The 66,521-nt window shown below is 38.2% G+C and overlaps 5 protein-coding genes and 1 non-coding gene across 7 annotated transcripts in view; 5 read left to right on the top strand and 1 right to left on the bottom strand.

Moving 5' to 3' along the window:
- The first annotated feature begins 10,631 nt into the window (after positions 1-10,631).
- On the top strand, positions 10,632-11,570 carry LOC131821345 (olfactory receptor 51B5-like). Its single transcript, XM_059157395.1, has one exon. It carries the CDS (start codon positions 10,632-10,634, stop codon positions 11,568-11,570), a length of 939 nt encoding a protein of 312 aa, XP_059013378.1.
- Positions 11,571-19,691: 8,121 nt separating this feature from the next.
- LOC131821336 (olfactory receptor 51B2-like) lies at positions 19,692-24,560 on the top strand. 2 transcript variants are annotated; one of them, XM_059157383.1, is made up of 2 exons: positions 19,692-20,589; positions 24,550-24,560. In XM_059157383.1, the coding sequence occupies exons 1-2, from the start codon at positions 19,692-19,694 to the stop codon at positions 24,558-24,560; spliced, it is 909 nt and encodes a 302-aa protein (XP_059013366.1). The 2 variants fall into 2 exon arrangements, with proteins under 2 accessions (XP_059013366.1, XP_059013358.1); XM_059157375.1 differs by lacking the exon at positions 24,550-24,560 and having other exon boundaries at positions 19,692-20,624.
- Positions 24,561-29,213: 4,653 nt separating this feature from the next.
- LOC131822794 (U4 spliceosomal RNA) lies at positions 29,214-29,350 on the bottom strand. Its single transcript, XR_009350318.1, has one exon. It is a non-coding gene; the product is annotated as a U4 spliceosomal RNA (small nuclear RNA).
- A 950-nt stretch (positions 29,351-30,300) lies between these two features.
- Positions 30,301-31,239, top strand: LOC131821330 (olfactory receptor 51B2). Its single transcript, XM_059157361.1, has one exon. The coding sequence runs from the start codon at positions 30,301-30,303 to the stop codon at positions 31,237-31,239; it is 939 nt and encodes a 312-aa protein (XP_059013344.1).
- A 3,878-nt stretch (positions 31,240-35,117) lies between these two features.
- On the top strand, positions 35,118-36,053 carry LOC131821325 (olfactory receptor 51B2-like). The gene has a single exon (XM_059157351.1). The coding sequence runs from the start codon at positions 35,118-35,120 to the stop codon at positions 36,051-36,053; it is 936 nt and encodes a 311-aa protein (XP_059013334.1).
- A 29,544-nt stretch (positions 36,054-65,597) lies between these two features.
- HBE1 (hemoglobin subunit epsilon 1) overlaps positions 65,598-66,521 on the top strand; it is a 1,654-nt gene continuing 730 nt past the window's right edge. The window contains exons 1-2 of the mRNA XM_059134354.1: positions 65,598-65,813; positions 65,922-66,144. Of these exons, the coding sequence (XP_058990337.1) occupies positions 65,722-65,813; positions 65,922-66,144 (315 nt within the window). The 5' untranslated portion in view covers positions 65,598-65,721. The remainder of the gene's footprint in view (positions 65,814-65,921; positions 66,145-66,521) is intronic.

Genomic DNA, 66,521 nt, shown 5'->3' with positions numbered 1-66,521 from the left:
AGTTATTGAGAACTCCCTACTTATCTGTGGGTACTCCCAATCCTTATCCCTAAAATGAGGAATGTGTGCAAATTATCACTTTGCTAAAGAGTTCTCCCCAACCCATTATCTTTCCCCTAGTCTCAAAGTCTGGCTGAAGCCAATGGACACTGTCTCACAGAAGGGAGGTCCCCAGTCCAGTCCTTGATTTCCTCTTTTCCCCCTGTCTTGTCCTCTATTCCCATGTTCTTCTTAAGAAGACAGAGCAAGGATGGCAGTCACAGAATAATTTTCTTAGCCGAAATTCATGATATCACTGTATTCCCTACAGTCACTCTCTACCCAGAATCTTATACTTTCACCTGATAACAGTATTTCCTGTCACTGGGTGGGTTCTCCAGAAATAAATATGAAGATCAAGTTTGGGGTGAAAGTCATTTACTAGAGGTTAGACTTTTGAAAGAAAGGAGGGAACAGAGCTTGGCAAAGGAAGAACTCAAACTTAGATACAGGTGGACAAATCCTCAGCCAACACAGCAGAAAGCTGTGGAGCAGCTTTTTATTACCCAACAGTATTACCACTTGTTGGAGTTGAAAAGACTAGAATTTTAAGACCTCTCCTCACCTAAGAAGGAAGGTTATGTCCTTGAGCTATAGTACCCTGCAGCTGAGAGAGACCCTGCAGAAGCTGAGTTCCAGGCTGTCTTTTGACCACACTCCCAGAACTGGGCAGCAAGTCTTTCCTGGAAGGGGAATCTGGCCTTCAGATCACGAGGTTTAGAATAATTTCCTTACACCCTATATTTGGAGGATATTTTGCAAAAATTTTCAGATTTACATCTCCTAATCTAATCACTGTTCCCATCACTCCCACCAACTGACCGATGGATAGTTGGAGAATATTATCCAGCATTCAAGGAATATCTCCTGTGTTTCACTAGTTCCCATCAGCACAGATGGTTTCCTAAATTCTACGGGAGCATACGCTTGAGTGTTTCAATACAAGTTCAATAAGCAAACAAACAAAACATACATTATATTTTAAGGGTCTTTGTTTACTTAATTTTTTATTTTAAAATAAATATAGATTCATAAATTGCAAAAATATATAAAAGAAGATCCTATAGATCTTTCATCCAGTTTTTTCCAGTGGTAACATCTAGCATAACTACAGTACGATATCAAACCCAGAAAATGGACATTGGTCAATGGTGACTTAAATATCACCAGTTTTACATGCACTCATTTGTATGTGGATAGCTTTATGCAGTTGCATCACGTGTAGGTTCTTATAAATACGATCATAGCCAAAGGACAAAACCAGTTCATCTCCATAAGGCTACCTAACGTTGCTCATTTATAAACCTTCTCACCTCCCTTCCTTTCCCCTTCCACTTGTTCTTAACCTTTAAGATCTACTTATCTAAGCTCCATATCTAAAATTTTGTTATTTCAAGAAAGTTATGTAAATAGAATTATTGGCTGGCTGGATTCCTCCCTTCCTCTCTTCCTCCCTCCCTTCCTTCCTTCCTTCCTCTTTCTTTTTTCTTTCCTCAGCAAAATCTTCTTAAAAGTGTCGATTTGTTGCATGTATCAATCCTTTGTCTTCTTTCTTTGCTGAGCAGCAATTCATTGTATGAATTCACCAGTTTGTTTAAGTATTTGATGATTGGAGAACATTTATGTTGTTTGGCATTTTAGGCAATTATTTTAAAAAGCTGCTATAAATATTTGCATACAAGTTTTTGTATCAACATATATTTTCATTTTTTTCCTGGGATAAAACCCCAAAAGTAGTCTTATGGTAGGCCATAAGACAAGTGCATGATTAGTTTTATAAGAAAATGCCAAGACTTTGCCAGAGTGGCTGCCTCTTTCTGTTCCCACCAGTAATGCAAGAATGATCTAGATCCTCTGCATCCTTGACAGCATTTGGTGCTATTTTTCATTCAGGTTATTCTATAACGTTATAGCAATATCTGATTGTGGTCTTAATTTACATTTTCCTAATGGTTAATAATGTTGACATCTTTTCATGAATTTATATGCCATTTGTGCATTCTCTTCACTGAGATGTTTGCTCATCCCTTTTGCTTATTGTCTAATTTTATTGTTTGATCTTTTTTAATATATTGTGCAGTTTTGAGAGTTCTTTACATTTTCCATATACGAATCTGTTGTCAGATATGTTGTTGCAAATATTTTCTCCCAGTTTGTAGTTCATCTTTCCATTCTCTTAACAGTGTTATTCCATGCCAAGCATAACTCTTCACTTTGCCTTAGGCCCCAAAGATTTTCTCTTGTCTTGTACAAGTTTTAGAGTTTCATACTTTACATTTAAGCTAATGGTCCATATCCATTTTGAGTTAACTTTGTACAAACTGGAAGTCTTTCTTCCTCCATCCCTCCCCCAGAGATGGCTAATTACTCCAACACTATTCATAGAAGGGGCTATCATTCCTTCATTGAATTACTTTTGTAAGTTTGTAAAAAAAATAATTCTAAAGTGTCATTGGAATTTTGATAGGGATTCCATTGAATCTACAATGTCTTTGGGTTTTATGGACTTTTTTTTTTTTTTAAGATTTTATTTATTTAGTTGACGGAGAGAGACACAGCGAGAGAGGGAACGCAAACAGGAGTGTGGGAGAAGCAGACTCTCCAATAAGCAGGGAACCCGATGCAGGGCTCGATCCCAGGACCCTAGGATCAGGACTGAGTCAAAGGCAGACGCTTAATGACTGAGCCACCCAGGTGCCCCTTTATGGACATTTTAACAAAATTAATTATTTCTATCCATGAACATGAAATATCTTTCCATTTATCTGTGTCTTCTTTAATTTATTTCATCAGTGTCTTATAATTTTCAGTGTATGGATCTTCTACCTCCTTGGTTAAATTTATTCCCAAGTATTAAATGGTTCTGTATGCGATTGTGAGTGTAATATAAATTGTTTTTTCTCTCTTTCTCTCATTTTTTTCGGATAGTTCATTGTATAGTACAGAAATGAACATGTTTTTTTTTAAGATTTTTATTGATTTGACAGACAGATCACAAGTAGGCAGAGAGGCAGGCAGAGAGAGAGGAGGAGGAGGAGGCAGGCTCCCTGCTGAGCAGAGAGCCTGATGTGAGGCTCCATCCCAGGACCCTGGGACCATGACCTGAGCCGAAGGCAGAGGCCTTAACCACTGAGCCACCCAGGCACCCCCAGAAATGAACATTTTTATATGCTGATTTTGTAATCTGAAACTTAGTTGAATTTGCTTACTATTATTATTTTTTTTAATTTTAGTTATCTATTTGATAAAGTGAGCGAGAGACAGCAGAAGCCAAGGGGAGGGGTACCTGGGTGGCTAAGTCATTAAGCATCTGTCTTTGGCTCAGGTCATGATCTCAGGGTCCTGGGGTGCAGCCCTGCATCACGTTCCCTGGTCTGCAGGAAGCCTGCTTCTCCCTCTCCTACTCCCCCTGCTTGTGTTCCCTCTCTCACTGTGTATCCTCTCTGTCAAATAAATTAAAAACAAACAAACAAACAAACAAATAAACAACAACAACAAAAAAACCACCAAAAACAAAGGGTGATGCAGAGGGAGAAGCAGACTCCCTGATGAGCAGGAAGCCAGGTGTGAGGCTCAATCCCAGGACCATGACCTGAGCTGAAGGCAGATGCTCAATTGGCTCATTCACCCAGGTACCCCAAATTTGTTTATTACTTCTAATGGTTTTTCTGTGGATATTTAGGATTATTACTATATAAGATCAAATCATCTGCAAATAGAGATAATTTTATCTTTTCCTTTCCAAAATGGGTGTTATTTATTTATTGCCTAATTCCTCATGTGGAGCCACTAAAATTTCCAGATAGCCAAAGCAATCCCAAGAAAGAAGAATAAAACTTGAAGTATCACACTTAACTGATTTCAAACTTTATTACAAAACGAGGACAATCAAAAGAGTATGGTACTGACATAAAAACAGAAAAACAGACCAATAGAACAGAATTAAAAACCAAGAAATAAACTCACACATATATGGTAAAATAATATTTGACAAGGGAGTCAAGAATATTCAATGGGGAAATTCTTCTCAATAAATGGTATTGGGAATAATGGATATTCACATGCAAAATAATGAAATTAAACCTCCATCTTACACTACCCATGCAAAGTAACTCAAAATGAATTGAAGACTTAAATGTAAGACCTGAAAGCCTAAAAATGCTGAATAAAAACATAGGAGAAAAACTCCTTGACATTTAACTTAATGAGAAGTTTTGGTTATGATACCAGAAAAGCAAGTAACAAAAGCAAAATTAAACTGGTGGTACTACATCAAACAAAATGCTTCTGCCTAGCAAAAGAAACAATCAACAAAATGAGATATCTTACACCTGTTAGAATGTTTATCATTAAAGAGACAAGAGATAATAGAGGTAAGTGAGGATCTGGAGAAAAGGAAACCCTTGTGCGCTGTTGGTAGAAATGTAAATTGGTATAGTCACTATGGAAAACACTATGGAGGTTCCTCAAAAAATTTTAAAAAAATGGAACTACCATATTATTCAGCAGTTAGCTTCTGAGTACATAGCTGAAGGAAGTGAAATCACTATCTCAAAGAAATAGCCATATTTCCAAGTACATTGTAACATGATATACAGTAACTAAGACATGGAAACAACTTACATATGTAACAACAGATGAATAGATAAGGAAAATGTGAATATCAGGGTTTCTTTATCTATATCTGTATAGACATATAATGGGGTATTATTTAGTCATGAGAAAAGAAGGAAATCGTGTCTTTTGTGCTAAGATGGATGAATTTGAAGGCACTCTGTTATGTGAAATTATGCTAAGGTCAAATAAAGAAAGAAAAATATTGTATGATCTCACTTATACGTGGAATCTAAAAAACAAAACAAAACAAAAACCCAACTCACAAATAGAGTAGAATAGTGGCTGACAAGGGCTGGGAGTTGGGGGAAATGGGCAAATGTCGATCAGAGGGTACACAGTATAGTAACTACAGGTAATAGTAAGGGGTTATGTTCTTGAAAATTGCTAATAGAGCAAATCGTAAATGTTCCATTACACATACACACACACACACACACACACACACACACACAAGTGGTAATTATGTGAGGTGATGGAGGTGTTTATTAACCTTATTGTGTTAATCATTTTACAATATATATGTGAACAAAGTCCTCACCTTATATACCTTAAAACTTATGCCACATATTATGTCAGTTATAGCTCCATAAAGTTGGGGGAGTTTTTAAAAAAGTAAAAGTGAAAATAAAATTTTAAAAATCAATTAGGCATATCTATGTCAGTCTATTTTATTTCTGGGTTTCCTATAATGTTCCATTTTTCTATATGTCTGTCCTTCCATCAATACCACACAGCCTTTATTATTATAGTTGTACAATAACTCTTAACATTGAATACAGTTATTCTTCCCATCTTATTATTTTTCAAAATTGTTTCAGTTGTTTAGCTCTTTTGTCTTCCACATACATTTTATAATAAGCCTATCTATGTCTATAAGAAACTAAGCTGGGATTGACAGGAATTGTATTAAACCTATGGATTGACTTGAGGAAAATTGACCTGTTTACTGTATTGAATCTTCTGATCCATGAACACAGTATGTCTCTCTTTTTACATAGGTCTTCATAGATATTGTTCATCAGAATTTTATAACTTTTATCATCCAGTCCTGTATAAATTTTATTAAGTTTATACCTAAATACACATTCATTATTAAAGAGGTTATATAACTTTCTCATGTCTATATGGCAAGTATACTGGTTTTCTAGAGCTGCCATAACCAAGTACCACCAACTGCATGGCTTAACAAGCAGAAATTTACTGTCTCATAGTTTTGGAAGCTAGGTGTCCTGGATCAAGGCGCTAGCATTGTTGATTTCTTCTGAGGCCTCTCTCTTGGCTTGTAATTGGCCATCTTCTCCCCATGTCTTCACATGGCTTTTCTCCTGTGCACACTGATATCTCTCTATGTGCCCAAATTTCCTTTTCCTCTAAGGACACTAGTTAGATTAAGGCCCATTGTGATAGCCTCATTATAACTTAATCACCTCCTTAATAAGCCGTATCTCCTAATGCAGTCACATTCTGAGGTACTGAGAGTTGGGAAAGACTTCAACATATGAATATTTTGAGGTTGACAAAATTCACCCTATAATTAGTAACAGTTGATGATTCTAAGAGTAATCATTTGCATCTCTGATTTGCATTAAACATTAATTCTAACAAAGTATAGTAGAAACCCAAACAGATCTTCAGGGATAGGAAATTTTTTCATGGGTACTATATGTTTATTTTCCTTTAAAACCAGTAACAGGAAACATGCAATGGTCAAAGGAGAAACTGCAGATATTATCATCTGTGGGACTGAAGTGATGAGATGTGCTTGGCTGAACCACTGTTTCATAAATATGTTCATGTCATTTTCAGGAAGACAAAAATTCTGGTGAGGTGAAGTCAATAAAGGAATGATGAAGACTACAGAGAATAGATTCATGTTGATTACTAGGGAAGGCTGACTGGTTTTCACCATGTTGACTCCAGTCCATCTAACTTTCCATTCTCAAGCTAGCTTTGAGATAAATCAAGCAGAAAATATAATTAGCATCCAGAAGACTTAGAGGCACCTGAGTGGCTTAGTCAGTTTAGCATCTGACTCTTGATTTTAGGCTCAGGTCATAATTTCAGAGTTGCAGGGATTTAGCCCTGTGTTGGGCTCTATGCTCAGCATAGTCTGCTTAAGATTCTGTTTCTTCCCCATCCCCTGCTCCTCCTCCTGCTCTCACACTCACTCCCCCTCTCTCAAATCAATAAATAAATCTTAAAAAAAAAAAAAAAGAGAGAGAGAGAGAATTCAAAAGTCTTAGTTAAAAAGATGCATTTAGTTTCCTCTTGGGAAAGAGTTGACCCTTGAAGTAGATGTGGAAGATAAATGGTCTCCCATAGGAGATAACAAGTTCTACCGGGGACATAAGCCCTCTGATTTCTTGCACACGAAACTGCCACCTGAGGCTCTATTAATTCCTTACCTTATTTGGAGAAGATGTTTTAAAACCTTGGGGAGATTAGTTAAATGTTCCCTCTCCTTCATAGGAGGAATTAAGATAGAGAAAATGTTTCTTAAGATCTGCAGTTGGCTGGAAAAGAAAAAAACTCTGGGGAGGTGCTTTCTTTGCTGACTGCATCTCTTAGCTGACTTTAAGAAGGAGCCATATGATCTGAGTCCTCAGGCAGAACTCAAGAACCCTGCTCCTTATCCCTAACATACAAGAAATGGTGCATGTGAGTATGGGGAAACACATAGTATATACAGGAAAAGGGTACTAGGACACTCCTCAAAGTTGTCTAAAGAGAAGACAGGGGAAAGAAGGGAAGGATCTGTATAGCTCTTGGTTCTCTATGAGTGCACAAATCTCAGTCTGAACTTGGTAGCACTTGGAAAGAGATTCAGGCATGAGTACATCAGACTTGCCATGCTCAGTGGTATGAATATGGTTGACCCTCTCACATGTCTCCTGTCCTTTCTAGGGGATGAACATAGAGGCATCTTTTATTCTACAAGATATTTAAATGAAGCAGGGAATTGTTATAGCTTTAAAAGGTAGAAGATTACCTGAATTTCAACAAACTCAACTATATATTTTTTCTTAGATCTATTCTAAATCTTCAAAACCTCTTTCCTTCCCTATGGTCTTTCCTCAGCCTTTGAATCTTTTCTTGATGTCTTTCTTAGAAACTATAAGAAGCTCTTAGCTGAAGGCATGTGAATTTCTGACAGCATGGAGTATAAGGTAGATCTGAATGGAATTCTTAGAAATAGAGAAGACGATATTGAGATGAATTTATTGGCAAAGTAGAATGGATCCCCTCGACTTTGAATAGATTTCTCTATCATGATTTATTACTGTGTTACATATTCTTTTATAAGGTGAATTCTTCACAAAATTGCTGTTTAAAAGTCAGAGAAGTAGGGAGAATGAAGCTGTATTTATTTTATTTATTATTATTATTTTTTATTATGTTATGTTAGTCACCATGCAGTATGTCATTATGAAGCTATATTTAGAACACATAAGAAGAGAATAGCTATGTGGGGTTAATAAACAATAGTCACCATATTTTCAATAAACACTAAATTTATATATCTTAATCCTGAAGACAGAATATGGACAATGAGAAATGATTCTACTAATTCTCTATCACTTAGTGTCAGCCCAAAAGGGCTGAATCACTGCCTCATGCCCAGTTGTCTGGCACCTTTCCACTGTTAGAAACTTGGAGTTTAATCTCATCTACACAGGTACATGGTTTTCTTTGAGAGCATCTTAGGTGTGGTGGCTTCCATGGGCAAAATTACTTCAAAGAAGAATAACTAAATGAGAATGCCTTTTTTTTTTTCTTAATTTAGGAGATAAAAACAGCTCGAATACACTGCTATGATATGTAACAAGAAAAATATAGGATATCTATTTGCTTCAAGTCATCCGTATTTACTGATAACTCTTGATTTCCTCGTGATTACAAATATATCTTTCAAACTTCCCCTTTTGAGTAAATGACCTCACCATTGTCCCATTTGCTCAAGCCAGAAATCACACACACAAAGAAATAATCTAATCTCATTTTGTTTTTCCCTCATTCCCATTTCCAATATATCAGCAAATCTTGGTACTAGCTAAAAAATACATCTTTATCAGTTTACATTTTCTTTATTTTCACTGCCCTCGTAGTCAAAATCAGCATTCTCAGCTGTATTATTTTGATGGCTCTAACTACTTATCCTTTCTTTGATCTTGCTTGATTATCTATTCTTCACAAAGCAATCCAAGTGATAAATTAAAAATGCAAATTTCAGTATGTCACTAGGCCCTCCTCCATTGTGATTTTTAAATTCTCCAATGTGTTTTCATCACATTTGTAGTAAAACAAAGTTCCAGTGTTATCTATAAGGCCCTGTGAGACCAGACCACTTCCTGGGTCCCTGATGGTACCTATTGTCTCTCTCTCTCTTGTTTGCTCACCAAGCTCCAGACATGCTAATTTCCCCCTCTAAATGGAACAGTCTTCCTCCAGATCTTCATGTGGCTAGCTCTCTTTGTTATTCAGGTCTCAGCTCAAATGTCTCTTCTTCAGAGATGCAGTTCCAGATCATCCAAATTACTAAAATGTATGTAATATCATCCCCAACAATCTCTATTAAATAGTGCTATTTTATTTTCAAATTGTACTTCTATCTATCTAAATGTTTCTTATTTATTTTCTAACTTAATTTATGGCTTATAGGATCAGTGACTGTTTTATTAGCATTTAATTCCAGTATTTAAAATGTCATGCTTATCACACAGTGGATGCTTAAAAAAATATAGGGTGAAGTAATATATATGTATATATATAATTGTATAAATGCATATGTGTGTATGTACATATAGCTGTATGTACATGTATGCATGTACATGTATTTACATATAATTGATGTATATATATAATGGGTTTATGTATATACATAACATCTTAGGTACTTTACTAGGTGCTGAGCAAGGCAAATAAAACAGTTTCTATATTCACATAGTCCATAATCTAGTGGCAGAAGAGATGTTGAGACCTTCATAAAGGACATACCTCTTTTCTCTACTAACGGAACTCTGTAAGCAGCAATAGGGCTCTCATTTATTATTGCTTAAGACAGGTTCAGAAGTGCAAACCTGGATATAAAAAGAAGGAGATCAAGAGGTTGTATGTTTAAATACAAATGGAGAACTTGAAAAGGGAGAAATCAGGTTCAAGGGAGTTATGATAATGGGTCTACAGAAAAGTAATAAGAAAGAGAAAGAAATTACATGGAAATAAGTTAAATTTTATCAAACTGAAGGATAAAGCCAATCATGAGTCATCTCCTTGGCTGGTCTAAGCATTTATTCCAGCTCAAGGGTCTATAATTATCTAACTTCCAATTAGTCCAGGCTATTGTAATGAATTGTGAGTAGCTCTGTAAGGACTGGGAGGAGGCTATTAAGCACATAATGTTTGTCTTCCCAAAACTAATCGATGAAGTAGGGAGGCAAAGTACCTCTGCCTCCTATCTGTCTGTTCCTTAGCAATGGTCATTAGTGGTACAGCTTTTCTTTCCATATCCTTTTTCTCTTAGACTCCTGGGACTCTTGTTGACAATTCAGAGAAGCCCTGCATATGCAGGATATGTGAATTAGAAATCACTGTGAAGGCAAGTATAGTTAGGTCGGGGTTGAGTTCCTTGAAATTCTTCAAGTATGGATTCTTCTGCATCGTTGATGGAAATGGTTTCTAAGTGTAATGTGTATCAGAAAAATTCTTGGGGAGCTTATCAGCATGAAGATGACCATACGACATCAAGGATTTAATTAACAAGGTAAAGGATGGTCCCTGGAATATGCAATTAAGAACACAGAAGATATAAGTTGTCTTAAGAATATGTTTTGAGAAGCAATGGCTTATACTAATGTCATTATTACCTTTAAGAGAGAATTCTGAGATGATACAATTGGAGTGATATCTTGAAAGTGGAGTTTCATTTCTGTGATTATAATTGAGAAAAAAGGACACCTTTTCTGGATGGACCCAACATGTGGCCCAACAGTAGTTCCAGTTCCTTTCTGTTGACTGGTTTTCCAGGCTTGGAGGCAGTTCACCACTGGATTTCCACACCCTTCTTTTTCATCTACATCTTTATCCTTCTAGGCAACAGCACCCTCCTTCTTCTTATTAAGGAGGACCACAACCTTCATGAGCCTATGTACTATTTCCTGGCCATGCTGGCAGCCACAGACCTAGGGTTGACATTGACCACAATGCCCACGGTGCTGAGAGTCCTCTGGTTGGATCACAGGGAGATTGGAAAAGTGGCCTGTTTTTCTCAAGCCTACTTTATACACTCACTTGCCTTTGTAGAGTCTGGTGTTTTGCTTGCTATGGCCTATGATCGTTTTATAGCCATTTGCAACCCCCTTCGATATACTTCTATACTCACTAATAATCAAATGCTGAAAATTGGGCTGGGAGTTCTGATGAGGGGGTTTGTATCTGTTATCCCTCCAATTTTACCCCTATACTTTTTCCCCTATTGCCATTCCCATGTCCTCTCCCATGCATTCTGCCTTCACCAGGATGTCATCAAACTGGCCTGTGCTGATACCACCTTCAATCGCCTGTATCCAGTTGTGCTTGTAGTCCTTATATTTGTGCTGGATTCTCTGATTATCCTCATCTCCTATGTGTTGATACTCAAGAGTGTCCTGAGGATTGCCTCCAAAGTGGAGAGGGCCAAGACCCTTAATACCTGTGTCTTCCATATCTGCTGTGTCTTGGTTTTCTATGTCACAGTGATTGGATTGTCTCTGATTCATTGGTTTGGGAAGCAGGTCCCACATATTGTCCACCTCACTATGAGCTACATATATTTTCTTTTCCCTCCACTAATGAATCCTATCATCTATAGTGTCAAAACCAAGCAGATTCAGAGTGGCATTCTTCACCTTTTTACTACACATAGAGTTGAAGCATGATCTCTGACCATCATAGTTCCTCACACAGAATGTGAGAACTCTGGGTTTGGCAGAGGAGCAAAAAAGTCTCATATCAAACACCCATGATCAGATATCTTGTTAAAATAATTGTGAAAGTAGAACTACAATTGGCCCTACATTATCTCTGTAAACTCAAGTCTTTGGTCTAAACTAATTTGTGCAATTTTTTAGGAGAAAATTTGTGTGTACTGTTTGCCACTCAATTTCTGTGATAACAAAGGTGTGTCCTTTTAAAGGTATGTCTATGATGTATCTAAAATATATTTTGGGGGGTTAAGAAGATGGTGGACAGGAACAGAGTTGTAAGGATATAAAATAATAGTTAGTTTGCATAGAATAAAGTTGGTCTATTTATAGCTAATCCAATCTAACTCCCATGAATTGCCCCACAGATGTTTACACAATTGTGGCAACCTGTATGTTTGGCAACTGATGGTCTGGAATTTTCCTGTAAAGAAGTATGAATTCTTCCTCACTGAGTGTTATAATCACTTATCAGCCCAAACCTATCATTGATGTCTCCCCTCTCCATCAAATGATCATGAATTTGTCTCAAGAACTATAAGCTTATATTTATTTCCCAAGACAGCACCTACTTAAGAAAACTCATTTGTGATAAGAGGAACCAAGTATAAAAGAGAGGAAACAGACATCCCCATACTCCTTTGCTTTTTTCCTTCATTCTTATTCTACTACTCCAACTTTAGCTGTGGTGTTGGTACCATCTCCAGAACATATACCAGTAGTTAAGTGGAAGAGATGGTTTCCTTTCCCTCCTTTTACTATGAAAAGGCTTGAGGGACAGAAGGAATAGATTTCTACATTTTGATTGAAATTTTCTGATGAGTTGGGAAGGGATGGAAGGGACTGCAACTCAAGTCAAAAATAGCCTCCAAGAGTGGAGGCTGTGTTTTCATTAGGGCAAAGAAGGAAGAAAGTGAGCCAGGAGAAGGAATATATAGAAGAGGCTATGACGTGATTGGTGCTTTCTCCAGATCACTTTACAGAACTGTGCACCCTCTCCTTGTTCCTGAGAGTGTTAGCTGCTCATCACTCACATTTGCTGCTTTCTTCAGGCTATTATTCTCAAGTCAATCAGAACTGCTTCACCAAGATTATAACCCCGGCTTTCCTGGAGGCAGCCCACAGGTGAATAACAGCTCTTTCCCTTCTAAAGCTAAACTCCACCTGGGACTATATCCTTGCCCATCTCCTTCCCCTATTTACCCTGTTGTTTCTTACTCCCTGTCTCTAGACAGTGTCATTAATAAATTGCATACATCTGAATCCTTGTCTCAGGTTTTGCTTACAGGGAGCCCAGCCCAAGAAAACCTATAACTCTGATCTCTTTCCATTTTCATCAAGAGATTTAACTGTGATATGATTGAACTTATAAAAAGAGAGAAGCTATATGTTTTATTCACTTTTTTCATCCTTATCACTTGATGATATCTAAGTAACACAACTTGAATACTAAACTCTGTGTGTGTGTGTGTGTGTGTGTATGTGTGCACACAAGCAACACACATTTGATGGTAAGTTACATTCTGTTTCCCATTGTTCATTTCCCCAAAATACAGGAAATGAAGCTAAAAAAATGCAGGCAAGCAAATCTGGTTGACCATTTGGTCAATGATTAATGAAATGATCGCCCCTGTTTAAAAAAGTTATTTCTTATTTGCAAGTAATTGAAGAAACAAATTCATTTAAAAGAGGCCAAAAGGGGAAAACAGAAATGGGGAAACCAGGGAGGAGACTAAAGGAATACTTCAATTTATCTATATAAAGGAACTACAAATGACTGCAATCCACCCAGACATTTATTTTACTATAAAATCTATTTTATGAATCAATATAAGCATATCATTTCCTTGGGTGTATGTTACTGTCATCACAACATTTAGTTTCCTATAGATCTCACACAGGTGTATCTGTTATAAAATACGGGGTACTAAAAACAACCTATTTGCAACAGTATATCCCAGGAAACACTGCAAATATGTTTTGTATTCATAAGCAAGGTGGACTTCAGAGTGGTCTGTTGGACCAATGCACCAACCCATCAATGAATCTCCATCAGTAAATCTCTATCAGGACAGCTTGGTGAAGTCTGAAATTTAGCTTATCATCACTGAATACTTAAAAAAAAAGAACTTGTATGGGGTTATGATGGGAAGACTTCATGATAAATAAATTCACTAGTGCCTATTGAGATGAATAATCAGCACATAGTTATAGGAGATCTAAGGTTTATAAGAACATATATTAGGAAAAAACCTTTGCCAGTATCATTTTCTCTCTTCCAAAGAGTGTTATAAGTACATAGCATAAACTATAATTTAAAAGATAATCTACCATAAGGATACTGAATTTGAGTTAGGAATTCATTCTTCTGGATGAAACACAAAATCCAGTAATAAAAATGATTAAAAGATGATAAAAATGAAAAAAAAGATAAATAAAAATGAAAAAATGATTAAAAAATGATAAAAAAAGAGAGTCCGAAATATTAGAGATACATTGAAAAGACTAATCTGATCTAAAAAGTCAGCAGATTATTCCTCTTGCAAATATAAAATGAACTAATGACAAGCGAGAGGTATATGAATTCATTCTGTTAATCAATAAATAATTGCTGGATTTTTTCTGAGACGATGCAGATTTTACAGGGTAAATGAAAGGAGAGTATTTATAGTAGGTTTTAGATTAAATTAGATATTCAGAGCTATTAGAGATGTTCAAAGGACCTAGGGGACCTCTATATCCAATTATGTCAATTTTTGCTTTGTAGCCTAAATCCTCAGAAAGTATCATTGTTATGAATAAGCTCATAAACAAAATGTATTCTTATGGGAAACTTAGAAGTCTATGCCCCTATAGTTCTATGGCTTGTCACCAAGCTGACAGATGGTAAGAATAGTAAAAAAGCACCATAAAGTTGGGTCAGATGAGATAGAGCCTTGAGAGGAAAAATTTAAAAGATGGGATCAGCATGGACTAGAGTGGGATGCTGAAGGCTAACAGATATATGTCATAGAAAAATGTTTCTATTTTTCATAGAAAAAAAATTTATATTTTTCAAAGAAAAAGAAGGTTTTTAACATCAACACAAGCTTGCTCAACAAATAGCAAAAACAAAAACAAAATCCTAGGAAAAAGAATTCTCTGAATCCTTAGTGAAGGTATTTAGATGCCTGAATTTTACCTTCATATATGTTATAAGTAGCATATATGTTATAAATATAAATATGGTAGAAATAGGACTTAAACTGCATGACACAGGAACTCTGATCCATTGCTGAGGAATGGTAGGTAAGGCCAGAGGAAAATATTTTAACTCAAAAGGTAAGATATTTTTACTGATGAGGCTGTATGAATATCTTCAAAACATATTCTCATGAAGATTGAGCTCTGTAACCCAGAAGGAGACAGGAACTGACTGTATCACCCTTGCCAGGAAGTACTGCATCAAAGAAAGGCTTTTCATTACATGAGATGGAGGTTCTTCCAAAGCCAATAGATGATGCTACTGTGGTCCTATACTTATGAGGCAGTGTTGTAGGAATATGAAAGGAATGAATAAGGTTTGGAAAACACATACATGACAGAGATATAATGGCCACTTAAGAAAATGATGCCCCACTCACCTCCTCCCAGTGCTCCCAAACCTGGCTACTTAGAGTGTTGGTTGATAGGGGCTAACAGCTGCTCCCGTTCTCCAGGGATTTGTCCTATGCCTTACATGGAAAGTTATCCTGACTGGAGTATCTTGCAGCAGATGGAAATTTAGAAGTGATTATCTTACTAAAATGAAATGAGATAGCAAGTCATGAAAAGACAGAGCGGACTAAATCTAATCACACGAGCCCTTAAAAGAAAAGATTTTTTACTAATGGCAAAAAAAAAAAAAAAAAAAAAAAATTAAACTAGTGGTAGAACGATAACCCAAAATGATTCAATATTTGAGAATACCTTCATTAAGATTCTAGAGGAAGTGGTGCTTCCAGGAATGGAGTTATACACAGGTAAGGAGCTCTGTGGACGAGAGGGTAAATCTTCCTACTGACGAAACATGGGGAAAGCTTGAAATCATGTTTCAAGGTACTCACTATGTTAATTCATTTTCAGTTCACAATATGGCTCTCCCAAATCAAGTCATCCTAAGTATGCATTTAGTACAGCTTTCAGGGAAAGGAAATTCAGACTCAAGTCATTCTCAGAGACTGACTCCTAATCATGACTTCCCAAATTCTACTGACTTTCAGAAAGACTTATGGACTGAGGAAGGTTCAGGAGGAACTTAAGTGAATCTGAAATGTCAGAAACCAGAATGTTACCTACGTGGTTTAACACATTGCACCCATCCTCATTTTAAAGTCTCACAGTTGGTCGAAGCTCTAGGACAAATTTAGGAGACAAAGCTAAGACAAGACAAGACAAGACAAGGCAGTTCATCAGATCCATATCCACCCCAGAATATGAATACAGTCCTTTCAAGTCAAGAACGAATTATCAGAGGATAATACTCCATGTCCACTACTTCACTTCATCATTACTTAAAGTAAAAGAAGATTTTTTTTACTTGATATTTATGGTTCCAAACACAAGAACTGTGATCTCTGGATAAGACTTACTAAGAGGAAGATATAAAGCTTACTGTTTGAAAGAATTTACCAGTAAGTGGGACTCATTTGTGAGATAATATCACTTTAAAAAGGCATATATGAAAAAGTATAATAATAATAAGTGATCTCATTTGAAACCAAAGGAAGGTAATTGTCAGAAAATTATCAAACTTCATCTAAGTTTAGTGAGATTACTTGCTCCCAGATTCAGGAATGGCAAAGCCAAATGCAATTTTGATGTTATCTTCTCTATTCAGGAGGGGATCAGAAAGGACAAAGGTGATTTGACAGCATGATTTCCATCTGCTAGATAAAGCTACAATTCGGCTTCCTGTCTGTAGTGACAATGTGGAGTTATGGGGCACAGCTCTGGGGGCCCTCATCCTTCCGTAGAAGGCCAGGAGAAGATATCCCAGGAGCTTAATTATCCAGCAGCCAAAGGGACCCTGGGGAAGCATTTTTCTATACAAATAACTTCACCAATTAATCCTATTAGAGGTCATCAAAGATAACATTTGCATCAGGTTCTATATCAAGACCAGAGTTACCTCTCCCCTTAGCTCCTGGTGCACCAGGTAAGACTCTGGTGACCATGAAAGAAAGGATGAGATGGAGATAATAGAGAAGAAATTGAAGATAACTGCTCTTCTTGGACTCCTCTTCCTTCATGCAGATATTGCAAGATGGTGAATACAGGAGAGGGAAAAGCTGTGTGTATGCATGGACTGGGTTGTGTCTAGTGTAAAAGATTGCCCCATAAAAGTTCAACTCCCTAGGACATACTGACTCCCCAAGATACCCAGTGCATTTTTGTTTTGTCTTCTTTTGTTATTGTTTGAAATTACGGGTGCATATGTGAATAATCAAGAGATCCAGGTTGCTACCTAGACTTTCTTGTTAGCCCAAAGCTATCAAGAGTATTTTTCCTACAGTAGGAATATTCTTTGGAAGAGGCAAGCAGAGGAAGAGGGACTGATTTTGAGAGCACAGTTTCAAAGCAGGGTCACATAACATACAGGTTTCAGTATCACATCTTTCCCTCCTCTTGGTGCTATTCTCAATGTTCAGTTTTCTTTCTCACACATCTCCTTATGTAACCTTTCTGTCCTTTCTTTCATCTTCTTTGTGCTTTATACCTTTGGTAATTTGACTAATTCTCAGTTATAGGACAAAACTGTATGTGTTTGTGTTCTTACCTTAATGCTTATCCTTATGAGTTGTTGTTCCTTTAAGTCTTAGGAATGATCATAGTGTAAGAACTCCACTGGGGGTAAGATACAATCAAGACTGGTCAGGAATGTCCACCATTGAGAAAATAGTGGAGTCTGGAGGGCTTGCTGATGACCATATATGCAGGGTGTTGGTGAGTTGCTGGTGACTCTTAACTGGACATTTGTTTGGGGAAAAAACAAAAAAAAAACTGCTTCAATCAGCAGCTTACACATTTGTCAATTAGTGTATCAGTAAGTCAATTTCAAAATTGAAATTGAATTTGAAATTGAAATTGAAATTCAATTTCCAATTGAAATTCCAGTTTCAATTGGAAGTTAATTTCAATACATAAATTAGCTTAATTATCAGCTCACCAGGCAGTTAGCATGTCACCATGTTAAAAATAAGATCATTAATATTTCATTAATGACCTGATCATCTATGTCAAAATCTGTCATTGTTTCCAGGAAGACTGATCTGGTCCTATAACACTCAATAAAGAAAGCAACGTTAGCATTGGATGGAAAATGACATCCATGTTTTAATTGGAATGAATTAATCAGAGCCCTTAGTTCTGAAAGACTGGTAATAAAGTGTAAAAGACAAAAAAATTTACATTAAGGTTTAGGCTAGAGCATGGGTGATGGGGAAGAAACATATGGAACTTAGCTACAGGGAAGGGGCAAAGTGAGGGATGAGATTTAAACCCAATAAAAATATAATGGACATAAGAAGAAGGAAATAGGAAAATGAAAGGATGGAGATAACATCTAGCTGAATCCTAGGTGCATGTGCAAGAAAGGCAGACATCACTAGACGTGCCTAGCCAAAGCCAACCAGAATTAGCTGAACCATGTATATGAGTCAAAAGTAATTGAGACTATGGGCTCTGAAAAACAACCTGAGGGTCTTGAAGGGGCGGGGGATGGGAGGTTGGGGGAACAAGGTGGTGGGTGTTAGGGAGGGCACGTGTTGCATGGAGCACTGGGTGTGGTGCAAAAACAATGAATGCTGTTAGGCTGAAAAGAAATTTAAAAAATATGTAATTGTGTAATGTAAGCCACTGACATTGCACAGTGCTTTTTCATGTGGTATTTTTTTTTCGTTAGCTAATTGACACAATAACTAACTTGCATTAACTCTTCAAATATTAGTTCAATATTTAATGCTAGTACATTCATTTTCTATTGCTGTGTAATAAATGACCACGAACTGCACTGCTCACATTTGTTTATAATACAACCGTTCTGTAGCTCAGAGTGTGGTAGGCGTCAGTGGTTCTCCACTTAGGCTTTCATGGCCACCATCAAGGTGATGGCTGGGCTAGGAAAGAATGCACTTCCAAAGGCATTCACATTGTTGGCAGAATGTATTTCCTTGGCACTAAGAATGATGTCCTTGCTTTTTGGAGGTGGTCAGTCCCACTCCTAGGCCTGCCTGAATTCTATCTCATGTGGACCCCTAAATCTTCAAACTAGTAACTATGCTTCTCAGGCTTTGAATCATTTTGGGTTACCATTCCACCACTAGTTTAAATTTTTTGCTAGTGAAAAATCTTTTCTTTTAAGGGCTCATGTGATTAGATTTGGTCTACCCTGTCTTTTCATGGCTTGCTATCTCATTTTATTTAGTGAGATAATCACTTCTAAATTTCCATCCACTGTCTTCGGCACCAAATGCAATGCTTCCTTGAAGCAGAAAGTTGTAAATTCCATAAAGTTTAGTAATGTAACAGTCCCAGAGGGTTAGGAGGCACCTGGAAAGATTTCAGGCACCCCTCTCTGGGGTTTCCTGAGTGTGTTGGTTCTGTGGGGTTGCATAATATACTTACACATACAAAGTATTATAATGTGAACTACAACTCAGGTAAATATGGTATCATCCCAAGTAAGCCTATTTTTCTGAAAAGACCACGAGGTTTGTGTCCTTGATGCCAAGTCATCTTCCTAATTTATGTAGGTATCATCAATTCCTGTTTGTTGAATCAATGAACAGAATATAAATGGTGGATCCAAAATGGAAGGACCAACTTCTTTCCTACAATTGAAAATATGTTCACGATAGTGAGAAGAAACCAGATGGCAGAACTAGAGATGGACTGTATTTTAAGAGATAGGGAATTAAAATTGCTTATAACTTTTTTCTTTTTTACTCTTTTAATGTGGCTACTAGAAAATTTAAAATCAAGTACATGCTCAAATTATATTTCTACTGAATGTTTTGGTCTAGAGAGAACTTTTTTGTTTCTTCACAGGGATCTGCCATGTGGTCAAACATCAGTGCTGTCCCTTTTCTACTGACTGGCTTCCCAGGTCTGGAAATATTTCATCCTTGGATTTCCATCTCCTTCTTTGTCATTTATGTCTCCATACTCCTCAGCAATGGCACCCTTCTCTTCCTTATCAGAGAAGACCATACTCTCCATGAGCCAATGTACTACTTTTTGGCTATATTGGCAGCCACGGACCTTGGAGTGACTTTAACAACGATGCCCACTGTGCTTGGTGTTCTGTGGTTTGACCACAGAGCAATCAGCCATGGAGCTTGCTACTTTCAGGCCTATCTAATCCATTCACTCTCTATTGTGGAGTCTGGAGTCTTGCTTGTTATGGCCTATGATCGTTTTATTGCCATCCGCAATCCGCTGAGATACACCTCCATTCTCACCAATGCTAAGGTGGTGAAGATAGGGGCGGGGGTTTTAATGAGGGGATTTATACTTATTGTTCCCATAATCACCACCCTTTCTGGATTCTCATACTGTAAATCCCATGTCCTCTCCCATGCTTTCTGTCTGCATCAGGATGTGATCAAACTGGCCTGTGCCGACATCACCTTCAATAGACTTTATCCTATAGTCCTGGTCTCATTAACTGGTTTCTTGGACTCTGTGCTTATCCTTATCTCTTATATTCTAATCCTTAATACTGTGATGGGAATTGCCTCAGGTAAAGAGCAGGCTAAGGCTCTAAACACTTGTGTCTCCCATATTAGCTGTGTTCTGGTTTTTTATGTCACTGTTACTGGGCTGACCCTCATTCATCGATTTGGGAAATATGTGCCACATATAGTTCATATTATCATGAGCTATATCTACTTCCTCTTTCCCCCATTTATGAATCCAATAATCTATAGTATTAAGACCAAGCAGATAAGAAATGGTATCAATCACCTTTTCTTTCTTCACAGAATTTGATTCTGATCTCTTTACCTTGGGGTCTCTCCCCACTACAGAATGGGTTTCTTGGGAGAATGGAGTATGGACTATGTGAGGCCGATGTGGCTTGCAATCAAAAGGACTGGCATTCCTGTCATTTAAAAGACACAGCCTCATTGCTCTAATTCTTAGCCCCTTACCACCATCATACGATGAAGGACATTGGCTTTAGTCCTGCTGCTCTGTTTGGTAGACTGATTTGCTATATACTGTCATTTTTCACATCTGGTAAAATTGTCTTCATGTTTATCTGAAGCCAATGATACTTGAAATTTTTGCAGTCTATTCATTGAGAGGGGAATGAGATAGCTTGCAAGAGTTCCTTGGCATTTTTGTGGAAAATAGTTAAACATTTATTGTATGCCTGAGAACACATCAGAGATGATAGTGGGGGGCAGTCTTAGAAAACCCTACTAATATTACATGGTGCTAGAGTGGATGAGAAATAAATGAGAATGAGCACTGGGTGTTATATGCAACTGATGAATTACTGAACACTACATCTGAAAATGAAAATAATGATGTGCTATATGTTGGTTAATTGAATTTAAATTAAAAAAAAAAAAAGAAAGAAAGAAGTGAGAATAAGATATTCAGGCCAAGAGAGGGCTTACTGTCAAAACCACTCAAGGTCAAAAAAGAACTTGGATTCCAGCAGATGCCAGTATAACTAGATGCCCACTCTAGGTAGATTAATGAGAAGCCTCTGAGTTGCTGATATCTGATGTCTTCAAATTTAGGGGATGAGGACATCAAACCACTACAATAAAATGAAGTTCCATTTCTGGCATACCTGAGTTTTTGTTTTGTGTTCTGCAGTTCATAACCTTCACATACACTTAATGAAAAAGGATACTTGTCAAAGAAACATTCTAATATGTGCACAGAGCAACATTTTGTCTTTTTCTGGATTGAGGGGATGCTGGTGAAATACTTTCAGGAAATATTGTAATCGTATGGACTTGAAACACATAAAACATTTAAGGAAAGTTCTCTTAGGGCCTCCCATACACTTTATTCCATGCAGGGAATGAGATGAGAATCTGTACATCAGCAATATAGGAAGAAAATTTTTATTTTTTTTAGTTCATACAATGGTAAAAAGGGCTAGAGAGAATGATGTACATTCCACAAAATAATTGATAATACGTTGGAAAATAGAATGTCAATGTGGTCAATCAATAATTAGTCCATGCCATTGCAGAGGGTATGTGCTATGGCGAGTGCTGTGAAGTGTGTAAACCTGGTGATTCACAGACCTGTAACCTGGGGCTAATAATACATTATATGTTTACAAAAAATAAAAAGTATAAAAAAATAATTAGTCCATGTCTTTTTCTTTTTTCTCTTCTAACTGGAGAAGGAATTGCATATCCTTATGTCTTTTTTTTTAATTTTTTTTTTTATTTTTTATAAACATATATTTTTATCCCCAGGGGTACAGGTCTGTGAATCACCAGGTTTACACACTTCACAGCACTCACCAAAGCAAATACCCTCCCCAATGTCCATAATCCCACCCCCTTCTCCCAAACCCCCTCCCCCCAGCAACCCTCAATTTGTTTTGTGAGATCAAGAGTCACTTATGGTTTGTCTCCCTCCCAATCCCATCTTGTTTCATTGATCCTTCTCCTACCCACTTAAGCCCCCATGTTGCATCACCACTTCCTCATATCAGGGAGATCATATGGCATATCCTTATGTCTTACTGGATCACTGGAATGATTTCCTATAACCAACAGATTCTCTTGTAAAGGGATTTATTTCTCCATTAGAAATGGTTATTTATAAAATAATCTATGAAAACCATTGATTTAGATCTTCCATTACTGTTTGCTTCCATTCTTAATTCAGCTAGTTTTTTTTTCTCATTTTAATTAGACTTTCCCCATTGATTCTATGAGAGAGAAGGGAATAATAGATTAATTGGCCTGTACAGTTCAGGCAGTTTAAAAATTAAAAATTAAAAATAAAAGAATATATAACAACTTAAAAGAAAGGGAAAAGATACATTTAAAAAAATCAAAACAATGGTGCTATAAGTAAATCTAACATAACAAGTGTTTCTAATAGAGTGATACCTAGAAATGAATTCAAAGAAAAATAATGAAATATATGAGGTAATCCTATAGTTATAAACTATTTAAAGAAAATGGGCATGATCTTTATTTTTTATCATCTATTTATATATGTGCAATAACATCTTAAAAGTTTAAGATTTCATAGAAATATAGTTACTAATCAATTTTACCATGCCATCTTATTATCTATAAGATTATATTCTATCTTTTGTAATATATACTCTGTTCTCAAACTTCCCCAAATAAAATGGGTAGAGTTTATCTAGACATATGGAACATACTATTACATTAAAAATAGCTAAAAGTGTAAACATGTTATACCTTTGACTATAGTAATTTTACTTGCATCAATTTATTCGTAGGAAAATGGAAAATTTGTTAAAAAAAAAAAAAAAGCCAAGTATGGTAGAAAGAATGTAGTCTTGGAAGAAAAAAGCACATCTACTTTTTCCTTCTTCACTTTCAACCTTTGTGATCTTGAACAATCAGTAAATCTCTGAGCCTCAATTAAGAATAATAAAATGCATGCTATTGGCATTCATATGTCCTGTTAATTATATTAACATCATTGTATTGGCAAAGCTAGACATCTGAAGATTTCAACCTGTCAGCACTAAAATAGAAGGGAAAAACATTTGGCCAGTAGGAAATCATTTAATATATGATGATTCTTTCCCATGATGAAATACATTGTTAATATAAATGAAAATTATAAGTTTTAAATAGCCTTTGGAAATGATGGTGCTCCTTCAGGCTTTTCCCTCCATCACTCTCAATATAGTTTTCTCTTCTGAGGACACAAAGACATCCAGTCCGTTGACTTGTATTTCTGATTCCTTCTTGTCTTAGTTACCTTGACAACCTAGATGGTTTTATTTTCACTTCTTTGGAAACTCTTTAGCCAGTATCCTATGTGTTTTGTGTGTTTGATTTTTTGTTTTGGCTTATTTTAAATTTATCCTAAACATTTCATTCTTTTATGTTCTTTGGAGAAAATGAAACAAAACAAAGCAAGATGACCCTTGATGTAGATCTTAACATTTTCCTGGCCTTGTGCCAACACATAAGTTATTTTTACCATCATTCTTAGGAGTATTTACTTAATCTTTGTGACAATTATTTCAATGACATCCATCATCTCCTTTTTACAGATGAGGAAGCTCCAGTGCTATGTATATAAAGACACAGAACCTGTAAGTAAGTCTGGGATCATTCTCATACTCCAGGGCCCCTGCCCTTACCCATGAATTACAGTAATTTGAAACAAAGTTTCCAATCTAATCTAATTTGATATGACTATTGATCATTCTCAAGTCCCTCCTCCTGTTCTCATATTTGTTTTTTGAACTCAATACACACATATATAACTGCCCAGGAGACATTTCTACCCGACTGCTTACAGACATGTAAGACCCTAACATGAATAACTCTCTTCATTCTTTTTTTCCAAATCCAGCATGAAAAACAATGCTTAGTGCACGAGTCAAACAACAGTTCCTGATGACCTAATAGTTACTCTCTTCCTTGATCCCTATCTTAATAAATGGAGCTGCTCTTCACTCAGATAAAATCAGAGGGGCAGATGTCATCTTCCAGTTTTCTCTCTCCTTAATCTACCACCTTCAGTCAATTTCTCCTCTTTCTAAGTCATAGACTCCTTCTCTGGTCCACGGCTATGCCACCCTACTGACAACACCTCATCTCATCCACATCAACACTGTTTCTCACCTGGATTATTGTAATTTAGTTCTGCACACTCTTCACTCACTCTTCTACCTTTTCAACAAGTCCTCCAAGCTTTCACCAGAGTAAACTTGTCAGAGGGATTATCTGATCATGGTCCCTGCCCTTTACCTCACACTCACTGCTCTTAGGGTGAAGTCAAAACTCCTCACGTGATTTGTAAAACCCAACATGATTAGAACCTGCTGCCACAGATTCATTTTGTATCACATTTTGCCACATTTTTTTTTTTTTTTAGCTATACTAAAATTCTTTTTGTTTGAATTCATCATATTTCTTTCTTGCCTTTGGCCTGTGCACATTTTTCCTCTCTGTTTGGAACTGAACTCTATCCTACTCACAATGACCATTTTCCTTACCTTCCTCCTTGTTCAATTCTCTGCTGAAATCACATTTCCTTTGGGAAATCACTGATCCCAGAGATAGTCCCTGTGTGCTTCCATTAGCATGTTATCATCGATGCAGTAATGACAGTGGTATGAAAATGTATGGTTAAAGAAAAAAAAAAAGAAAAGGAAATAAAAGAAAATTTATGATAAATATTTCTTTTCTGATACCCATCGTACTATTCTCTGTTTATTGTGAAGCTGATGCAAAAAGATTAATGATCTAAAAATAAGGTAATTTTTAAGACAAAAAGTTAATTGTCCCCATAGCTATTAAGAAATTCACTTGTGGGACGCCTGGGTGGCTCAGTTGTTGAGTGTCTGCCTTTGGCTCAGGTCATGATCCGAGGGCCCTGGGATCGAACCCCACATCGGGCTCCCTGCTCAGCAGGAACCCTGCTTCTACCTCTTCTACTCCTCCTGCTTGTGTTCCCTCTCTCGCAGTACCTCTCTCTGTCAAATAAATAAATAAAATCTTAAAAAAAAAAGAAAGAAATTCATTTGTGTTCTTTTAATCAGAACTTATTTCCCCAAAGGAATAGAAAAGACAAAAATGCAATTGGAATTCGTAAGCTCTAGGACCGACAATGGTACATGTGACCCTTGAGAGAAATAGGTATACTTGTGTCATTTAAGGTAGACAACAGGAAGGATATGCATGTATTTCTTAAACCCTGATGCTGAGGATTTGGTTGGGGGGGATCATATAAGCAAATTCTGATATTCCACCTCTGCTGGTATCTGAGTTTCTAGTTTTCCTCCCACATCCTTTGGGGAATGCATGAATGACCTGAGGACATTGTTTAAGTGACCCAACTACTCCCAAAAAGAGGAAAGAGATCAGGGGTCTCCTGAGTGGCTGTAAATCTCTGAGGAAATGATTCCTACATATATAAGCTTTCTAATGGGGCCTATGGCTATGTGAGGGAAACTAATGGCTATGTGAGGGAAACATCTAAACCTGGTCTTCAAATAGGGCAGGAACAAATCCCTGTTACAGCAACAAGACTGGAGTGGGAGTGTGCCAGGAACAGAAATATGGAATGACTCTTCTCCCTTCTGATATTATATGTAGACAGGAGAAGCATTTAAGAAAGCTTTCCAGAGACCTGCATAGAAGGAAGATCTGAGCCGAGGTGAGAGACATCTACAGCACAGACATCTTCCTTTTTTTTTTTTTTTTTTTCAGTAAGTGTATAAAAGAAACTATGCCAGATTTGGCTTTCTAATCTGTGATCCTTGTTGGGTTGGCATCACCATAACAATGAGTGCCGTAAATTAAGTGTGACATTGTGTGCTTTTATCCGTTTTTCTAGGTAGTTTATAGTTTTTATTAGATCTTAATAGCATGCATGCTTACTTGTGTGTGTGTTCACACTTTAGGACTACTGTCTTAGAAAGGGCATGTGAGACTCCCTAGGAAAAATAGAAAACCCGAGACTCTGTTTCTGGCCCATTACTCTTGTACCACAGGGCCTATTCCTCATTCCATTAATGAGGATGGGAGTAGATGAGAGATGAGGGGGAGTAGGACTCAGGGTCTCCTCTCTGGTCACCTGTGCATTTCAACTTCGTGAAGGATTCTTTATTCACTATTTCCTTTTGAAGTCCACATATCCTTCTTTTCCCTTCTTTCTTCACACACCCAAGCCCTCTTTGCTTCTTTCCTTCCCCCATATCCACCGAGAGTCAAGTTGTGCTCTCAGACTGAGTAGTTTGGTCTATTTCTATGGATGTCTGTGTGTGTGTGTGTGTGTGTGTGTGTGTGTGTGGTGTTGTTGGTGTTATAAATCTAGAAATCGTATTTACCTAGAAAAACATCATAACATGAAAATCAGGTTGGTAAATTATCTAGATGTTTTCAGCATTAGGGACCCCATTGGGACATTCATTGGCAACACTTTGCATAAAAATGCACAATGACCAAGAAAAATATAAACTCTACTGGTGTGTATTGTGCGATTCTTAAGGACAGAGACTGTGCTTATGGAATGATTTTCTCAGCAATCAATGTAGTGGGAGCCATGTAGTGTATGTTCGCTAATTCCCTGCACATTCCAAATAATAATCTTTCCACTTGTCCCAGATGATACTGAGGGGTGGTGCTCCGAATGGCTGTCTATAATTTCAGGTGTAGAGCATCCTTTGAGGACAGTTCCTCAGATATTGATAAGACAGTTTCTCCAGAACTTTAGGAAGTCACTGAAGAAAATACATGTTCTGAGTTGGGAGCTGCCTATCAATTTCAAGACCATAGCTTTCCCCTCTCCACCTAGACAAATTAATTCTTCTGCACCTGATGTAATTTTCTCAACATCTGTAATAAACAAAGCCATATAGCCAAGCCATGTTTATGGAATTTTGCTACATAATGTGGACTTGGGAGTATGCATGGAGGATGGTCCAGCACTGAAGAAACTGTCTATGGTGGCCTCAATTTGATGACAGTATCTTGTACTCCTGGTAGCCCCACACACCTGTTCCTGGACAAGTATCAAGGTTCTCTTTTAATCTTGGACAGGTTCTCCCTTTATTCCAAAGGTTCATAAATATGTCCTGGTTTTACATTCTTAGAGATATTATAGCCTACTTTGTATCTTATTATTTTTCTGATGAAAACCTAGCTACAGAGGAAAATATAGCCTCCTTGTTTCAAACATTTTGTGTGTGTGTGTGTGTGTGTGTATCCTCATAAAAACAGTGAAAGCTTATGTCCTTGTTGATCTTGGACATTTTATTACCAGTCTCTGAAGAAACCTAATTAGCTTTTAAGGAGAAGCTTACAGTCTGGAAATATGGTTTATTCATTCTGAATTCTTTTTCTTTAATAAATTAAATAAATTCAGGACCTTGTGTTTTGTTTTTTGTTTTTGTTTTTGTTTGGCTTGTTTCTGCTATTTTCCCCTTCAGAATACATATCTCTAATTTACTACCTCTCCCAACTACCTTTCTCTTCCTCTGACATGTTGTTTTCTCATCCCTGTTTTTTAAAACTCAGGCAATTTTGATTTTATTTTTACTATACAACATTTGTACAGTAATACTAATTTAAACTTCTATATTATTTGATATGCTTTAATTTTAGGGGACTCCTAGTGTTGGTGATTTCTATCTCAGTTACTGCCATGCCATATAGATACAACTTCAAAGCATTTTCTATTATTTTTATTATGTTCAATGAGCCAACATACAATACATCATCAGGTTTGTTTTTTTTTTTTTTTTTAAAGATTTATTTATTTATTTATTTGACAGAGAGAAATTACAAGTACACTGAGAGGCAGGCAGAGAGAGAGAGAGAAGGAAGCAGGTTCCCTGCTGAGCAGAGAGCCCGATGCGGGACTCGATCCCTGAGATCATGACCTGAGCCGAAGGCAGCGGCTTAACCCACTGAGCCACCCAGGTGCCCCACATCATCAGTTTTTGATATAGTGTTCAACAATTCTCTTGTTGCTTATAACACCCAGTACCCGTCGCCACACGTGCCCTCCTTAATACCCATCACCCAGTCACCCCATCCTCCGACCTCCTCTCTTCCATAACCCTCAGTTTGTTTCTTGGAGTCCAGAGTTTTTCATGTTTTGTCTCCCTCTCTGATCGCTTCCCATTCAGTTTTTCTTCTCTTCTCCTCTAGTCCTCCACTCAATTCTTTATGTTCCACATATGGGTGAGATCTTTTGATAATTTTCTTTTTCTGCTTGACTTATTTCACTTAGCCTAATCCCCTCCAGTTCCATCCATGTCAATGCAAATGCTAAGTATTCATCATTTCTGATGGATGAGTAATATTCCATTGCATATATGAACTACATCTTCTTTATCCATTCATCTGTTGAAGGGCATCTCACCTTCCACAGTCTGGTATTATGGACATTGCTGCAGTGAATATTGGGGTGCATGTACCCTTCTTTTCATTGCATCTGTATCTTTGGGGTAAATACCTAGGAGTGCAATTGCTGGGTCATATGGTAGCTCTATTTTTAACATTTTGAGGAATCCCCATCCTGTTTTCCAAAGCACTATATGTATTATATGCAGGCTAATGGGACATAATAATAGTAACAAAAAAGTGAAGTGTTGAAGGAGAAGGAGCTAAGAGGTAAGAGGAGACACTGCTCAATAGGGAGCCTGCTTCTTCCTCTCCCACTCCCCCTGCTTGTCACCCTCTCTCTTTTTGTCAAATAAATCTTAAAAAAAAAAAAAAAATTAGGTACGAGGAGACAGAAAGAATCTGAACATACAGTTAAGTCAAATGATTTTCTGAGAAGAAGCAGAAAGAGAACCAATGAATAAAGCAGCTATGAAAAAAAAATACATGAGGGCATTTGGCAGAACAAAGAAACACCCATGTAGAAGAATCCAAAAGCTTGAATCTCCAAAGATGGAGTAGATATGAAATGTTTACAGCAACGATTCTTTGGGAAAAGTTTTCAATTAGCAATAATCGCGCCTAGGATAAACCTCATTGGCTATGATACTGCCACTGCGCAAAGCAACGATTCTTAGATATTACTGTATACCTGGCCCGGGATGGGTTTTAAGGAGGGCACATATTGCATGGAGCACTGGGTATTATGCACAAATAATGAATCTTGGAACACTGCATCAAAAACTAATGAAGTACTGTATGGTGACTGACATAATAAAAATAATAATTTAAAAAAAAAAGATACTACTGTAAACCTGAATCACTTGGGGATCATGATCAAGGGCAAATTTTAGTTCAGTGGGTTGAAGGTAGAGTCTAAGGCCACATGTCTAACAAATCCCTGTGCTTGTTAGCTGTGGCTAGTCTCTGGCCCACACTTCTGGTAGCCAACCTCTAAAAAGGGGTAACCAGCTGTTGGAGCAACAAAGCAATCAAAAGTGATGGTGGTGGCCTGTGTTCCATAAAGCACCAACATTCAATTTCAGGAACAAAGGCAACTTTTCCCGACTAAAAACTATGTATTTATCATGAGTGCGAATAGCAAGAAAGCAGCTAAGTAAGATCATTAACCACTTGTACTTATTTACTTATTTGTTATTATTTGTACTTATTTGTTATTGTTACATACTGTTATTGGAAAATTTTTAAGCATAAACACAATAATAGGACCTGATGTTATAAGAAAGATTAATGAAAATGTTTCATTTAATTTGAGAAAATTTTAACCATTAACCTAATATTTTTTTCTACTTAGGGGAAGACTAACCTTCCTTATCTCAAGTATAACCTGCAAATTCTCTATTCTTCTTCTGTAGGGAAATATTTGTGAAGTTCCATTTATCATACCAATTAATTATCTCCAAATATGAAGATTACAATTAAGGCTTCTTAAGGTATACTATATCTTATACCTTCTTAAGGTATATACATCTTATATTAATGTATAATATCACCAAAGAATCTGAATTCCTGGGTTAAAGGTTTTTATAAAGCTGCTCTTCACCTGTGGGCATACAATGTGGCCCAATACTAGCACTGCCCCCTTTTTGCTGACTGGCTTCCCTGGTCTGGAGGCTGCTCATCACTGGATCTCCATACCCTTCTTTGCAGTCTACGTCTCTGTGCTTCTTGGCAATGGTACTCTCCTCTGCCTCATCAAGGATGACCACAGCCTCCATGAACCCATGTACTATTTCCTCTCCATGCTGGCAGGCACAGATCTGATGGTGACATTGACCACGATGCCTACCGTAATGGGTGTCTTATGGATGAACCACCGGGAGATAAGCCACGGAGCCTGCTTCCTGCAGGCCTACTTCATTCATTCCCTTTCCATTGTGGAATCAGGTGTCTTGCTTGCCATGGCCTATGACCGTTTTATTGCCATCCACAATCCCTTGAGATACACTTCCATTCTTACCAATATTCGGGTGGTAATGTTAGGAATGGGAGCTTTTATGAGGGGGTTTATGTCCATCATCCCTGTAATCTTGCGTCTCTTTTCATTTCCATATTGCCACTCTCATATTCTCTCCCATGCTTTCTGTCTTCATCAAGAAGTCATGAAACTGGCCTGTGCTGACATAACTTTCAATAGACTTTACCCGGTAATTTTGGTTTGTTTAACAATCTTCTTAGATTCTCTTATCATTCTTTTCTCCTATATCCTAATTCTTAAGACTGTCATGGGCATAGCCTCTGGTGAAGAGAGGACCAAGGCCCTCAATACTTGTATCTCCCACATCGGCTGTGTCCTCATCTTTTATGTCACTGTGATTGGTCTGTCATTCATCCACAGGTTTGGGAAGAATGTGCCACCAGTGGTCCACATTATAATGAGCTATGTCTACTTCCTCTTCCCTCCTTTAATGAATCCAATCATCTATAGCATCAAGACCAAGCAAATTCAATATGGCATTCTCCGCCTTCTATCCAAAGATCGATTTGGAAGTTAAATGCAGATGGTAGGTATCTGAGGTTTCTCTGAACAGAGAACCATGGAATGCCAATTCCACCAAGTCTTAAAACCTATGGTGGCAATCTCCATTTCTTCAAATGATACAATGCCATTTATGAAGCTTATGAGTTATAATTTATGAGTTGATTTGTTTCCTTGTTTTCCTGTGTTCTTCTCTTCAAATTCTAAATAAAGGATAGAAATGTTTTTATTTTCTTGGAAAAGTACAGCTCTGATGTTGTGTTTTTTGTATATTCAAGTTAATTTTTATGCTAAAACACATTGACAATTTGTTGTAGCCATTTGCATGGCTTACTTTGGACTTTTCTGATCATGTCTCTTGTCATTTTCCTATCAGGGAGTTCATCATTTCCTAATTTCTTTGTGGGAACTCATTATAAATGAATCCTCATGAGTCATTTATTTTGCAAATATATCCCAGTTTCCATTTGTCTTTTTATAGATAGAATTTAAAATTTTATATATAAGTAACTTCATTTTTATTTTCTTTATTGATATTTGGGGGTCACATGATAAAGACTTCCTTGATTCCAGGTTTATTTTTCATATTTTCTTGTTTTTTGCATAACTTCTGTTTGGACATTCTACTTTATAAAAGGTTAATATTTGGAGAAAATTAAGAAATTTAAACGAGTACTCATTGATTCTATTTTCAAAATAGTAACAGTAATCAGCTATTTGGTTGATATTTTAAGGCGTGAGACAGGAATGATGCTAAACAAAAATGTTTAAGAGCAAAGAAATCGATACAAAATATTGTCTTAATTAAACCCAACCCACTGAGGGGGGTGTCAAAAATCAAAGAAGCCTACATTTAAAATTATCTCTGTGATTAGCTACAACATGTGAACGACAAACTGTGTTGAGGATGTGGGTTCCAAGATAGATCACCTCTACACTGAGCTAAGGGGAAGATTGTCTGAAGAGCGTGTCTTTAGCTGAGACCAGAGGGCAGATGAGTAGTTAATTGTTGAGATAGAGGTAAAAATGTTTTAAGCAGAAAGTAGTATGTGAGAAGGCTATAGTTTGAATGGTTCATGGAAACTTCTGGGAATGTGGCTCACGTGAAGAGAGTAAGGAGGTTAAATCAATAGCATCCTGTTGGCCAAAGCAAGTGTTTTGAGTGTCTACCCAGAGCGTCACAAGAAGCTACTGAATTAGTTCCAACCAAAAGAGTGATACAATTTCTGTGATATTTACAATTTATATGTTGAGGTTTGATGTGGATTTTAGTATAGCAAAAGGGGCATAAGAAAATCAGAAAGATAACTGTGCCAGTTTCAGACAGATATTAGTAACTAACATTATTAAAATGAAGATAAATATTGGATATATATAAGATATATATAAGATCTAAAATTGATAGATTTTAGAAAAACATACAAAAGAAAAGTTTGGGAAGAAACAAATAAAAAAATAATCTGGATTATTTTAAGAACATGAATGTCATTAACCCCAAAATGATCACTGATTATGCATAAAATCCATGTTTGAAAAACACTCTGTTAATTTGAAGATGAGTAAATGTCTCAGTAATCAAGTTTGACCCCTTAAAATTACTAAAGGAAATATTTTATGCTGTAGCACTAAGCTTTTAAGAGTAGAAAGTAATATATTAATTAGTTAGTCATTTAAAAAATAATTTTAATATTTGTATCTTTTTTCCTTATTATTAATGATCACAGTAAAAGCTAGTCCTGTATGAGCATATGATGAAAGGATAGAGGTACAAGACAATACAAAAAACCTGAAGCATTTGACACTAATAGAAGCAGCTCATAGAATACATGGGTCTTTGCATTCTTACCCAGGGAGAAAAAGGGATAGATTAAAGTTTACACCCAGTGATTTTTCACTGGAGTGTGTCCACTTCTATCAAAACCTACTGATAACACCCTATCACATCCACACCAACACAGTTTATCATCTGGATTGCTGTGTATTGATTCTTCTTGTTCTATCTTTCTTCTAGTGTGCTCCTCATACTGTAGCAAGTGACCTTTAAACAAGGATTACCTGATTGTAAGCACGGCCTATCATTTATTTCATACTCTTGTCATTTGAGTAAAGTCAAAATTCATTACATGAATTTTAACACCCTATGTGATCAAAATATGCTACCAAAGATTCATTTTATGTTAAGCTTTCTTTCATAAGTTGTTCTGGAGATGCTATAATTTTTAGTATAAATTTATAATAAAAAAATTTTGGCTTAAATTCATCATTTTGTTTTCTTGTCCCATGACTAGTGCACATGTTTTTCTTTGATTGGTTTGTTTTTTTGTTTATTTCTCTGCATGGAATTAGTGCCCTATCTTAGAAAAAAATATTATATTCCTTGTGCTTCTATTATTCAGTTCTCAGCTTAAACAGCACTTCCAGGAACCTTGCTCAGATCCCAGAAATGTATTCTATGTGCTCTCCTAGCACACTGACATTCATATACTAGTAATAGTGTTTTATAAATTCATGGCAAATATACTTTCTGGTTCCCACTAGATTTTTGAGTTTCATTAATGAAATGAACATGTCTGTCACCCTGATCCTGTCACAAAATAGACAATGATAAATGAAGTAATTTTAAGATACAATATAAGACAACTTTCATTCACCTGGCTGTTCACAGATCCATTGAGGTTCCTGTGAATCAGAACTGATTGCTCCATAGTGACAAAAAAGACAAAAATGTGATTGGAATTCACAAATTCTAGGAGTAACAAAGGCACATATGACTCCCTGGACCTTTGAGATAGACTATAGTAGTGCTGATGTTGAGGATCTTGGGGTCACATAATTATGTCCTGACATGCCCATTAGGGTGGTATTTGACTTTCCAGTTTTCCTAACTCACCCTTGGGGAAACACACGATGGCTTTTCCCCAAAGTGGTTTAATGACCCAGACATTTACAGAAAAAGAAGAAAGGGAAGGAGAATCAAAGAATCTCCCAAGTGGGTGGGAAGGTGAAACTCTGGGGAGGTGATTTCTACAAACACAAACTCTTCAACTTGGTCTCTTCCAAACTTTTTGAGAAGAAAGAGTTTGGGGTAAGTCCTCTAAGAAGACAGAAAGAAAGTAACTATTCCAGCAATACAACTGTGTAGTGGGTGAATTCCAGGAATAGAAATATGATAGATGCAGGCAAGAGAAGATAGAAAGATTTTCCAGAGGGCTGCATAGGGTACATATCCCACCTGATGTGAACAACATAATAGCACAGACCTCCTTTGGACAGATGTATCACAGCAGGTTTGAAGTTTTTAGTGGGAGACCCATGGATGGGCCTCAAGAATCTGTGAATGGGTTTAGACTAAATGTGACATTGTCTGCTATTATCAATTTATCTTAATCCAGGCTTTTTGACTTTCTTAAGGATTCCATAAAATGCTAACATTTAATTTAAAAACCAAACAAAATTTTCTGATAACAACAAAAAATGTCTCTATCATGCTTGCAAATACAAAATTAAATCAAATTTAAATGTATCAAGTATATCAATGAATTTATAACCAAACTAAAAGACAATGTAACTAAGTAATATAATTATCTATATGTATATTTTTATCTTTTTTTTGAAAAAAAATTGAGAAAATTTTAACCATGAACCTGATATTATATATAATGTGGGAAAAGACCACAATTCTACATCATTATTATAGCCTAGAAATCTCCACTGCTCTTCTGGAAAAAAAAAAAAAAAAGTTGTAAAACCATGTATATACCAATTAATTATCCTGAGTACAAAGATGACTGGGACTGCTGTAATATGTTCCCATAGGGAGGTCGTGCAAAGAGAAAACACTGGATTTCTGGGTTCGTAGCTTCCATAAACTTGCTCTCCACCTGCGAACATACTATGTGGCCCAATATTAGCACTGCTCCCTTTTTGCTGACTGGCTTCCCTGGTCTGGAGGCTGCTCATCACTGGATCTCCATACCCTTCTTTGCAGTCTACATCTCTGTGCTTCTTGGTAATGGTACTCTCCTCTGCCTCATCAAGGATGACCACAGCCTCCATGAACCCATGTACTATTTCCTCGCCATGCTGGCAGGCACAGATCTGATGGTGACATTGACCACGATGCCTACCGTAATGGGTGTCTTATGGATGAACCACCGGGAGATAAGCCACGGAGCCTGCTTCCTGCAGGCCTACTTCATTCATTCCCTTTCCATTGTGGAATCAGGTGTCTTGCTTGCCATGGCCTATGATCGATTCATTGCCATCTGCACACCTCTGAGGTATAACTGCATTCTTACCAATTCCTGGGTGATGAAGGCAGGATTGGGGGTACTAATGAGAGGATTTTTATCCCTTGTGCCCCCAATCATGCCACTCTACTGGTTCCCATACTGCCGTTCCCATGTTCTTTCCCATGCCTTTTGCCTCCACCAAGATGTCATGAAACTCGCCTGTGCTGATATAACATTTAATCGTGTGTACCCTGTGATTCTTGTTGCTTTGACTTTCTTCCTAGATGCTCTGATTATCCTCTTCTCTTATATTTTAATCCTGAAGATGGTTATGGGCATCACCTCCGGAGAAGAGCGAGCTAAGGCCCTTAACACCTGTGTCTCCCATATTAGCTGTGTTCTGGTATTTTATATTACTGTGATTGGCCTGACTTTTATTCACAGGTTTGGGAAACATGCACCACGTGTGGTCCGCATTACTATGAGCTATGTCTACTTTCTGTTTCCTCCATTCATGAACCCCATTATATATAGTATCAAGACCAAGCAAATTCAGAGAAGCATCCTTCGCCTATTTTCTGCGCATAGTAGGGCTTGAGCTTTTATTTCGCAATCTTAAGCTCTCTGGGAGTTTTTCATTTCCCGTTATTGGAAGAGATGCCTGGTTTTATACTCAGTGTTTTTTCAGAGTTAGTGACATTTTAATTATTACGTAAAACTATAAATTGATGTGAGCAGATATATATTCTAGTATTACATGTGTATTAGAATATATATATTAGAATAGAATATGTATAGAATGTGTTATTAGAGTATATATAATGTATAATATTCTATATATATTCTCTCTATATATATATATGTATATATATATACTGCGTGTATATTCCAATATATGTATTAGAATGAATATTGGAATTGCATAGATAGAATGTTTTATTAGAATATATATATTATACACATATGATATATATTTAAGAGAAAACCCTGGTGATCTTGGGGAAAAGGGATATAGGAAAAAGGTGAGATGGGACATTCCAGATCTTCTATGTGAAGAGAGAAGTACTACTTCAGAAAATGTCAGATAAATGAAGAAACATAGCCTGGATCAAAGACAGTTAATCTGAAGGAAGATGTGCACGTGGAAGTACATTTTCTGTGTTATAAAAAGGAAATCAGAATGATCTATTTCTCCTTTCCCATCTCTATGTTTGAATCTAACTGTACTGGAAATGATGTTGCTCCAAAAGTAAATAAATTTCACTGAGGAAACTTAGCACATGTATAGAGTTCTAGAAAGCTTATACCTGAAGCTTCACTTTCTCTCAGTATATCAGTGGATTTTATTATTAAATGGAAACTGATAAAGATCAAAGGCAAATTAGCAACCCATCAATTTCCTATTAGCCAGTTGAAGCCAGATCCCCTAGCATGCCTTGTTCTCTTCCCATAGCTGCTGAACACTAACATACTAATTTTCCTCTTTCTGGCTTTCTACTTTACCTCCTGATATTTTTCTTTTGTAAAAATTCAGTATAGATTTAGATATCTCTTGTCTCCACCTCCCTTTGCTTGCTTCCCAACATAAAAGAACTCAGGGCTTTTTCACTTGGATGAAAATTTTATGCTAGTCAAGTCAGAAAACCCAGCAAAAGTAATGATATGTACTGATGGAATAGTTTCTTCTCTCTATTTTTTCAAAATCTTGTAAGATTTTATGCTGTTCATTTTTATTTAGAGATGGTTAATTGTCTTTTGCTCATGTTACAGGTAATAGTAATAATCTTATCCATCTACTGTTAGCTCTATGCTACTATGTGGAACTAGACTAGTTACAGCTATGTGACCTAAATATTTCTATATTCTGAAAAGGCTGCTGTTTTTTCCTAAGCTGGTTCTTTTAGTTGGACCCCTTCCCAACCCCTTATTTTTCTTATTCAAAAGCTTATGTACAGAGCCCAGGGAACAATCAGCCCATCTAAATTCAGTCTGCCTCACCTGAGAAACTTTCTATACTGATGTCATATCTAGGGAGTAAGCACTTTAAGAATATTCCAGCAACTTCAACATGGAAAAACCTCACCTGCCATTTTCACTAGAAAAAAACATATAATAATTGCTTCCGGTCTTACACTTTTCATCATCCTTTCCAAAATGCATTATATCTGGAGATTCATTTTCTAGTGAAAAATACTGTTGATAAGACTTACTGTATCATTTATACATTTTTTTCTTTCTTTAAAGATTTTATTTATTTATTTGACAGACAGAGATCACAAGCAGGCAGAGAGGCAGGCAGAGAAACAGGAGAAAGCAGGCTCTCTCTCTATATGGGGCTCTATCTCAGGACCCTGGGATCATGACCCGAGAGGAAGGCAGAGGAATGGAATTTACTTGTTGCATATTCATGTCCACACAGCAGTTTCTGAGAAGGGACAAAAGAATCTAAGTAACACATAGCTTTCAAACATCCTGTTTAGGGTCATAGTATTGGGCAATTACTTACGAATTCTGATTTATGAATAAAAGGTGATAGTCTTAGACCCTTTATAATTTAAACATGATAATGAAGGTATGCAATTTTTCTTTCTTTGCCATTTCCTTTTTGTCTGAAATCTGAAAAATAAAAATATTTTACCCCAGTATTTTTTAATATTTTACTAAAACTCTAAAAGTCTTCTTTTTCTGTCTTATCCTCTTTCCCTTCCTTTATAGGTGGTTTGTGGGCATAAACATGAGGCTGCATGCATGGGGTGTATGTGTGTGTAGGTGTGGGTTTAGTGGGGAGAAATCTCTGGAAATACTCTGTAGCCTTGTGACTCTCTCCAGGTCTCACCTCAATCTTTCTCCATTTGAAAAACAAAGGTATTGTTAGACCTGGTTTTCTCTTTCTCTGTCTTAATTAGTCTTAATTAAGTCTTAATTAGTAGACTGAAAAATTGAGTTGTTCAAGATGTAGAGCTCTTAATACCCCAAAAGTAACTTCCTCACCCTACCTTATAGAATTATACATCCCGTCCGTAAACCATACAAAAAATTAATGTTTTCTATCACTGTTGTTTTATCTTCTCGAAAATGTTGTGTAACAGTATCAGAGTGTGTGTAACTTTTTGAGATTAGTTTCTTTCACTTAGCATAATGCCTTTGAGATTCATCTAAGTTGAGTTTACGAACAGTTCGTTTTTCCTTAACTGTTGAGTAGTATTTCTTATATGGATATTCCATTATTGGAATTTGTTTTCCTCGTGTTTCCTAATAATTTTCTATGGGTTACTATTAGCCTCCAATTATGTTCCATTTTGACCATCCTTTCTCATGTCCATTCCTAAGACAGTTCCCTCAGGCAGAACTCTACCACATCTAAAGTGTAAGTAGGTGTCTTTCCATCTCTCTTCTCATCCACCTATAGAAATCACAAGTGCCTTGGCATCTCTATGTTAGATCTTTCATTCTCCTTTCTTTATTCTCTGTGTATCTTGTGAGTGTTCCCTCAGGAGACATCTTCCCCAACCACTCCCTTTATCTGACTTCTCACTGATGCCCTTGTTGGGTTCACTGGCCCTGCCTCTTCTGATAGCTCACTCAAGTCTCCTAGCATATTTTCAAATGTTATCACTACTGAACAGCTGGATCCAAAAGTATTGTTGACATATGAGGCCAGGGAACAAAATTAGCAAAATGAATTGTAATAGGAAAAGAAGCACAGGTACTACACTTAAGATTAAGATTCAGCTTTATAACTGTAAGTGGAGGGGAGATACAGGTATTTCTCTAAAGTGGCTCAAAGAGCTTAGATGTGGAACCTGGATGCTCACTTGAGTCCAGGGTCTACCAATGATAGAAGAAAATCAATTGTATATTAAGATTTTACTGTTGTTCCTTGATGCCCTGAGAACTTCACACTTTAATCTAATTGGTCGTCATGTAATTTTCATGATAATTCCTGATTGTCAAATGAAGAGACTGAGATGTAAGTAGATTATCTAGGTAGGTTAAATATTGTATCCAAAAATGACACAGTGTGGAACTTAATCAGATATATCTATACAAACACAGATTGTGGTCCAAGTGAGGGGAAAATTTTCCCTCCTTCATGTTCTCAACAGATGAAAACAAATAAAATATTTAGTCAATCAATCATACCTTAAATGGGATCCTGCATATCTGCTGAAGACTTGGTGGGGGGTTAGGTAACTCAAACTATTGCATCTGGGAGATGAGGGAGGTAAGAGGAGAAAGGAGGTTGGCAAATCTGTGTTTATGAGAGTAGATGTAAAATCTACATTGTGTTTCTCTGTGTCAGTGGGCTATATTTATGAATAATATGTGTAAGGAAGTGTCCCTGTTTGCTTATGTGTATTTCAGTCTGTCTGGAAGTGTCTACTACTTTCATTTGGTGGGTATCCATTCCTCTATAACATGCTTGGATATATCTACTTAAATTCCAGTGATAAGTGTGTATCATAATAAATATCTATAATAACTAAGGAATCATCTAATATTGTCAATTCAACAAAATTCATTAAGTGCCTGATATATACCATGTCTTATAGTGAGTACTAGAGAAATAAAGGTGAACAAAATATAGTTCCTAATTAAAGAATTGTGTGGCTTAGTTAGGGAGGAAGACATATAAACACAGAACTGATATATGTAGAAATGACCTATAAGAAAATGTAGCATATTCACCAAGAACCTTTGGGATCATGGAAAAGATGATCAGCTCACATGGCCAGGGGCAGGCAAGAGAGAGTTAACTAAAAGCCTAAGATATTTGTTCTGGACTAAGATACACTTTGAAGTCAGAGAGGCTGCATTTAGCCAATATTATGGAATCTGGTGAGCTTTTGGCACTCATCTCATCCTCACTGCTTCTGAGTAATACCTACTTGCTTTCTCATGAGTTTGATTTTAGTGTCAATACTTCTGTTGCTTTTGAACGTGTGAGGTAATGTTGACCACTCATTACGAGAGTGGCAGAGAGAGTACAGATCACTGGAATCTACGTGCTCCTCTATCTCTCCCATCAACCCTTGCAATCACATTGACCACATGGCCGGTTCTGGCTGAAGGAATTTGAAGAAAATCATTCAAGACACCCAAGCCAGGGGTGTCTTACCATGCTCTCTGTCCTTCCATGTGATGAGAAGTAAAGGACTGTGAGATGGTGAATTCAAAAGCTGGAAAGAGTCTGCATTCCTGTGCTTCTCCGTCTGTGAACACCCAGAAAAACTGACTGATAATTCACCTGAGCAATAAGTAAACCTGAATTGTGTGAGAAACTGCCTAAAATTAGAGAGGCAAATCATGTTTCTGATGCACATTTGTATTTATTTGTGGCTTATTTACTTGCTTTTACTTCAGTTCTGTTTTCTGTTAAATGCCATTTCAAATCCTCACCTCGTGGGCTGAGATAAAGTGATGATCAGTTCCAGACCTCCAAAAATGACAAATATTTTCTTAGTTCACTGTCCCAAATTTGCCCATTTCCTCAAGTTCTCCTAGACTGATGATCATTCATGAATTGTAAAGAATCACTGGATGCTTCTTAAATACATTATTGCAAACTTCTACATCTTACATGTTAACTGTGACCCAGATCTCTCAGTGGAGTTAAGACAAAGCCCTGGGGTTAATAATACATTATATGTTTATAAAAAAAATTAAAAAAAAAAAGACAAAGGTGTTAGTTTCTGCATGGTGACTAACACTGATAGGCTTCTACTTTATCCTCACAGCTTCCCTAGACCTTGCTGCCTGTATCCTGTCCCTTCTGTTATCTCCACCCTGTCCCCCTGGCCAACATCAGGATAGAACCCTTGCCTGATAAGCCCAGGCTCCTCTCCAGGTGGGCTCAGATGGATCTGGTCTTCACTTTCCCACATCCTTCCCAGTCATGGGGAGCCTGTGTTGCAATGCCTCAGGGTTTGGCTTTTATCCTTATGTTCACTTACACTTCCTCTTTGGATTGTCTTTCTGAAATCCTCTACACTGATGGCCCAATCCTTTGATCGCCAGGTGGCTGTCTCCTGCTATGTGTGTTGTGCCTCTGTCTTTGTTCATAGGGCCATCGGCACTAGCGGTTATCGCCATCATTTGTAGTAGGTGCTGCCTGTCCTTTTCTATCCTTCTTACCAAATGGCTTTTTGTCTCTTGTTCCCACCATCCTTCTCATCCCGCTTGCCTGCATCTTGACCTGATCTACTCAGTCTGTACTTTTGGACTAGTCTGGACTAATAACAGATACAGGTTTTGCTAGTGTTGCTTATTATAATAGGGGACCCATTGTCCATTATTTTTTTCTTGTGCACTGATCAATCATTTCACTCTTTGTGAAAAATATCTATAAACTTTCTTAGTTTACTCTGCTATAGCCATTTCAGCTTAGACCAGTGAACACTAGGGTAACTTCTTAGATTTAATGTCCCACAGTGTAGTGGCCCACACTCAGGAGAATCTGTCCTTACTGTGAATATTGAGAATTGGTAATCACAATGGCAAAAAATAGATGATTTCAATCAAAATATTATTTTTTCTTATATTAATGTATTATTTTTGAAGGTTCCTTTTTTATGTTCAATTAGCCATCATTAGTTTTTGATGCAGTGTTCAGCAATTCATCAGTTGTGTAGAACCCAGTGCTCATCACAACAGCTGCCTTCCTTAATACCCATCACTGGTTACCCCTTCCCTCTACCCGCTGCCCTCTGTAACCCTCAGTTTATTTCTGGGAGTCCATTGTCTCTCATGGTTTGTCTCTGTCTCTGATTTTTTCCCATTCACTTTTCCCTCCCTTCCCCTGTTGTCCTCTGCGCTATTCCTTATGTTCCACAAATGAGTGAAACCATATGATAATAGTCGTTTGCTTGACTCACTTCGCTCAGCATAATCCCCTCCATTTCCATCCATGTCAATGCAAATGGCAAGTAGTCATGTACTACGTTCTCTTACACATACCTGGAAGAACAATTTAGAAAAGTAGGCTGCAATTGTTGCTTTGACCACTAGAGGGAAGGAGACAACCATGAAGTTAAGAGCCAAGATAGGTGGAGCTTTATAGGAGGGAAGGGGTCTCTTGATTGAAGGTGGGAGCCCCCACCTTGCAGAGATGGGACCTCTGGGGACTCCTGTCATTTTCCCTTTTTCCGAGTCATATCACCTGAAAAAAACCATTTACACTCCCTTCCCCATATCTAATAGTAAAGCAAGGGAGAGTAAATATCAGCTTGGGTTTTATTCTTTTCAAGAGATAAACAAATATTAAATCTCTTTCACCTCTTTCACCCCCTTTCCTTCACTGCTTCACTCTCACCCACCACCTTCCTCCCTGATTCCAGAAATATTTTGGAAGGACTCACACTTCCTAAAGCTCATTACCTTTAGGGAGAAGAATTCTATTAGAAGGTAGAGTTGGGGTTTCTGGGTGGCTCAGTCCTTTAAGTGCCTGACTTGTTTTTGGCTCAGGTTTTGATCTCAGGGTCACGGGATCTAGCCTCGCATGGGGCTCTCCACTCAGTGCAGAGTCTGCCAAAATTTCTTTCTCCCTCTCCCTCTGCCATGCCCCCCTGTGCTCTCTCTCTCTCTCTCTCTCTCTAATAAATAAATAAATAAATCTTAAAAAGAGAAGGTAAGGTTGCATGAGAACTTTCAATTTTTAGTTTATATGTATCTGTATTGTTGGAGTATTATATAAGATAAAATAATATTCTAGCTATCTAATGTTCAAATATTTCCTTACATAAACTGACTTATATTTTACTCCCTTGGAAAAGGGAGATCAATACTTGTTGTATAATGTATTAATGATTAAATAAGCTCAGGTCAGATTGACACCTAGCCTGTGCTTCAAAATAGATATTAAAAAGTGATGTCATAAAGACAGTATGGTACTGGCACAAAAGCACAGAGATCAATGGAATAGAATAGAGAGCTCAGTAATGGACTCTCAACTCTATGGTCAATTAATTCTTGACAAAGTAGGAAAAAAATACCTAATGGAAAAAAGACAGTCTCTTAATAAAGGTGTTGGGAAAATTGGACAGCAAGAGCAGAAGAATAAAACTAGACCACTTTCTTACACCAGATACTAAAATAAACTAAAAATGGATGAAAGACCTAAACAGGAGGCAGGAATCCATCAAAACGCTAGAGGAGAACACAGGGAGCAAGCTCTTTGACCTTGGCCACAATAACTACCACAAAGGCAAGGGAAACTAACAGAACTTCACCAAGATAAAAAAAAACTTTTGGACAGCAAAGGAAACAGTCAACAACACTAAAAGGTAACCTACAGAATGGGAGAAGATATTTGCAAATGTCAGATAAAGGGCTAGTATCCAAAGGGTATAAAGAACTTATCAAACTCAACATCCCTCCTCAAAAAAAAAAAAAAAAAATAGAGTCAAGAAATGGCAGAAGACATAAACAGACATTTATCCAAAGAAGACATACAAATAGCCAACAGATACATGAAAAAATATTCAACATCACTTGGCATCAGGGAAATACAAATCAAAACCACAATGAAGTGCCACCTCATATCAGTCAGAATGGCTAAAATTAACAAATTAGGAAACAACAGATATTGGAGAGGATGCAGAAAAAGGGAACCCTCCTACACTACTGGTGGGAATGCAAGCTGGTGCAGTCACTCTGGAAAACAGCATGGAGTTTTCTCAAAAAGTTAAAAATAGAGCTACTCTGCAACCCAGCAATTGAACTCTTAGGTATTCATCCAAAGTATACAACTATAATGATTGGAAAAGGGCACATGTGCCCCAATGCTTATAGCAGCAATGTCCACAATAGCCAAACTATTGGAAGAGCCCAGATGTCCATCAACAGATGAATGGATAAAGAAGCAGTGGTACACACACACACACACACACACACACACACACACATACGTGTGTGTATAATTACTCATCTATTAAAAAGAATGAAATTTGGGGGCACCTGGGTGGCTCAGTCAGTTAAGTGTTTGCCTTTGGCTTGGGTCATGATCTCAGGGCTCTGGAATCAAGCCCCGCATTGAACTTCCTGCTCACAAGGGCCTGCTTCTCTCTTTTCCTCTGCCAGCTGCTGCCCTTGTTTGTGCTCTGCTTCTCTCTTCCTCTCTCTCTCTCTGTCAAATAAATAATAAAATCCTTTTTAAAAAGAATGAAATCTTGCCATTTGCAACAATGTGGATGTAACTAGAAGGTATTATGCTAAGTGAAATAAGTCCACCAGAGAAAGATAAATATCACATTATTTCACTCATATGTGGAATTTAAGAAACAAAACAGATAAATATGGGGGAAGGGAAGGAAAAATAAAATGAGAAGAGAGAGGGAGGCAAACCATAATAAGAAACAAACTGAGGGCTGGTTTGATGGGGTAATTGGGTGATGGGCATTAAGGCAGGCATTTGATGTAATAAGCACTGGGTGTTGTATGAAACTGATGAATCACTGAATCCTACCTCTGAAGCTAATAATACAGTATATGTTAATGAAATTGAATTTAAATATTTTTTTTTCAAAAGTGACATTTATAGAGCTCTTAGTTTATGCTAGGCCCTATAGTAAGTCCACTGATTCATTCAATCATTAAGAACTAATTTAAATACTAGAAGGCAGACACTAGTATCTCAATTTCATACTAGAGACCTCCAGACTCATAGAAGTTAATTAAGTTGCTCGATGTCATATAGTTCCAAAGACTGAGATCATACTGTGGTTTGTCTTAGTTTAGATACCATCCTCTTACACATGGCATTATTCTTATATTTAAAAATAAATTATTATTTTTGGGTTATGAGGATATTGAAACACAGAGAAGACAGAGTGTCTTTCCCCCAGACAGTCTCAAATTATGCTAAGAGGTGACAGAGACTTCCAGGCTAGTCTGGGGCCACAGAGGGTGGCAGAGTTGTACTTCTACTTTAGTTCCACCCTCAAACAGACATACAGACACACATAAACACAACCCTGGGCATTTAAATACTACACTCTATCCTTTTCGTTTATATGTGCCTGTCCCAGATGGGATTCCCAGCTTTGTTTATTTCCTCAGTACATAGGTTAGATTCTGATGTTCACAATAGTCAGGGACATCTGGATGGCTCAGTCAGTTACGTATGTGCCTTACGCTCAGGTCATGATCCCAGAGTCCTGGGATGGAGTTCTGAATAGGGCTCCCTGCTCAGTGCAGAGCCTGTTTCTCCCTCTGCTTCTGCCCTTCCCCTGCTTGTGTGTGTGTTCTCTCTCTGCTAACTAAATAAAGGAAGAAAACAGTCAAAAGAGGGGAAAATCAGTTTCTGACCATAACTCACGTTTCACGAATGATTGGACTGAAAGAGTTGAGAAGCGTGTTAATAGGAAAGGAGCACTCATATCTTCTCTTTTCCCTGAATCTAATCCTAGTGTCTTAGCCCTCAGAGCCTCTCTTACTGCAACAGGCCTGGCAGTTATTCACAAGAGCTTTGATAGACCAAGGAGAGAAGAATGCTGACTCCCCAAATAGTTAGTATGCTAACAGCCCCAAACTTCTCAAGTCTTCACTGACCCTGCAGGTAGGCAGGGGTCACTTCTCTGCTAGTTTCAGAGAAAGGGATAGGACTAGCCTGCACTTTTCTCCCCAGGCCATATCGACCACCAGGCAGTGCCGTTTTGGCACTACTAGTTCTTTGCAGAGATTCCTACCTGAGGACAGCTAACCAGCAACTAGAGGGCCTCTGACTATACTCTCTCAACCCAGTCTCCACTGTTGCAAAGATCAAAGCTCCTGTTTGTGATTAAGCTCTTTTTGGTTATAAAATAATTGAATTCTCACCTCCATCCCAGCCCACCGTAGGCATTGGAACATTAGCTCTTTAAATCTACTCCTTATTCTCCTTCAAGCATGGTCAGGAATTGTTCATTAAAATACTCTATGATGCCTTTCCTTGATTTTTTCTCATGTATCAGGAACAGGACTAGGTGCTAACTATCTATTTCTCTATGTATGTATGTCAGAACATTTGGTTAGTTTTATAATGTTTTTATTATAGATCAAAAACCTGAGGTTTAGAGATAATAGCTTTTATTTTCTGCACCCTGAGTGGCTCCCTCTTTTTTTTTTTTTTTGCCATAATGTAATTTTCTAGACACTACCAATTAAAAACTATTGGGAATTTACACAAATACAACGGAGTTCTGAAATTAAGCCAGTTTATGGCGGGGGAGCAATGAAAACCCATACACATTTCTCCCACTGAACCATTGAATCAGGAGAAAGAGAAAAAAAGAAAAGAAAATTTTTCTTTGATTCCTGGCTATTATGCAAACACAGGTTTGTGGACCCGGGAGGAGGCTGTGTGGGGTGGGATGAAGGTCGGATGGGATGGAATACAGTGTGACGGCCTTGCCATCACTTGTAGAGCAAGAGAGCTCTTTGAGCTCACACAAAAGGGGCTGCAGGATGTACATAGACCTCTGAGTGTTGCTTCTTTGCATAGAAGCAAAGAGTATATGGCCTGAGTATATGGACTGTGAAGGCTTTGTCCTCTCTCCCCGGCAGCATCCAGGTCAGAATGACATGGCTTGTCAGCCCCTGTGTTAGGCTGACTCAGTCATGGCAGGGGGCCCTGCCCAGGCTCCGATAGTATTATCTGTAGGGCCAGGGCCCAGGAGGGGCAGCCTCTCCCTTCCAGTCCTGGAGTGGGGTTTGCTTATTTATGTATTTAAATTATATATTTATTTTTAAAAGAAATAGCCAGAAGCCCGCCTAGCCCTGGCTTTGGCATGGAAACTGCTTTAGATGTTTTAGATTCCACCTGTTCCTTCTCCCTGAGTGAGAAAAGGGGCTCAGCGCAAGTCACTGAACAGCATGTCAGTGCTGTTCAGTGCTCAAAGTCAGGAGCTTTGAGTCCTAGCCTAGACATGTACATGGCAAATTAAATCATAGTGAGAAAGCTCTATCCTTCCCTGAGCTTCAGTTTTCTCTTCTGTAAGTAGCAGGCTAGGTAAATAGCCCTTCTTCCAACACAGAATTTCTGCAGATTAAATTCATAAGTTTCCTTAACTTCCAAACCGGGTGTGTCATTGAACCCAATACTGTTCGAGGGGCAGGATGCCCTCAGGGCTTTTCATTCAGCAGTGACACTCTCTTCTTTAACAGGCCCACTGAGTACCAGCTGTGTGTGTGGGCTGGCTCATGTGCGAAGAAGAGAGGATGCCCCTCTTCTACCTGTTCCCATACACCTCTAGGAAAGAACACGACACCCTCCCTACATAGTCATTCCCACTAACCCATTTCAGAGATTCAAACTCTTTGCTGCAGTGATGTCCTAGGCAGAGAAGAGTAGTTGTTAGGAACAAGGGACTCAGGCCAGACTACCAGCTGGGCTACCACGCAGGTAGGCTGGCAACGCAGCATTTGTACTCACTGTATGGCTCAGTTCTTCCATCTGTAAAATGGGGTTTTAACACCTTCATAAGACTGCTGTAACAGAAAGCATATATATGCAAAGAGCTTTAAGTGCTGTCTTATATATGCTAAGTACTCTAAAATGTTTGCTTTTTTAATTGTTTCTAACTAGAATCATTCCTTCTACAGCCAAAGGCCATTTTTATCTGCATATCAGTTCACTTATCACAATAACAATAATTTAATAATTTAAAAACTGACATTAATTGAAGACTTACTTTTGTGCCAGGCATTGTACTTGGAATGGCCCATCATTTAGTTCATTTCTCTGAGGTCAGAAATGCGTAGACCAAGGGGAGAAGTGGTGGCTGTGGTCACTGTTTTCAGGTAAATTGTTGGCTTTGTGAATTCAAGGACTGTGGTTCTCTGGTTCCCAAGATGCCTCCAACACTTGCTATGGTACATGCAATTTGTGTTCACCAAATGTATGAATGCCCCGATATGGAAAAATTACCTTTTGGAATACAGATTTGAGTTATCCTAAGTGACATAGGATGAAAGGATTTTTATTCATGTAAGAACTTTGTAAATATGAAGTCATCTAACAACAACAAGTGCTCAGGGGAATAGACAGAGCCATGGGCCCCTCCCCATGATAGAAAGTTTTTCACCCATGACTACATGGATATGACAGAGGTGTTTCCTGCCCTATGCAGAAGGCTGGTCCTAATGAATTCCTCCATTCACATAGCCTTGTGGAGGCCTATGCTGTTACAGTTTATTCTCCACTCCCCTGTCATATAAACAGTGATGAACACACATGAAAGGAAACTCCCCATACTTCTTGACTGGATGAATCAAATGACCAATTGTATGGGTTGAGGTAAATGGGGAAGCAGAGGAAGAAAGTGTTCTGAATGGACTAAAAGCCCCACAGTGCTCCAGGAGATGGGAATTTAGGGCTTTGTGAAGCCTGGCATAAAAATCAGAAGCCCCAGAGGATAGAAAGAAGACAGAGACGCAGCGTCCACACTAAGCAAGGTTTCTTCATGGGATAGGGAGCTCTCTATCCCAACCTCCAGAGCCCCTCTCTTCACTCTCTCTTATCAGAATCTCCTCACCTCCATCCAGGAGCTGTTTTCCACAGTCTATGCACCTGTTAGCTCAAGGAGTTCCCTATGAAGGGACCCTCTGAGCACCTAGAAGCTCGACAGCAAATTCCTACCCTCAGCATCCAGGAGGCCCTGAATGCAGTTGTTCAGTGTTCCTTCCTTGGCTCATGTCATTGACCTTGACCTCCTCCAACAAAGCCTACTTAGATGGTCCATTTGGTAAGAATAGCTCTCCAAGAAATACTTCTTTTGTTAATTGCCTATCCCCAAGTCCCCCTCTAAATATGGAATCATTGTAAGTAATAAAAGGAATCATGATAACAAACAGAGCAAGAAGGGGAATGAAGCAGAGTTAGGTGATGGAGAGTAGGTAGGAGAGTCATGGGAAAAGAAGGACAGGACTAGTGGGTGACACAATCCATTGTAACTTATTGAGATCTTTTATGTTCTAAAGTTTAATCAAAGAAGTTACTGCTTTGCAGACAGTGTGTCAAATTTCCTTCTATTCTCATATCAACTCTCTAAGGTGATGCAATTATTATCCCTGTTTTTAGATGATGTTTTAAAAAGTTTTAAAAAGTTTTAAAAAGTTAAGGCATTTTCTTGAGGTCAGACATGTACGAGGCAAGGACTCAAGTCAGACTCAATCTACTGTTCATAACCCCTTTGCTGAACTGCTGAAGGCCATGAGATAGATGGGTTCAGGAGAGCAGGGAAATGGCCTGTGGATGAGGGGGAAGGAGGAAGGATGGAGAGTTCAGTGACTATAAATTTGGGAGCAGGAGTCTCTTAGGTTTAGACTTCAGTGAACTTTGACTCAGCAAACTCAAGGTCCCCGTAAGAGCTTTGAGAGCTGGTGTGCAAAATGTGTCTATCAGAGGTTGCAGAGAGGGCAGGATTAGCTTCCAGTTATCAGGGACCAGAAGGGCTACAAGTCTGTGGGCTTAGATAGGTGGACAGCTCAGGTTGGTGCCTCTGGGTGGAGCCCAGGACTCTCAGGGGAGATATACTGCAAGTTTAGGGGCAAGCATGGGATGGGGTAGGGAGGCACAGCATGGCAGCATTTTAAATTCTACTACCACATAAAATTCCCTATCTCTTCAACTAGACACAAATGCCTTGACACTTCTGAGCTTAGTTTTGACATCTATAAAATAAGGGTAATAATGATATCTATCCTATGGGGTTATTATGAAGATTAATAGAGATACGCACCATCTGGACCAGTGCCAGAGATTCAGGCCAGCGCTATGGGTTCCCTAGGAACAGATGTCTCAAAGCAAAAGGGAAGTTCTAGAAAATAACACCAACCACTCGTAAAGATGTAGAGACACTCTCAAAGCCTGATATTTAATTTTTAGCAATGATCCGAGATGTACAACAGAAGCCTACCCCTTTTTCAGTAAGACCATCCTCCCAGACATGGCAGTCCAAGTCCAAGTGCAGAGCTTCACTTTAAGGGATGAATACCTGAAGCCTAAGGACACAGAGGAAACCAGCTGACAGCAACTTTGCAGTTTAAGAAACACTCACTTCACTAGGAGTACATACAACTCAAGATTCTGAAGCATAAAAAGTCCACTAAGAATCTGACCAGAAGTTAAGCAGGAAATAGGTTGATTAAGGGACCAAAAACCAGAGGAGAGACACATAAAAAATATAGAGGACATGTAGACTAGAGCAAAATGAAAAGAGAATGGGAATTAATACTTCCCTGAAATCTTTCTCTATGACAGGTGCCATCCTAGGATATTTAAATGGTCTCACTTAGTATGATAGTTATGCAAAATATAGAAAACATATTATAATTCATGTTAATGATAGGTAATATTTCTTGAGCATTTAGTGTATATTAAGATATAATTGAAGTGCCTGATATAGATTAATATAGTTTATCTTTACACCAGTACTCAGAATTGAGTTAATGTCTAATTAAAAGGCACAGACACTTCTCCAATGAAGACATACAAATGGCTATCAGACACATGAAAAAATGTTCAACATCATTAGCCCTCAGGGAGATTCAAATTAAAACCACATTGAGATATCACCTTACACCAGTTAGAATGGCCAAAATTAGCAATACAGGAAACACCATGTGTTGGAGGGGATGTGGAGAAAGGGGAACCCTCTTCCACTGTTGGTGGGAATGCAAGATGGTGCAGCCACTTTGGAGAACAGTGTGGAGATTCCTCAAGAAATTAAAACTAGGGGCACCTGGGTAGCTCAGTGGGTTAAAGCCTCTGCCTTCGGCTCAGGTCATGATCCCAGGGTCCTGGGATCGAGCCTCACATCGGGCTCTCTGCTAGGCAGGGAGCCTGCTTCCCTTCCTCTCTCTCTGCCTATCTCTCTGCCTACTTGTGATCTCTCTCTCTGTCAAATAAATAAATAAAATCTTAAAAAAAAGAAATTAGGGCGCCTGGATGGCTCGGTGGGTTAAGCTGTTGCCTTTGGCCCAGGTCGTGATCTCAGGGTCCTGGGATCGAGTCCCGCATCGGGCTCTCTGCTCAGCAGGGGGCCTGCTTCCCTCTCTCTCTCTCTGCCCGCCTTTCTGCCTACTTGTGATGTCTCTCTGTCAAATAAATAAATAAAATCTTAAAAAAAAAAAAAGAAATTAAAACCAGAGCTTCCCTATGACCCTGCAATTGCACTACTGGGTATTTACCCCAAAGATACAGATGTAGTGAAAAGAAGGGCCATCTGTACCCCAATGTTTATAGCAGCAATGGCCATGGTCACCAAACTGTGGAAAGAACCAAGATGCCCTTCAACGGAGGAATGGATAAGGAAGATGTGGTCCATATACACTATGGAGTATTATGGCTCCATCAGAAAGGATGAATACCCAACTTCTGTAGCAACATGAATGGGACTGGAAGAGATTATGTTGAGTGAAATCAGTCAAGCAGAAAGAGTCAATTATCATATGGTTTCACTTATTTGTGGAGCATAAGAAAAAGCATGGAGGACAAGGGGAGATGGAGAGGAGAAGGGAGTTGAGGGAAATTGGAAGGGAGGGTGAACCATGAGAGACTATGGACTCTGAAAAACCATCTGAGGGTTTTTAAGGGGGGGGTGGGAGGTTGGGGGAACCAGGTGGTGGGTATTAGGGAGGCCACATATTGCATGGAACACTGGGTGTGGTGCATAAACAATGAACTCTGTTACGCTGAAAAGAAATAATTTTTTTTAAAAAAGTAAAATAAAAAAAAGTTAAAAAAAAAAGCACAGAAAGTGTAAGAAAATGTCTTGAAGGTGCTTAGTTAATAAATAAGTAGCCAGTTTGTGATTTTTAACCCAGGTGGTCAGGCCTCTCCTACTGTCTACATTACACTGCCTCTCTCTGGTGTGGGGGATTGACAGACAAAGAGATAAAATAATTGTCCCAACACAAAGGGCCAGTAAGAGATGAGGCTAGCTATCGGCCCATTTCTGCTGCTGTGGAAGACAGTGCCCCTTCCATAGAAGAATACTTACACAGACATTTACTATGGACTCAAGAAATACAAGAGAGTACTCCTGACCCCTGCTTCCCACTTCCACAACTCGGAGATTAGAAAACAGGGTTTAAGCCAAGGCTTTATACCATACGTCCCCAATATGGTTGCATCTCCTTTGGAAAGTTTGAAAGAGAAAAATAAAGAAAAATTTAGAAACAAGTTGAGAATAAAAAGAGGACCTAGTTTGGATTAGAGATTGTCAGATTATAGGTTATAGGTAGATCCCGAGAAAGCTGGACTGTATCTGCCCAAATGACTCTTTGACCCCTTGGCTGAGCTGCAAGTTTGTTAAGGAAGACAGCATTCATGTATTATATTCTTCCATTTCTCCTCAGGCCTAATCCACCGCTTCTCTCTATGCCCTGCAGTAACCTGGAACCTTACAGCCCCAAACAATTCTGTGACATTCTAACTAGAGCCAGGCACTGAGGACACTAAACCATGCTAGGAGTAGTGCTGTGTCGATGAGTTAAGAATACAATGAGACCTTCTGCAGAGTCTGATAAGCATCTTCCCAAATGTTACCAGAGCAAGACCCTGTTCTCTATGTTAACCTCTCCAAAATCAGTTTGGGCTGCCCATTGTTTTTCTCATCTGCAAGCAGGAGAGAAGAACTTTAGTTCTTTAGTCAGCATTAGTCCTTTAGAAATCCCTATAGCATTTGTGTTGGGATAAGCCATCCTGCTTTTTCTCTCTCTCAAAAATCAGCCATCAGTGTTTTGTCACTTAAGGTCTTCCATTACCTGGGGAGACACTCACTGATCCAAGAAAGAGTGTGATGGGGACAGAAAGTAAAGGGAATGGGTGAATGGGAGGATCAGAGAGGGAGAAGGTAGACCAGAAGTTGCAACATGATGACCTATTGTCTAAATATCCCAACAGAATTGTTTGGGGGAGGTCTGAAGAGTGTTTTAAAATAAACTAAATCTGTTGCCAACATCGAAAATCAAGAAATGCCAGAGATAAAGGAAGAAATTACATCCTTTCACTTATATGTAGAATCGAAAAACAGTTGAAAATATAGAAGTAGGGGGTAGAATAGTGGTTACTGGGCTGGGGGAGGGGAAGGAGATGGGGAAATGTTGGACAAAGGGTACAAAGTTGCAGTTACATAAGATGAAGACGGCTGGAAATCTAATGTTCATCATGCTGTATACAGTTAGTGATACAATATTGAATACTGGAAATTTGCTCAGAGTAGATTTCAGGTGTTCTTATAACCCCCCCCCAAAAAAGGTAACTCTGAGGAAAAGATGTTAATTAGCTTCACTGTAGTAATCATTCATTTAATATATACATATCAAATATGAACATATGTACATATCAAATCATCTTATATATACACAATTTTATAATAAATAAATACAATTTTATTTAAAATATGTATAATTTTATTTAAAAATTAAAAAGTAAAAGAAAGGAAGAAAGGAATAAGAAAGAAAGAAAATAGCTTCATAATATCTGTATTTCCAATCATCCTTTGAAAGTAAGATGTGACCTTAATGGTTTAATGTATGTATATACTTTTTATAACATAGAAAATAGTAACTGAGCATCTAGTATGTTCCTATCTCTACACCATGAACTAAATTAATTCTCATAACAGCCTTATGAGCTAGTTGTATTATTATCTTATAGTTCAGAGACATGGAGACATTAAGCAAATTGCCCAAGGCTATCTAAGAAGTAGGAGGTATTGATGTCACTGAGTTCTTCTCAATTCTTCATGGCAACATCTAGCTAAAACATTAACAGTCCTGTTTTTATTAGGGATGACACCTAGTTCCTTTATGTGGTTTCCTGAGCCAAGTAAACTTAAGCTTATGATATAGAACAGAGGAGGAAGGGAGAGACCTTATAATGAGTGATGAAGTCTTCTTTCCTGACCATGCATTACTGGGACTCCTTTCTAAGATGAAATTACTCTGTCTCATTATATTTTAGCTAGTTCCAGGCACTTTGCCTAAACGGAGATGGGGGCAGGCATTCACCATCAAAAAAAAAAAAAAAAAAAAAAAAAAAAAAAATCCATGTTCATCTCTCAAGGCCCATTTTACATCTCCTTAATTTTATAAAATCTTTTAGTCCATTACTTATTCCCTGAAAGGAACCGCACCAAGAAAATCAAAACCCCTACATATATACTCTATTAAGCATAGAAAGCAGTGTAGTATTGTAGTATGTTTAACTATTGTGTCCAACTAGGACTCGTAAAAAGCAAGATGCATGTCTTATTTATAATTAAAGGACTGAAATTAATGTCTAGCACATAGCAGGTACTCCAGAAACATTTACTGGATGGCTGTACTTTCTATAAGCCCAGCCTCCTCCAACCCCTTCTTCCTCCTTGTTTTTCATTAAATAAACCAATTTTTCATTAATTCATATTCCATTTTTGTCTTAGCCTCCACTGCTGCCTTCCCATAGTGCAAACATATACATTTCTGCCAGGGCCCCAGTCTGAGTCAGTGCCTTGGTCCCTATCTTCTTGGTCTGCATAGCCTTCTAGGGTAGGATCTAGCCCCAGGACAGCCATGCTGAGTCATGCTGAGTCATATCGATTCTTAGGGTGTGTAGACAGATGTTTTCAGCCTTGAGTGATGACCGCTATCTGGACCCCCAGCAGGAGGCTTACAAGACAGATGGTAAGAAAAGGAGAAGTTGCTGAGTGACTGCAACTCCACCCCAACCAGCATCATGAAGAAGAAGGGAACCCTGAGGCAGATTGTGACACCTCCTAAAATATGTTCCCTTCTGATTTAAAATATTATTTCTGGTTGTCTCAATAAATGCCATAGAATAAGCAGTCATTAGCCAGCAAATATGAATCTTGCATATTGTCTTTAAAACCTAGAAGTAGGAAAAAATCCCTTATTAGTGCATGCATATGGATTTATAGTTCATAAAAAACATAGCCATTAATCTAAGTCTATCAGAGTTATTTGAAGCACTGGACCTTTGTTAGCAGCATGGTCAAGTAGATTGATGAAAAATGATGTTTCAGAAATGTGGACTGAATGTGTCAGACTTAAGGGGTTACACAATTGGGAAAAAATTTTAAAATGAGAGACAGATCAGTTAATTCCACTGACCCATCAAGAATTTTCAGATGAACATTTGGTTCATTTATGACATTGAACTTCTTGAGGTCTCAAGCTGTGTTGGTTCTAGACATCCAGGGTGCATTACCAGCCCTGGTACGTACTTGGCATAGTTTTTGGTCTTTGTTGGTAAATGAGTGACCCTTTGTCAGTCTACCAGGCTCTGATATGAGCACCCGGAAAGATTTAGTGATGCTTTGTTAAAATCTTCTTCTTGATTCAAGTACAGAAGTAAAGACAGGCAACATGACACATACCTAATGTAAGGGCAGTCATTAAGAAAGGAAATATACCTACAGAATGTGTATGGAGGCAGTAGAACACAAGGTGTATAGTAACTGAGAAAAGGGCTGAAATATGAACCACTTGAGTCAAAACTCATTAAAAAAGTGACAAAAAAATTGGGGCATGGGATTAAAGAGAATAGTATAGTTTGGATGGAGAGACATGCTCAAAAGAGTGGTATTGGACTGAACTTGAAAGTTAACTAAAGCATCAGAGATTCATTCATTATTCACAGTATGAATAAGAAGATGCTGCTTGGTGGTTGGGGACAAAGAGTTTAGGAGTCAGGCATTCTTGGTTTATGTTTTTGGGAATATTAAAGCATCACTTAACTTCATTTATCATACATAACATGGGAGTAGTAATTATACTTAGGTCATTTGTTTCTTTTGATGGCTATGGAATAATACATATAATAAACTACTTAAAAATGTCTGAAACAGGGGCACCAGGGTGGCTCAGTTGGTTAAGCCTTAAACTCTTGGTTTTGATGCAGGTCATGATCTCAGAGTTGTGAGATTGAGCCCCACATTGGGCTCTGTGCTCAGCCAGAATCAGATTCTGCTTGAGATTCTCAAGCCCCTTCTCCTTCTGCCCCTCCCTCCTGCTCATGTATGTGCCCTCTCTCCCTCTAAAATAAATAGGTAAATCTATTTTAAAAATGCCAGAAGCAGATCACATACTGAAGAAATGACCACTATTATTGCTATCATTATTGCTATCATTGTTGGTCCAAGCCAGACAATAGAGTAGGATATAGTGATGCAGAGAGAAATAGCACAGGACCAGAAACTGTGCATAAACCCTTATGGTAATCAGGTAAGTTATGTGAGTAGACTCAGTAGGAAAGAGTCTGCAGATGGATCAGGAGCTTATGAGAAGACATTTTCATTCCACACCAAGGTGTTTCAGTATTACCCTACAGGTGAAGAGTGAGGACATGAGGATTAGAGATTTGAGCCAAAGAATTGGGTCACATCTGTGGAAATGGAAGATAATTTGGGTCACAAAATGAGAGTTGGACAAGAGTCATTTGTTTATTCATTCAGCAAACATTTCCAGAGTGTTTCTCTACAACAGGCTCTGTGTTAGACTCTAGTTTACAAATGTGATTAAATGTAGATGAAGCAATGTCCCTGGGATCAAGGAATTCATCTTTTCTGGTGTGGACCGATAATCGTTCAGATAAACAGATGATTTTTACTGCAAAATAGCAGATGCTGCGATGGAGAAGTAGACATTCTTCCAATTTTTATTGAGGTTAAGAGAGGAGATTAGTAGGTGATTGTAATAGCTGCTGTTAGAAATGATGGGGTTCTGATCCAGAACCAGGAGAAAGAATGAGACCCTGTTTCATCAAGGCCCAAGGAGGGTCTAGTATAGTCTAGTGGAAAATTGGATGAGAATATAGGAACTGGGGGCACCAGCTAGAATTCAGTCTTAGGCAGAAAGTTCAGAGCTCTTGGAAATTCAAGACTTAGAAACAAGGAAGTCCTCAAGACTAAGGATTCTAAGTCAGGCAAAGCTAGTCTTTCTCACAGAAATTATGTGGACTTCAGGCTTTAAAATTTATAAAGAAGTTACTCAACCTGTACATAACTTAGATCCTAAAATTTATCCATCTTAGAATAAATTAATTTTATATTTTCCAAGGAACCAGTGGTATCCCACCCCCACCCCCAACCCCCCAACCACACATGTTTTACGTTTGGGTTCCATTCGGTAGAAAAGAACTCACAGCGTTTTTGTATTTGTTTGTTTATGTTTTATGTGTTTATCTGCCTGTGGATCTCCACATCCTTGAAGAGTGGTTCAGAGTAGGTGGTCAACAAATATTTGTCAGATGACTGGTACAGAGGACATACTATCAGAGAAGGACTCTAAGGATATGGCTTTGGCCAGTTGTGGCAGAAACTACACCACAGTCTGAGGAAATATAGCCCTCGTTTATTCTCTTAGTAAAAGATAGAAATGGGAGGACTTTCTGAGAACTCAACCCCACCACCTTTGTTCTGTGCTCACCACAGGTTTTGACTTGCCCTCTTCTTTTGGTATATAGATCACTGTCTGTGGCTGAATCACCGGATCAAAGTTCTGATCAGTCTTGACCCATCTACCATCTTGACCATCTTTCTCAGGGCAGCCCCAGAACAGCTGGATTTTTAATGAAGGGCTCAGATCAAAGTTCTATACAATTCCCTAGTAGACCTTATTATATAGTTCTTTAGAATCATCAGAGGAATGTGGTTTACAGCAGTGTCTGCAAAGTTGACATTTATTTAGGACATAAACATGGAAGTATAGTAAACCAGAAGAAGAGATCACATGCTTTTTGGGGGCCTGAAAAAGGGAAGATTCCCAAAGATAAAGTGATGGGGAAACAAGTATGATTGTTCCTGATTCTTCCCTGTCTTAGGGAATGTTTTTGGTTCTGGACCCAGCCCAAACTTCCAATAGAGATCTCCCTTTTTGCCTCTGAAAAGTGTTCCTCCTTCCCCAGGCTACCTGTCCAACCCCTGGCCTCTGAGCTCCTTCATACTCTATGATTTCCTCACTGAACTGCAGCAACAGTCTCCTGACTATTATTCCTGCCTACATTGGTCTGTCCCTACCAACACCAGAATTAACTTGCTGACATGGTCCTGCAGTATCTCTCTGAAGCATCAAGGGGAATCAAAATTTTCCTACTGCCTTCAAGGAAATGTCTAAGCTTATCAATCTGAACTATCAGCCTGAAACCTTGTAAGTATATCAGCTTTACTAGGATATAATTCACATACTGATTTATTTGAAATATACAGTTTTGTGATTTTAGTATACTCACAGTTGTATTGCCATCAATACAATAAGTTTTAGAACATTTATTCATCCCCAAAAGAAACTTCATATCCCTTTGAGGTCACATAATTTTTATTATAGTGTATTGTTATAATTGTCCTATTTTATTATTAAATAGAGTTATTGTTGTTAAACTCTTTTATTATTATTATTATTTCTTTTCAGCGTAACAGTATTCATTGTTTTTGCACCACACCCAGTGCTCCATGCAATACGTGCCCTCCCTAATATCCACCACCTGGTTCCCCCAACCTCCCACCCCTTGCCCCTTCAAAACCCTCGGGTTCTCTTTCAGAGTCCATAGTCTCTAATGGTTCATCTCCCTTTCCAATTGCCCTCAACTCCCTTCTCTCCATCTCTCCATGTCCTCCATGCTATTTGTTATGCTCCACAAATAAGTGAAACCATATGATAATTGACTCTCTCTGCTTGACTTATTTCACCAAGCGTAATCTCTTCCAGTCCCATCATGTTGCTACAAAAGTTGGGTATTCATCCTTTCTGATGGAGGCAAAATACTCCATAGTGTATATGGACCAAATCTCTTAAAATGACTAATTTATAAACTTTATCATTAAATATCTACATATAGGGAAAAACAGAGTACATGGGGTCACAACTACCTGCAGTTTCAGACATCCACTGAGGGTCTTGGAACACATCACCGGTTAATAAGGGGGAGGGGCGCACACATACACACACATATGTATGCATATATGCAGATATAATTATAATGAGTACATTAATCATATGCATATGTGTGTGTGTGTACAGTTTATACACACACACACACACACACACACACACTTCATTTATTTTCTTACGACTCTGATACAGGAATTATTATTGTTGCAAATTCTATAGATTAGCTTATGACCTCTCCTTCACTTCATCTGTGCCTACATTGGACTTAGTTTCATTCCTTGAAAATCCTAAGCATCCTCCCACTTCAGAATCTTTATATTTGCAATTATCTATGCCTTAAACATTTCATGATGGTTCTATATGAATTGCTCCCTCATCATCTATTGTTATCTTCTCACGTGTCCTTTTATATAAGAACATTCCTGCCATACTAGTTAAAATAGCAATCGCATTCCACCCTTGTCCCCATTACACTCTGCCCTTCAATCCAGTCTTCTCTTCCTCTGTTCGTTGAGCATCACTGGCATATTCCCCGTGTTCTACTTGTTCAATTGCTTTTGTCTAACTCCTCCCACTATGCCCTCCATGAAAACAAGGACTCTGCTTTTCTCATCTCTGTGTTCTTAACACTTTTGCAGTGTTGAATGAATGGCCAAACACACACACAACTAGAAGTACAAAGAGTATAGACACATACCCACTGCTGTATGTACAAAGCAATTGGTGGAATAGTGCTGGAAGTAGGAAGGACAGCTAGAGCTAGTCAGACCCCAGCAGCCAAGACCTTGATCTGATTCTTGAGTTCCAAGATATGGCCCAGTTGTAGGTTGAGATAGGCTCTTGAATGCTTATTCTGGCCAAAATAAAAGCACACAGACCAAAAGAGAAACCAAGGCGCTTGTTTATTTTTCTGCATTGAGATTTACAACTAGAATACTCATATCTATTGAATAATAAGTCCCTTCCTTACAATAATCAGATAAAAGGAAAGGGAAAAAATTGTGCAAAGGCAGGTAGCTGGATGCAATGATGCCAAGTAGCTCTCTTGCCAATGGGATCAGAAGTGGCTTATTCATCCATTGCCATAGCATGTCTAGTCATGGTGTGGACATGAATGTTATGTGAGGGTCAGAACATCTCTAGACTCTAGACTTAACAAAAGAGATCTTCCTTTTCCTACTCTTTCCTTATTGGTCAACTCTGTAATGTTTGGCATCTTTTCTTTCTACATCAGAATATTTCGTAAGATTATAAATAAGATCTTCTGGCCTGAAAGCCATTCTGTCTCTTTCAAATGATGTTGAGTGTCTCTTTTTGTCACTAAATTTATCTTTCTAATCTCAGGTGAATTTAGAGAATGTGATCTATTCTCCTGGCTTCCTAGGTCTTGCACATTATTTAGTTACTATGGCCTTTATATTCTGACAATACTCAGATATTTGTGACCACACACACACACACACACACACACACACACACACACACATTTTACCCAGAACATATTTATCAGGTACTTCTGAGAAGTTAACCTTGCAGGACCTTCAAACACTAGCCCATAAGCTTTTGCATGTATTGACTTGTGTAGGAACCAAGGATGGGGTCTTTGAAGGCAGTAAGAGAAGTACTCTGGCTTCCACTGTCTTCAGTGTCTTAGTTCCCTCCCTTGCCACAGCTCTGTGTAGTCTTAAGCCCTTATCTATGCCCACAGGTTCTGACTCCACCCAGGTATCACCAGCTCAAGTCACTAGAAGGAGAAAAACAGGGGATCTGCCTGCCTCTGTTGATTAAAAAGAAAACAAAATGAAATAAAAGCCCCTCAAATTCCAGAAGGCAAATGAATTAACAGACTTGAATAAGAATAAGAATAAGAAGAAGAATATGAAGAAGAAGAAGAAGAAGGAGAAGAAGAAGGAGGAGGAGGAGGAGGAGAAGAAAAGGAGGATCAGGAAGAAGAGGAGTTGGAAGAAGAAGAAAGTGGAAGGGGAGGAGGGAGGGGAGAAGGGGATGAAGAGAAACAAAAACAAAACTAAACAAAACCAATCAATCAGTCAAGCAGGGACAGGAAAAGATTGGTGACTTTAGGGCCTGAATCTGCTAGAGTACAGAGAAGTGCTACATTAACTCATTGGTCTTAGGAATCTAGGAGAAATTCCTTTCCCTCACGGATGCCTCAGGGTCCTGGGAACTTGGTTTCAGAAAGAACCCTCCTGGGCTAGAATTAGCAAAGGCTACAAAGTCTTTAGGGGAGGAGCAATCATGGGTTACCCCAACCAGGACTACAAAACAAAGGGTGCTAGTTGCTCATAATTCCTCGTGGTGGATGATCTTGTTAATGGATGGGGTCCAACCATAACCATTACTGCTTCCAGTTAAGCCCTGCTTATTTACCAAACCTCAAATTTAGCCTTTTCCAGAGAGATGGGCATTTTCTATTCCAGAAACATACTATGCCATAGCTTAATACTGAATACCCAAAGTGCTGAAGATAGCATGCCTAAGTTAAAAAAAAAAAAAAATTGTTAAATGTTTTGTAGAATTTCAGAAGTCACCAAGTTGAAGACTTCCCAATCTTTTAGAGGTAGACATGGAAGCTTAGTCTAAAACTGGATCTTTTCCCATTACTTCTGTATACAAGATTCTAAGCCCTGTATATAACTAGAAGAGTCCCATTTGAATCAAGCCTAGGAAGAAATCTGAATATTGGGTTTATGAATGCCTCAGAGGTACTCTACTTGAACATAGTTTATTAAATCTCAGGTCAGAGCCATGGGATAAGGACCAATGGCTAACCCATGGTAGTGCAGTAAACTGAAGGGAAGGAAGATTAGAAAACACTGCCTCTAATAATAGAGTCACTTCTTCACAGCATTTTTTTCTGTTTTTCTTAGTTCATAGAGTATATTGGGCAATATTACTTGCAATAAACAGGGAAAAAAAACCATGAATTCCCTGTTTTTGAAAACAAATCACAAAAACAGATGAAGAAAACTTAAGGTGAGAAAGTATCAAGGAAAGCAAGAAAATAGAGCTACATTTCTGAGGGAATGTGAAATTTATGACTGTCTAAGCTGCCAGAGTCAAGTTGTAACCCTCCAGGTCCATCACATAGAACAGTGTGCAGTAACTGGCTGGTTCTGGCTCTTCAATTCCTCTCCCTCTTGCTTAGTTAACATTCACATACAACTCTGGCTATGCTTTAGCCACGGTGATCTCAGAGGCCAGTCAAACATTGATGCCCATGTCATGAGCTGCCAACTGGGAGAAATCACTCTGAGACCAAAACCCAGCTCTGGTTGACTAACCTACAGTTTGTGAGAGATGGTGTCGAGGAGGCGGCACAGGACTCAGAAAGCAGCCCTATCGCCTGACACCAGTGTGGTCTGTTTTCTCATTCCTTCGGTGAACAGATGTTCATCTGGCTTCCTGCATGTCAGCCACAAGAATCTCCTGCTCCTCATGGTAACCAACTTATTCTAGGTGGATGCAACACCTCGTGGACCTTGATAGATACCATCTTTTTCTGTAATGAGACTTTAAATTTAGATGTGTAATGGAAACAGACTGATAGCCTCCCTAATATAGTGTCCTACACAGCTTTTTATAGCTTCAGTGGTTTATAAACCCTGTCTAAGGTTTTCCACTTTTAAAATTAAAAAAATTAATAGAAAAAACTCATTTGTGGTAAAGAATAATTTTTGGAGCAATTTTTTTTAGATAATGCTATGAAAACCATGTAGTGGGGCCAAAGATGTAGTTTACCTACCAACAGTGTGACTTATATAATACATAAGAAAACCACCTAAAGATATAATATTTGACTCACAGGATTTATACTTGTCATAAGTTAAGTAGCAAGATTTAACATTTTATTTTTCCCTGCTGAAAAGAGGCATCTTAAATTTCATAAAATCCTTCAGAGAGCTTACAAAGGTGCAAAGACTACAGAACGCCTGAGAGGCAGGTTTTAATGTTTATCAAAATTTAGAATTTCTTTGTAAAAATCCTTTTAATTTAAATACCTTAAGACATAACATGTTTTTTAACTTGTTAATTTTTAATTTTATTATTATTCTTTTTTTAATGCTTACTGGTCTACTGTAAAGAATGCAACTCAAAAACAGCCAAAGGGAAGGGGTACATAGGGCAAGATATGGGGATAGGAATGCCACAGAGGTTCTAAGCATCCTCCAGGTGCCCCACCTTCCTAGCAATTTGATCCATTCACCAACTTGGAAGTGCTCCCAACCTGTCTTTTAGTTTAGTGTTTTTTTTTTTTAATATTTAATTTTTTTTATTGTGTTATGTTAGTCTCGATACATCGTTAGTTTTAGTTCCAAGATTCATTGTTTATGTATCATACCCAGTGCTCCATGCAATCCATGCCTTTCTTAATACCCACCACCATGCTCACCCATCCCCCCACCTCCTTCCCCTCTAAAACCCTCAATTTGTTTCTCAGAGTCCATAGTCTCTCATGGTTCATCTCCCCTTTTGATTTCCACCCTTTCGCTTTTCCTTTTTTTCTTCTAATGTCCTCCACATTATTTCTTATGCTCCACAAATAAGTGAAACCATATGATAATTGATATTCTCTGCTTGACTTACTTCACTCAGCATAATCTCCTCCAGTCCTGCCCATGTTGATCCAAAAGTTGAGTACTCATCTTTTTTTTTTTTTAATTTCTTTTCAGTGTTCCAGAATTCATTGTTTATGGACCACACCCAGTCTTCATCCTTCCTGATGGCTGAGTAATATTCCATTGTGTATATGAACTACATCTTCTTTATCCATTAGTCTGTTGAAGGGCATCTCAGCTTTTTCCACAGTTTGGCTATATGTAATAAATACTCGTACTGTTTGCTTTTTCCGATGATTTAATCTTTCTGATCTATCTGGATAACCATTACACTTATCCCTAAACTTTGGGTTTTTCATCCAGGAAAGGGAGATAATAATGATATTTCATAGAAGAAATAAGTAAAATACTTCAAAATGAGCAGCTAAGATAATTTAGCTTGACTAAACAAGCACCTAAGCAGTATGAGACTACATTCAACCAACCTGAATGACCTCAGAATCAGAATTCATAAGCCTCACACTGAGCTACAGATGTGCTACCTTTTAATCTGTAATATATACAGTCTAGCCCAAGGAGGTTTTCCTGACTTTCTTACGAGGAGAAAAGCTAACATGACATGTGAAAGTCACAGCGCATTAAAGACTGGAACTTAATTATGCAATTACAGAATTACAGAATGCTTCTCCTCCAACATTCCTTACCAACATATCAACAGGACGCCAGACTAATAACAGGGGATTACAGTTCAAAAAGTTGAAAGATGCAGACTCTATTTCATGCTGAGCTTTTAGGGAAGCCCAAAGACAAGAGCAGCATCAACAAACAAACAACAAAAGGACACTAGAGGCATTTGAAGTCTCTGGCACCTATGGCTGCAACAAACATTAAACATACTTCAACCTCTAGCCTAATTAACCTGCCAGTTCATTTATTTTTCAGCTTGATCACAAGTTCTGGTTTTAAATAACTGCAGAGTCCTGAGCTGTCTCACTGATTAAAGAAGTATTAGTGGGGCAGAAAATCAAGACAAGAGCTTAGGGAAATCTCCCCAAAGTAGCCAGTTTCCCCTGAAATCAGAGAGAAATGGACAGAGAGAAGGTTCCGGGGAAGCACAGGACGTAAATTTATTCTTTCTGTTCTCTCTGTGAAATTGCCCTCAGGAATTGTACTTTGGGATTGAGGTCTTAGTCCTATTGGAAATCCTTTGTTACCCTGTTCAGCTTCCTGAAATAACCACACATGTGTTTTGTCTCCTTTGGAAAACTAAGAACCAGAGGCTTGGTTTTAATCCACTCAAATGAGTTATAACTGGCTGAGATGCTGTGTCAGCAACTACATTTTTTTCTTCTTGACTCTGTTTTTGTCCCTGTCACCATCTTTAACTCAAGTATTAAAACTGTTTTGACTCAAACTCTTTCCCTGCCTTGGGCTTAGCTCCTCTCTACAGGTCTTTCTTGGAGAAGAAGAAAGGGAGAGACGGATGTTATCTTGGAGGATCAAGTCAGGGGGAAAAAGGGTGAAAAGGAGAATGGAAGCAAAATTGTGTTGAGGGCAGAGAAGGAGCCAACAATGGAAGGCTGTCTCAGGAACCAAGACACGTTATCACAAGTTCAGTGTACATTCCTCATTGATGACCCTTTCCTGACATGACTCCACCCCTGAGGGACACAGCTCAGTCTTGACCAATGACTTCAAAGAACTAGGAGGAACAAGGGGCCAGAAGGTCAGTCGTAAAGAATAAAAGGTGGCAGCTTCCAGCAACAGCACATACCTGCTTCTCTCTCTGACCACCTGTACGCTCCCAGACCTGACATCATGGTGCATTTTAGTGCTGAGGAGAAGGCTGCTATCACTGGCCTGTGGGGCAAGGTGCATGTGGAAGAGGCTGGAGGCGAGGCCCTGGGCAGGTAGGCACTGGGTTTCAATGCATGGGAAAGGGTGGTGAATATGAGCCTGGCCGATTGATTGTGAAATTCCTCAAGATTTTTGAAAGTCTCTAATTTCCCATCACATAGGCTCCTGGTTGTTTACCCCTGGACCCAGAGGTTCTTTGACAACTTTGGCAACCTGTCCTCTGCCTCTGCCATTATGGGTAACCCCAAGGTCAAGGCCCATGGCAAGAAGGTGCTGACTTCTTTTGGAGAAGCTATTAAGAACATGGACAATCTCAAGGGCTCCCTTGCTAAGCTGAGTGAGCTGCACTGTGACAAGCTACACGTGGATCCTGAGAACTTTAGGGTGAGTCAGGAAGTGTTCATGTGCTCTTGTATTATTTTTCACTTTGATATAGTAAAGCAAGTCAAGTCTTTGATTGGAATGACTAACAAAAAATTCAGAAATTATGGGTCTAAGTGTTAGAAGGACAGACCTTCAATGGGCATAACCAGAACCACCTTGATTCAAGACTAGTGCAATAAAGGGCTATTAGCAGCCAGAGTTTGCTTAAAACTTTTCAAGAACTTTTGTCTGAATTGGTAGTGTTCATCCTAGAGAATAACATCAGAGAATAGCAGACTTGTTCAAGGAGCAATGGAATTTGGTGTTTGGTAGATAAAGGCCCCATCTCAAGAAAGGAGACATGTCTTACTTTATGTGGGTGCTGATGACAAAAGTTT

The sequence above is a fragment of the Mustela lutreola genome, chromosome 1, assembly GCF_030435805.1.
Source record: "Mustela lutreola isolate mMusLut2 chromosome 1, mMusLut2.pri, whole genome shotgun sequence".
NCBI lineage: Eukaryota > Metazoa > Chordata > Mammalia > Carnivora > Mustelidae > Mustela > Mustela lutreola.
Note: the sequence above shows the minus strand (reverse complement) of the source record. Positions and strands in the feature narration are given on the sequence as shown.

Coding starts and splice junctions, on each gene's coding strand:
- LOC131821325 (XM_059157351.1), top strand. CDS start 35,118: ATGTGGCCCAATATTAGCACTGCTCCCTTTTTGCTGACTGGCTTCCCT.
- LOC131821336 (XM_059157375.1), top strand. CDS start 19,692: ATGTGGTCAAACATCAGTGCTGTCCCTTTTCTACTGACTGGCTTCCCA.
- LOC131821345 (XM_059157395.1), top strand. CDS start 10,632: ATGTGGCCCAACAGTAGTTCCAGTTCCTTTCTGTTGACTGGTTTTCCA.
- LOC131821330 (XM_059157361.1), top strand. CDS start 30,301: ATGTGGCCCAATACTAGCACTGCCCCCTTTTTGCTGACTGGCTTCCCT.